This window comes from Magnolia sinica, chromosome 8, assembly GCF_029962835.1.
Source record: "Magnolia sinica isolate HGM2019 chromosome 8, MsV1, whole genome shotgun sequence".
Lineage (NCBI taxonomy): Eukaryota > Viridiplantae > Streptophyta > Magnoliopsida > Magnoliales > Magnoliaceae > Magnolia > Magnolia sinica.
In genome coordinates, this window is record NC_080580.1 from 87,568,464 (window position 1) to 87,640,552 (window position 72,089).

At 39.6% G+C, this 72,089-nt stretch overlaps 1 protein-coding gene and 1 pseudogene across 5 annotated transcripts; both read right to left on the minus strand.

Moving 5' to 3' along the window:
* Window positions 1-3,123: 3,123 nt before the first annotated feature.
* LOC131253606 (vacuolar-sorting receptor 1-like) lies at window positions 3,124-20,289 on the minus strand (annotated as a pseudogene).
* Window positions 20,290-44,663: 24,374 nt separating this feature from the next.
* LOC131253607 (uncharacterized) lies at window positions 44,664-47,967 on the minus strand. 5 transcript variants are annotated; one of them, XR_009175262.1, is made up of 4 exons: window positions 47,679-47,967; window positions 46,097-47,227; window positions 45,392-46,006; window positions 44,664-44,870 (listed from the first exon to the last, which is right to left on the minus strand). XR_009175262.1 is itself a non-coding variant. In XM_058254675.1 (2 exons), exon 2 carries the CDS (start codon window positions 46,967-46,969, stop codon window positions 45,521-45,523), a length of 1,449 nt encoding a protein of 482 aa, XP_058110658.1. In that variant the 5' UTR covers window positions 46,970-47,227; window positions 47,679-47,964; the 3' UTR covers window positions 45,101-45,520. The 5 variants fall into 5 exon arrangements, 1 of the variants encoding a protein (XP_058110658.1); XR_009175259.1 differs by having other exon boundaries at window positions 45,392-47,227; window positions 47,679-47,964; XR_009175261.1 differs by having other exon boundaries at window positions 45,392-47,554; window positions 47,679-47,964.
* Between the last annotated feature and the right edge of the window lie 24,122 nt (window positions 47,968-72,089).

Below are 72,089 nucleotides of genomic sequence, written 5' to 3' on the forward strand. Positions count from 1 at the left end.
GGTGCCTCAATATTAGGCGAGTGTACTTTTAGTTCGCACATAGACCACGACCAGGCCCAGTGCGGTGTGGTGCACGTACATGCATGTGGTCAATGACATAGGATTGGTATAACTCCCATCCGATCAAATTCGTATACCTCTTCAGAGGGGGGCTCAAATCCTTTTATAAACATAATGTTTTCCTTGGACATTTTTCAAAGAATTTTAAAGATAAAAATATATGATTGTAGGTAAAATCTAACCTGTTTTGGGTGAAATTAATTTGTACCACACAACGGACAACAACAACACTTTCAAGTTTGCAAAATTAACCTCGACGATATTTACAACAATTTAAAGTATCTTTCCATATTTTTTGAATATTCAAAGTTATGCACTATAAGTAACTAATAGCCGAGTAGAAAAGTCAAAAAGTTTTTGCTGTTGTATTTAAAATATAAATGACCAAGGAGCATGGCATGTGCAATGCAGATGGGGAAAGTAAAGGGAGGGAAGTTGCCTGAGGAGATTGAGGTACCAGACAATATACCTGGGAGTATTTCAGGCTAAAGGCAACACTTTAACATCATAAGAAAAGTCTATGGAAGGGTCCAGAAGGAAACTCAAACCCGGCCAGCACTTTTATTATGTACCTTATTATGTACCTTCATGAGTTGCGCGCAGGCCTTTCTCACACTGTAAAATGTTGGAATTTTTTAGCAAAACGCAGAGGAAATTAAAGTTCAAATCCAGATTTAGTTACATCCCATGGCTATTCCTCTCTCAACTATTTTCCTTGGTGTGGCCCACTCAAGTAACAGATTAGCCAGATTTTTAGGCTTTAGGACTAACATTGGTCAATGCATCTGATGGTTGGAGTGGATTTCATGTACCCATCATGGTAAGGCTCAGGAGAGCGTATCACCACTTTGTAAGTAAAAGGGTTTTGAACGTGAATGAGTACAAGGTCTTCTCCTCGTCTCGTTACGTAAAGCTCTCTTAATATGGAGCACGTGCGTGAGATTTGAGCTTTCCATCAGGTGAGCTTCACTGTTCAGATCTTTATTCTGGCAGTTGGGGTTCTAAGTAGAGGTTTGAACATGTCTGGGGAGTGTTTGCCATTCCGTCATGTCCCCCTATTTTGCATCTCCTTTTTGCTGATAACACCATCCAATTCTTAAATGGCAAGTCTTCCTTATTAGAGTGATGATGAGTTTCTTAAGAAGGTACTCAACGTCGTCAGGGCAGAAAATTAATACAAACAAATTGTATAATCTTCCCAAAGTCCCAAAGCGAATGACAACTGATAGAAAGAAAAGGATTGGGCTTCTTACGGGCTTCTCCCAAGCTCACTTGCCCATTACCTACTTGGGGATTCCTCTCCTTAAAGGAAGACTCAGGACTGCGTACCTCAGCAACACCATGCAAAAGATCTCCATCAAAGATAGTTGGCTGGAAAGCTAGGCTACTACAGTCAAGGGGCGATGCTAGTACTGATTAAGCATGTGTTAGCGAGCTATCCTATGCATGTTATGGTGGAGTTCAACCTTCCCAAGGCATGTTGCAGGAAAATGGATACAACCTTTGCTAAGTCCCTAGGAAACACTCTCTTGCAAAATGATCTGGTTTTTCACATTCATAACAACTGACATATTTGTCATGATTTCTAGGTTTGTTGTTGTTGTTCTTGAACTTGAGCTTAGACTTCTTTTTGAATTGGTTGGTTTGGTTTGGTTTGGTTTTAGGTTGGGGGTATTTCCTTAGGTTGGACTCTGTCATTCACCAAGTTAATTTTAGAAACATCCTCTTTCAACTCTTCATTTCTATTACGAAGCTTAACTTCTTCTTCAATGCGAAAATGTGTAACGGGACTTTCATAGAAAGCACCGTGCTTTATTGTGGATGAAGTTTTTAAAATCTCTCCTAGATGCACGCAATTTTCTATAACTGTTACCCCTTGTAATAACTCATCCCACTTGAATTACAGACTTTTCACCCACCATTTGGTATTTAAAATACCTACTGACTTTGTATTTTTTTTGTCCCTTCTTCTGCCTTATATTTCCTTTTCAGGATTGTTCATATTGAAGCAGGAGTTGGAAGATCGCAAAATACATTATAGAGTTAATTAGACAAAGCACTGAGGATGTAATTCTTTCAGAGTCATCTTCATCTCACTTTCGATGAACAATAGTTAACTCTGATTCATTCAAATTCAAGGGCTTTTCTAATTGATAACACAAGTTACTTGAAGTGTTGTGATGTAAAAGAATATTTTTTTGTCTCTATCATTTGTAATGCTGTCCATCGAATGTATTTAGACATGGATTTGCTATCGCCTGAAGAATTTCCCATAGGGGCCATCATATCTCAAAACTGATGAAAACTACGTAAATTTGTAATCTAATGCAAAAAAATAATCAAGTAGCAAACAAATTAGAACTCTACTCCTGATCGGATGGTGAATATGGAATTAATCTGTCATCGGGACAAGGTGCGGATATCGTCGCTTTCTTTGATATAATTCACACCCCTCAGTCTATTTCAGATGGTGCAGAGGTTCTTGACACACTATTCCTATGATACAATAGCCAATGATTGAATATTCTTCGGTGTGTACAATATTCTGAAGAAAATTTCAACACTACCACATCTTACTCGCCCTTCAAACGCCGAAAGTAAAGAAAAAACTAGAGTTTTTTTTTTTTGTAATCATAAAGAAAAGCTAGTTTTTTTTCGTATGTTTTCTATCAAAACAAAACCATTTTTAAAGAAAGGAAAAACCATATGATAGAAAACCAAAACGACACGATTAAGGAGATGCACCATTTGAGGTGTGACACACTTGAGATGCGCCTATTCGAGGCACATCTTACATGATGGAAATGGCCATATAATGAGTGGACCATATATATAACAGTAAAAAGGAAAAAACATCGTAGCTTTTGGTAAAATCTGCCTAATCGGCCTGTCGGGGCATCCACCGGTAAAACCTGGCCCATCAAGACTTTCAGTGAGATGTGTTGATTTGAAGACATAACCTTGTCCCACATGGGATGGAAAAGGGAGAAAAACACATGTGGAGAGAACAAGGTGAGAGAAATTGCCTAAGGAGAGAGAGGTACGTGACAACACATGCGGAGATATTTCAACCCCAAGCCCACACTTTATCAACATAAGAAAAATGTCAACAGAATAGTCTAGGAGAAACGTCAATCCCAACTGGTACTTATATAATCAGGCCTTCAATTTCAGGTCCAAGCTCACACTTCACCATTACAAACAGATATGTTCTATTGGATTTTTTTAGCAAAACACAACGGAAATTATAATTCGAATCTTGATTTGTTTAGATCCTGTGGATCGCTGTCGTGATCATAGCTATCTTGCTATTATTTGTATTGTCTTTGAAACCCGCGCAATGGCCATGAGGACAACATCTTTGTCCAGCTCACCTGAAAACCATTAGGAATATTCAAGTCTACATTGATTTTCTAGATCTACCATGCCATACTGATTAAATTCACGAAAGGTGCGTTTGGGTCTTTATGATTCCTGAGGCTAACATGATGTGCTAGTGCCAACAGCTAAATCATGGTCGTGAATGGAATGTGATCCATTGATTTAGGGGCAAAAAGAAGCAGGTAAACACTAGCCCACATGATGCTAGCTCCATTTCTGCCCTGACTCCATAAAATACGATTGGGAAACTTTGCCAACCATGATTTTGGTGGTACACCCAAACGCTACTAAAAAACTTACTAACCTCTATATATTTGGTTGTTGATTACAAGAGTCGGAAGTATCATTACATCTCCTCGAGAGCCTTGGTTATTCTAACATAATGAACACCCAGTTTCAGATGGTCCTGAAATGGTCAGTGAACAGAAAAAAGAAGAAGAAGAAGAAGCAGCAGCGGCAGCAGCAGCAAGGTATCCAAAGGGAATGATATTACGGCTCAATAGCATGATTTGGTCGTTTGAGCTTGTGGGCCTAAATAAAATTGCTAAAGAGAGAATGATATTATGGGCCCGCTTGGATTACCAATTACGACATTAATGTAAAGAAAAAGTGCTATCACCATGATTTTATCATTGCCAAATCAAACACAAGAATCGTTAGTCCAATGTAGATGTCTTCAGGAGTCAAGAAAAGAAATTTGTAACCATTGCACTTTTTCATGACATCATTGTAAAAATCTTGAATCTGAACAATGATGTCAGTGCATGAATGTATTGATTTGACATTAAGCTAATAGATATTAAAATGCCATCATTACAATTTTACTGCCCATAATGGGAATCAGCGGCATAGAGAATATGTAAATGAATTTATAATAATTGCACCTTTCCTTGTGGTAATTGGTAATCCAAACAGTTACAGGTCAATAACAAGACTAGGCCATCAAGCTTCAAGGCCCGCCAAATAAAGAACTGTGGTCCTTATCTTGGCTAGTTTTTCTATTGAGATCTGCCTTAAAAATGGGTGTTTCAGGATGATTTTGACAAAGACATTGCCAGTTTGGAACAATACCTGTACATCCAGTTCTGCTTCAAGTGCCAGATTCTCTTCATCTGCACCAGGATTTCCTATGCATTTGTCTATCGCCTTGAGATCAAGACCTATAAAGATCCATCCAGTAACAAAATGAAAAACATATATACGAAGACGATTACATATGCTAGCATCCTTGGGGCCTTCATTTTAACAAGTGGAACACATGTTTGATACATGAAGTTGTTGATCTGATGGGACCCACAAAATATCAAGATAGGGAGATCCTAACCATCCAATCTCTTTTCCCATTGAAAAAGGCCATTGGTTGTATTTTCATCTTAACTGTCTAGTGACAGGCCACTGGTTTAACGGTTTCTCCGAAGGAAGATTTTAGGGAATGGGCCATTTGCTAGTCTCATCAGATCAATGATCTAGACCACAAAAACATTATCCCCACTTATATAAACTCGGCCAGGATAATAGAATCATGGTTAAAAGACTCAGTGACTCAGACTGACTCGTTTAGTCCTGAGTCAGGTTCAACGGGATTGGTGCCACCAAGTCCAAGTCGACTCAGATGATTCATCTGAGTCTTAAAACCATACGTAGAATGCATCACGATATCCTTACAAAAGTTGAACTACTAAAGAATCCTACTAACTAATAATGCAATGGAATGCGTTTAGATGTAGTACTTGGTTGAATTGCAGTGGATAGGGGCATGTTTGGTTGCACCAAATTTCAAGAAATATCATGAAATATAAACCAAATTAGACTAATTCAACATGAAATATGATGAAATTTGGTGCAACACCCCAGAATAATAATGCAGAAATAACCAAATTGTAATTTCATATTGTCAGAATCAAATGTTACTAATTCAATTCTCTGCTGCATCCAAACGAGCAGAACTCTCAAGACCTACCCAAAGACTCAGTGATTTCCTCTGCGCACTGCTTGTTATATCTCAGATGTTTCATAGTGCAACGAGTTGCGAAGTCTGTAACATAATCCCACCATAGCCAAGGCTTGCCACTCTCATTAGCAACTTTAAACAAGCAAACCTGCTGCAAGTTCTGAAACACGACATCCCTCCCTTCATACCCTTGGCTGAAATCCTGTTCGGGGTCGGGCGCGCAATACCGTCCGTGGTTTATGCACTGTGACCTGCACTGCTTGCTGTTGATAAAATCTTTGAGGCAGTACCATGTGATGTAATGTGGGGTGAATTGGGTGTAACCCCTGCTCTCAATTATCTGGGCTACATAGTTGAAATTCTTGACAAAAGCGATCTGGCTATCGCACTCGGGCCCGCACTCATTGTTGCTGCTCATCCAGAACTCGTACTTGACCCGCTCGTCGGCGTGGGGCAGCGACTCCCTCCAGCTCAAACTGATGATGACCACCTCGCCATTGGATATAGCTTTCTTAATGTTGTCACCTAAGGTTTTGCTGATAAGAGCAGAGGGGATAGTGATCTTTTGGAGATAATCTGCATTGGGGTTCTCTTCTTCGGGGTTGTCCATCGTGATTAATGGTTCAATCATGTCATCTGCAATAAGGATAGCAGCTGCTCCGGCAGTTTGGGCATTCCATACCTTCAATGCGAAATAGCAGTCTGCACCAACATGATAACTTCATCAATTATAAGCTGGTTTGCGTAGCAGGCCCTAACATGATCCGCATTCAACAGCTTAGATGGAACAAAACAAGGTGAATTCAAACTTATTTTTTTTTTTTTTTAAATAATTAAAAAAAAGGAACCAAAATTACAAACTTGACTGGGGCCGGTTGCTACGACTGAAAGTCTGGAGTAGAGGAGCACTAAACCATCTTAGAAGAATTCAGTAACCAGATTGCTGCAATCAACAACCATTGTCATGGAATACAATTACAGTTCCTTAATAAGATCAAACACACTCAGCCACTAATTTATATAGGTGGCCCATCCACACTGTCCAAATTTTGGGCCTCACTGTAGATGAAGCATGGTCTAAGAATCACACTGAATCCTGACCATCCCATTCGACCCATTGAATTTGGACCTCCACCCGTTTATATATTCTTAACCATCCATTTCATAGTAACCATCTATAAGGTTAGAACCGCTTGGCCGACATGATTTTCGGGTTGTGCTCCATCCATAATCGGATAGCCCAAAATTCCACGGTCTGAATTATGGGCCCCAGTACGAATGAAGCATGGCCTGGAAATCACATCGAAAAAACAATCTTAACCATCCAATAACACCGGTTGAATTTGGACAGCCAATCAATTCTTCCTAACCATCCATTTGATCCAGTGACCAACTAAGGTCAGGATCACTTGATTGATATGATTTTCAGGCAATATGCGGTCCATAATAGGCTGCTTGTTAAAATTGTGACACCAAAATCATTACGGGCTTTTTCATTTTTATCAGCTCATATAACCCATGTTTCACATGCTAACAAGGCCCAAGTGTTAGTGGACCCTTGGAGGAGTATTTTTGACATTTTCCTCTTGAAAGAATACCTTTTAGGGTTAGTTATGTTAGGGTTAAGAGAGAGTTATAATTTTTGGGTATTTTGACAGCGTCCAAGGGAAGAGAGCTAGGGATTTTTGCTGTAATTAACTTTTCTCCATCTCTGTAATCTTCTTTGAATGGTAGATTGATCATCGCTTTGTGCTGTGGTTTTTTCCTACAATAGTTTTCTACATAAAAATTATGTGTTTTCTGTGTGGTTAATTGAAAATTTCATTTTCTCTTGTTTGTTTCAATTCAGATTAAAGTTCTTTTGCAGGGTAGGTTCACCAATAAGTGGTATCAAAGAGAGGTTGGTCTGTTTGTTTGGATTTGAGATATGACGTCAAGGGGATCGAATGTGAAGTTCGAAACAGAGAAATTCACGGGTAAAACAACTTTAAACTATGGAGATTGAAGATGAAAGCCCTTCTAGCTTAAGAAGGGATGCAATATGCGCTCTTTGAGAAAGCACATTGTCTGGAATCTATGAAGGAAGAAGATTGTGATGAATTGGATCAAAGGGTAATAAGTACAATTCATTTGTGGTTGGTCGATGAAGTCACTTACAATGTCATATATGAGATGACTACTGCAAGTTTATGTGTGAAGTTGGAGAGTATTTACATGATAAAATCTTTTATGAATAGTCTGTTTCTGAAGAGACTGTCTTATACTATTAAAATATTGGAAGGGTCAGATCTATCTGAATAGATTAATAAGTTCAACAAACTAATTTACAAGTTCACGAGTGTTGATGTGAAGATCGATAAGGAAGATAAAGCTCTAATTTTGTTGACATCTCTCCCAATTCGTTGGAGTATCTGGTTGGTACTCTTTGCCATAGTAGAGGTACTTTTCGACATCGAGACCATTATCATAATCATTCAGTTGAAGCAATTGCAAGAGCAAAAAGGTGGTGAAGGTACCTCTATGGATGTGTTGTTTGCTCCGAGAAGATTGTCTAAGCGAGAGAGGGAAAATTGCAATCTACAGTTAAGTCAAGAGGCAAAGGAAAGTTAAAGTGTTGGAATTGTCAGAGGATGAGAAATTTAAAAAAAGACTTAGTTTTTTAAAGCCATGAATGATGAGAAGTAAAATGATTTACCGAAGGAAGATAATTCAGTTGAATTTGTTGAAGCTTTAGATGATAGTGATGTATTTTCAGTGACCAAGATAGAAAATTTCTATCAAGAATGGATCTTGGATATAGCGGCATCGTACCATATGTGACCTTATCAGAGTTAGTTTACATCATATAGCGAGTATAATGGTGGGCTGGTTCCTATGAGCAATGATCGTACTTGCAAGAGGATTGAAATTGTTTCAGTTCGCATCAGGCTGTTTGATGGGGTGGAGCGTACTCTGACAGATGTGAGGCATGTTTCGGACTTGAAGAAGAATATGATCCCTCTAAGTGCTCTAGACGTAGTTGGTTGCAAATTCGCCAGTTATAATAGTGTCTTGAAGGTTTCAAAGATGGCTCTTACAATAATAAAGGTATAGTGGAGCGGTAATTGTTACTAGTTGATCGAAAATACTATACCTGGTGGAGCTACAATGTCTGTAGCGGATTTTACATCAGCACATTTGTGGCATGCACAACTAGGCCACATGAGTGAGTGGTGTATGAAGGTACTTTTCAATCATAAGTTAAGTCTTACTCTTAAAAGCTTTGATTTGGATGTTTATGAGTATTGTATATATGGGAAACAGTCAAGACTATGTTTTTAAAATTGGAAAACATGTCATTAAAGGGCAACTTGATTGCGTGCACTCTGATGTGTGGGGGCCGTCGCCCATTATTTCTAGAGGATCGTCTTACTTTTTCATATTTATAGACGACTTATCTAGGAAGGTTTTGGTTTATATTTTAAAACATAAATCCGTTATGTTTTCCATGTTTAAGATATGGAAAGTGATGGTTAAAATATAGACACTGAGGAAAGTGAAAGTTCCGAGGACAAATAACGATGAAAAATTTAATTCATTAGTATTGTAAGAATGAGGGAATTGTCAGGCACAAGATAGTGAGACATATGCTAGAGCAGAATGGTGTGACAAAATGTATGAATTAGACTCTTTTAGGAAGTGATCGGAGTTTGTTGAGCAATTCTAGGTTGGGTAAAGAGTTTTGGGCCAAAGCTATTTCTATAACTTGTTATCTAGTGAATAGGTCTCCTTATACAGTTATTGATTATAAAATTCCCGAGGAAGTATGGAGTGGTCGGGCAGTTAATTACTCTACTTTGATGATTTTTTGTTGTGATGCTTATTCTCATGTACCATCTGTTGAGAGAGATAAGCTAGACTAAAGAGTAAAAAAGAGCATTGGCTATATGTTGATGGGGTAAAAGGTTAAAGGTTGTTAAATTGTGCTTCACAGAATATCATTATTAGTTGGGATGTCAAATTTGATGGGGGTTCCATATTTTAGAAAGATAAGTAAAAGAAAATGAAAAAGTGAGTTGTTAATGTGGAATTAGACATGGGTGAGATACTTGAGGATCTTGAGTCGTAGGTTGAGGTATAAGAAGAGGAGGAGCCGCTACCTGTTAGGAGAAATTCATTGATGGATTGTAAGTTACCATTGAGATACAATGATGACTCTAATGTTACATTTGCTCTCATTACAGATGAGTGACATTCATCTACTTTTCAAGAAGCTTTTGAAGATAAAGACGTAAAAAAGTGAATGACAACTGTGCATGATGAGAAGAATTCTTTGTATAAAAATCAAGCATATGAGCTAGTTGAGCTGCCCATTTAGGTAGGGTCTTGTTGGGTTGATGTACAATGGGGTTATATGATAGGCTAGTCCTGACTTTTTGTGGATCTTACTCAAAGTTTATGAATGTGCATTTTTTTATAAATAAATTTTTTTATCTTCCATACCCCCCCTCCCAAAAAGAAGAAGAAGAAGTTGAACTATTTGTCGAGAGGAAAACGATCGGGTGTAAGTGGATATTCCAGAAGAAACTAGTGAGGTGCAAGGCTGGATTGGTAGTGGATGGATATGCTCAGAAGGAAGGTGTCAACTTCAGTGAGATTTTCACTCCAATGGTAAAGCATGTATGTATAAGATTTATATTGGCTCTAATTACCTAATACAATTTGGAATTAGAACAGTTGGATGTTAAAATTCCGTTAGTAAATGAGGAATTAGAAGAGCAAATTTACATGAAGCAATTAAAAGGGTTCGAGAAAAAGAAAGATACACACACACACACACATACATATTGTAGTTTGAAGAGGTTGGTGTACAACTTAAAACAATTATCAAGGCAATAGTATAAGAAGTTTGATTCTTTCATGTTGAGCTAGAGTTTTACTATAAGTGAATTTGATTACTGTGTTTATTTTAGAGTACTGAGTGGTAGGGAATTTATTATTCTAGTATTATATGTTAATAATATACTTATTAATTACCAATCATAACATGTTTGAAATCAACATGTTAAAGGCTAAGTTATCTAGGATGTTTGGAATGAAAGATCTGTGAGTTGCAAAGAGGATTCTTGGCATTTATACGCATAGGGACATGGAGAGGAGCAGGCATGATTGTCCCAGGAGGAGTATCCTTAGAAGGTTCTAGTCATGTTCGGATTGAAAAAGGTGAAACTAGTTAACACTCACGCTTCTCACTTTCAAATTTTTTTCAGAATTATATCCTACATCAGATGAAGGAAAACAGTAGATGTTTCATGTACCTTATTTGAGCACAGTTGGCAGTCTTATGTATGTCGTGGTCTATATGAGACTGGATATTTTTCACATGCAGTTGGTTTTGTGCGTAGATAGATGTTAAATCCCAGTAAGAAACATTGAGAAGCGGTAAAATAGTTACTTATGTCACGCCCCAAACTCGAAAACTGGGCTCACGGAATTTTCGATCACTGAATCTGGCACCGACAGCCTCCATAGCACCCTGTTCTCGGCTCCTGGCACCCATATGCCAGATTCCGATCCTATGATCGTACAAGGAGGATTTTCAATATGATTTTTTTTTTTTGTAAAAGAGTATAACCGCAAGTGTATCCAAATCACAAGAGCAACATCATCATCACATATCCACTAATAAAATCATTCAAGTACAATGCTGAAAGGGAAATACATATATGAAATAAGAACTTCGAAGCTTTAGCACGCGCTCCTGCCTCAATGCTTCTGCGACCTAACGTCACCTGCACGTAACGGTCGTGCATAAGCTTACAAGAAGCTTAGAGGGTGGTGTATGTGTGCAATGCACATGTCAAGCAAATAAATATCAGAGTAAGCAGAAAATACTGGTAAGTCCATAATCGTTCAAGTATAAGGACATAATCAACCAAATGTCATATGCTGAGGATGCGATGCAGATCGGTTATGCAATGCGAAGCCATAGCAAGCCGAACATTATATACTCAGATTAGGGGCGTACACGAGTCGATCCGAGTCGAACTGGGCTCAACCCAGCCCGGCCCGGTCACCAGCCAAACCCAGCTCGAACCTGGCCCGGTCATCGAGCCAACATGTCCAGCCTGAACTCGACCCGGTCAGTAATCGGGCAAGTTCGGGCTGAGTTCGGGTCAGTTTTAGACCTTACGACAAGTTCACGGGAAGGGCTTTGACAGGTAATCCATATCCCATTACAAGGCCCTTGATCAACGGTTTAGATAGTTGAACTATAGACTCCATAAAAAATCTAACTAGTCAGGACATTATAATTCCTTTTTGTATTTGGATGAATCTAGGGCCGTTCAAGTTATACGTCTATGAGGTGGATGAGTCACTGTCACTTTAAAGATGGGCGGTGAACTATCCCATAAGGGTAAAGGGGAAAGAGACGGGTAGAGTTTTGAAATATATATATATATATATATATATATACCACTCGATCGAGTCGGGCAGAACTGGGACCTATCCGAACTCGGCCTGAACTCAATTTTGGGCCGAAGAAAATGGCCCGTCCTGACTTGAACTCAGTTCTGGGTCGGGCCGAGTTGAGCTTTTTCGGGCCGAGTCGAGCGAGTTAACCGGGCTAGCTCGGTTCGTGTACAACCCTACTCAGGATACAATGCAATATGTAAATCCTGACGAGTCCACAGATACTATAAGCCTTATCTAGGCCATGCAATGCAGAAACATAGTAAACCAAATGTCATATGCGGGGCGCTGATTTTCGCTTTCTCCAGGCGGTATGGGGTTGGCCCAAACAATGCGGCTGAGCTCAGGGCCATTTGCGATGGCCTTGTCCTTTACGCCTTTTTCGGCTTGAATGCACCGGAGGTGAAAACTGATTCAAAATTAATGGTGGATATGATTAATGGGGTTTCCTGCTGCTCTTGGAAATGGAACCGTGGCTGAACTGGATCTCTAATTTGAGTCGGTCCTCCTCTTGTGTCTTTAGAGCTATTTACAGAGAAGGGAATGCGCCGACAAACAATCTGGCGCATTTGGGCAGCTCCAGCTAGGTCAACACTGAATACTCAACCACCAAAGACCTCCCTACAATCACTCGAGGCTTGACCTTCTTGGATAAAGTGGGGCTGGGGTCCTTGAGAGATATGTAGATAGTTTTCTTTCTTTTGTGTAGCTCACGATAGGTGGTCCCAATCCTTTTTGTAACAGCCCACCCGAATGGTTGTACATGTTTCGTGTTGAATGAAAAAAAATTGTCAAAAAAAATGTCATATGATGGGGATGAAATGCTATAAGCAATGCAAAAGAAACGACAAAGCTGGAGTGTATAGTTGGGATGATAGTATACGGTATCACAAGCTGTGGGGTTCATCACAAGGGACTTCTATCCAAACCAGTCCCATACTTAAATTTAGATAGTTAGACTCAATGTGGTAAACTCCTGATCTCAGATTAGTCGCGTACCTGACCGAAATCATGACCATAGTGAAGGTTCACATAACGATTTAGTTGCGTACCACCAACCCGAGTGGATATTGAATGAATGAATGAATGAGTCAGATGCTGAGTACATAACTCCTACTCAGTAAGTTCATATATAACCACCACAACGCTTCCGATGTGGGATAATGTTCTGCCCCACTGTATGCACAGTAACATGCCAGCATAGTAGCTTGCCAACCACCGGTAGCTCACCCAGGCTTTTAGTCCCCGCTCATATCAGCGTTCACCCACGTGTGCAATAGTGACTGGGCATCACAATATCAGTACCGTACATCTCTGGGATATCACCAGGGTCTAGTACACTCCACACCAGATTGTCGCCCCATCGCGAGCAACCAGGTGAGTGGAAGAGACCTCACTATCCGCCTGGCCAGTAGTTTGCCAATATCTACCCGTCTCGTCGATAGCGAACCCATTTATCGAGCTGGTCAAACTCAACTTAGCTATTCCCCCTTCACTTGGGTAGGTAAGGTTACACCCCCTTTCAACTGACCACGACACATTGGGAGACGCGGCCTACTGGTATTCGGCACTCGGGCGCTCATGTATCTACTTAATATAGACGTTAGAGCATCCCTTGGCCATGGGAGTTTAGGGACTTTCACCCATGGATATCCAAATGTTGAATTCCAAACATTTCCAGCGTCCCATTTGACCATCCACGATAAGCCTGTGGATGCCACAACCCTGATGTCGCTAAGGCGCCAAATGATAATGGCACAAAATGTGAGATGCATGAATCATACCATCCAGTCATGCATCAAACCTGCGCGTACCGCGCGATCATGTGGGGCAACTCCGTCTCATAGGGAGTCCCATAAACATCTCAGCCCAATGGCATATGCTATGATTAATCATTCCTCACAACATGCATATATATGATGCGTATGGGCATATGCCATGATATCATTATACTAAGCATGTCCTCAGATGTATAGCAGACAACAATAGACCACAATCGGCCTTAACCGGTATAACACATATAAGAGTAGTAACTAAACGACATGCCCTTTCTACATCTATAGGAGTCCATGTGGTATGTCCCACGTTACACTATCATTAGCCTCCCAGGTACTAATATATCATATATCCCAAGATGGGGTCCCACGAAAGGATGGTGGATCCGACCCATACATTAAGGTAGTCTCCACACAGTGGATATACCGAATCTGATATCACATATTCTTCCATTTACGGTAAGAGGTTATGATGTACTAAAAAAATGGATAGCCTAGGCGTCATACTTACATCAAGAATGATCCTCAAGGGTGAGTCTAATGGCTATACAACAAGGTGCGTTGAGAGAGAGAACCATGTACAATAAGTGGGCTTCCTCGCCCTCTCTTATCATGCCATAAACTGGGCCTTTTTATGAGGGTTCGATATGAGCACAAGGTGAGCTTTGGCGGGGTCCATACATCTAGGGCTATGTGCCCTTCCGAATGGATTAGATAGCTCACTCAACATCTAAGTGGGCGTTAGGTATAGACACTAAACTTGGGCAGACACATATATCTAGGTGGGCCATATTTCCTATGGAAGGCCCGGTATGAACACAAGGTGAACATCAAGGCTTGGACAATCCTACATGGCATGGTGAAAAGCACCATTATCAAATGGGGGCCCAACGGTTTTGGGTTAGCCTAATGGGTATTACTAATCATTAATGGGGGCCCAATGATTAGGGGTAGCCCAACTAGGTAAGGGTGGAAACGGGCTTATCAATGGGCCCTAGGAAGGTTTACAACGTGGACATTTAACCACCATTACTCCCAAGGTATGACTCATTTAGAACCTATCCTATAATGGGGGCCCATGATCCTTATACTAGCTAGAAAGTGGATGGGCATCATGAACATTATCGCATACATCATGGTGGACTCACACATCACAATAGGGCCTCACACAAGGGTCTCACACACCACAATGGGCCTCATCACATGGCCTCCCATATACATGACAATGGGTCTCATATACATCACAATGGGCCTCATATACATCACAAGGGCCTCATATACATCATAATGGGCCTTATAGAAAGGGCCTCATATACATCACAATGGGCCTCATCACAAGGACCTTATGGCAAGGGCCTCATATACATCATGATGGGCCTCAACACATAGACCTCATATACATCACAATGGGCCTCATCACATGGGCCACTTATACATCACAATGGGCCTCATATACATCACAATGGCCCTCATGAAACAGCCCACGACCTAGGAACAATGGGTGGATAGTGTGTGTAATAAATACATCATGGTGGGCCTCATGGGGCAGCCCATGGCCCAAAAAAAGAGGATGGATGACATGCATACAACACATATATCATGGTGGGTCCTATAGGACAGCCCATACGCTTTTGAAATGGATGGACAACATGCATATAGAACGCATACAACAGGTGGGCTCCAATGGCTGGACATCCAGCACTTGGACGCTTGGATGGAACACATACAGATTAAAAGGTGGGCCTCACCAGGCACTAATGGGCCTCCTACATCACCATGGGCCTCACACATCACAAGGGCCCCACCAGGTGAACAGCGTGGATAGACAACCCATGCAACAAGGCGGGCCTGCTGCTGGACAAACAGTCCAGCAGCGTCCCAGCCATGCTGGCGGTCCAGAAAATCTAGACGGCTGGGTAAATCACATATCACAGTGGGTCCCACTGGATGTGGGCCACCCCAGGGAGTGGGCCGGCCGCTGGGCCTCCCATAATCATCGCACCGGGCCTAAGGAGGCCCCAAATGGTGGGCATCAGTCCCACTGTTGCTGTGAGGGCAGCCGGGCGTTGGACCTGCTTCATTGTTGGGCTCTGCCCTGAACGGTATGGAAACCTGGATGGACAGTGTGTATACAACACATCAGGTGGGTCCCACTTAGGTGTGGGTCCCCCAGGAGGTGGGCCGACCCCACATGCCATTCAATAGGTGGCTCGCTGGTGTAAGTCAGCAGCGTACAAGTGGCTAGCGGCCAACATTCTGCTGGACGCTGGCCCATCTTGGATCAGACCTTAAAATGATCCAGAAAGTTGGATGGACGGTCTGGACGTACTGCACACTTCAAGGTGGGGTCCATGCATGTGGCCCACCAGTGTGTGGATCAAACTGATATTTGTATTTGCCTCCATTTAGCAAGTGGGCCTGGAGATCCAAGATGCTAACAGCACCTCCGCTGCTGCTATGGTACAGCCCACCAGATGGCTGGATCTGGATGGTTGGATCTGCCCATCTGGGCTCAGGTCCTAAAATAATCTCTTCAAAGGTGGACGATATCGATACACCACATAAATATCAAGGTGGGGTCCACGCCAGTGTGGCCCACCAGCGTTTGAAACAAGCTAGTATTTGTGTTTGCCTTCACGTCAGGGCCTTCTGCTGGATAGTAGGCTGCCCAGCAGCACCTGGCCCATCTGGCTCAGGCCTTAAAGTGATCTGGAACACTGGATGGGTGGTTTAGATACAATACATTCATCAGGGTGGGGTCCACATCAGTGTGGCCCACTAGGTTTGAAACAAAGCTGATATTTGTGTTTTCCCCTTCACCCGAGTCCAAAACGGGCAGCAGGTGGCCCAGTTGCTAGACAGTGGGCGCCCCACTGTTGGACAGCATGTGGGCCCACTTGATGGACATCGTGGATCAATATACATCATCCAGTGGGCCATCATATGCGGGAAAGAGAGAGAGAGAGAGAAAGAAAGAGAGAAAGACGTGAGGTGGAGAGGAGCTCTGCCACTATGAGCTCCTCTCTATCATGCAATATATACATCAAATGGGTCCCACCGCATGTGGGCCCTCAAATCACAAGAATCAATGGTAGAAATCCTTTCCCCACCAACAATGCTTGGTCTAGACGACCTTCTTACAATGGAAACAAAATAAACATCATTATGGGGTCTATGGAGAATGGCCCCATCATGGAATAATTATATGCATCTTGGTGGGCCATTGGCCACACCTAGCGCCCAAAATGGGGTTCCTACCATCAACCAGTAGACCACACTTGTCCTATGAACAAAAGTCCTAAGATCACCCACTGATTTCACTTCTTCTTGGTTCCTTGGGACGCTTAGCTCCTAGACTTCTTCTTTGATGGAGGATGATGAAGATTGAAGGGTTCGGATGAGAGATTTGGGGTAGGGAGTGAGCCTCACACTTATGGTTCTTGCTTTCCTTAGAGCTTTTGCTTGGACAATCACCTCTCTTGGTTGCTTGGGATAAGTAGAGAAAATGAGAGAGAGAAAGGGATGGGATGGGTTGCTTGTGTAAGAGAGATGGGATGGAGTGATGGGTGTGAGTGACATGAGGGTTGGCTTAGGGGATGGCTTGTTGGTCTTGGGGAGAAAGAAAGCATGGGTTGAAGTGATGGTTGTACTTGACTAGTTGATGTGAAAGATGGGTAGAGATTATCTGGAATCTCCAAAAATTTACAATGCGCAACGTTTCCTTGAGATATACACAGGCCCATAACTCCGAGCCTGAGCGTCGTATCGGTTCGCAAGACGTGGCGTTAGAACCGCGGCGACGGCGCGGTCGCTAGGGTACAAGTTTCGAGTCGAGTCGAGTCAACTCAGATTTACGGGATGCGACTTAGGGTCGCGCACAAATACTGTTTACAAGTCGCGGGTCGCCGAAATTCGACGGAGAGGATCGCGGGAGCCTAAGAAACTGTAAGAACTAGGATACAGACCTTACAACTTTAGTATAAATGAGGTACGATAGACTAAATCTTGTGTTTTAGAGTTTTAGATGAAAGAATCATAGGCTATGTTGATTCATATTATGCATAGAATGTGAAAAATAGAAGATCTACTTTTGGCTACTTATTTATGTTAACGAGTGGAGCTATTAGTTAGATATCTAAGCTTTAGTCTATTGTTGCACTTTTCACTACTGAAGTTGAATACATGACAATGATGGATGCATTCAAGGAAGCTCTTTAGTTCAAAGAGATGATGAATGAGTTGGGGCTTTAGTAGGAAGTCATGCCTATGCATTGTGAGCACAATTAATTTGGTGAATAAATCAATATATTACTTCCAGACTAAGCATATTGATGTTCGTTATTACTTTATTCAGCAGATGTTAGAAAAAAGAGATGCTACTTTTGAGAAGATTCACACTAGTGAGAATCCGACAGACTTACTTTCGAAAGTTGTTCCTATAGAGAAATTTAAGTTTTGCTCGATCGACTTCTCTGAGCTTAGCAAGAAAGGAATATATTAGAGTGTGCGTGAAGCGATGTTGGTGATGCTTAAAAGAATATTAGCAAGGTAAAGAAGTAATTTTCCTATGAAGGTGGAGATTGTTAAAATTGTACGTGAGACCAAAATTATTATGAATTTATTCACTTTTAGAAGCCTATAAGACTCATGTTTCACATGATAATAAGGCCCAAGTGTTATTGGACCCTTAGAGGAGTATTTTTGACATTTTTCTCTTGAAATGATGGCTTTTAGGGTTAGTTATGTTGGAGTTAAGAGAGTTATGAATTTTTTTTTTTTTTTTTTTTTTAATTATTATTTTTGAATGTTTTGATAAACTCTAAGGTTAGAGAGTTAGGATTTTTACTGTAAATTCTCTCCATCTTTACAATCTTCTCTAAACAATATATTGATCATCTCTTTGTGCCATGGTTTTTTCTACAAAACCATGTAAAAATCACGTGTTATATACGTGGTTGCTTGGATTTTTTGTTCTCTTATTTGTTTAAATTTAGATGAAAGTGCTTCAGTTGTGCCGGCTCTCCAACATTGCCGATGAATTAAGATGGGAAGAATTATGGGCCCCACTGTGAATCAAGCATGCCCGAAAATCACACGAAATCAACAATCCTAACTATATGATTTCTTCTTGACCATTCATTTGTTGGCGACCAACCTTACAATGAGGATCGCTTGATGGACATGGTATCCAGGCTATGCTCTATCCGTAATAGGGCGGCCCACGAATTCAGGTGCTGGATTCGTCGGTCGTGCTCCGAGTAATTTATTTCTAATTTTAGCTTACTTAAAATTCAGTATTCAGCGTTATTAGAAGTTAGGATTATTATTAGAAGGCCGTAATAGGGCGGCCCACGAAAACAGGGATGGGGCGTCTTTATAAATCATATGATAGGCAGCATCAGGCTTCTTTTATGCTCTGATGGCAGCCCGAAGTGTCTTTTGTTCAGTGTCCTTTTCATGGAACGAAGGCTCTGTTTTTATTAAGAAAAAAAAAAGAAAAAAAGTAGCTTGCATTCTTATGAAGTTAGGATTATTATTAGAAGTTTTGTTGGGGTAATGTGATGACGATCTATATTCTATAACAGAAACTAACAACCGTTGCTTTTGAAATAAAGACGCCAATCCTCTCAAACTGGTGACCCTTTCTAACTCTGATTTCAGAATATCGATCGATCGTTGCGGCCAACAAACATGTGGTGTCCACAACTATATCAGCCTAATGTTGCGGTACCTATGGCGACGGATTTCAGCTCGTTCTCTCATTGAATTAAATGATGACATATCGAAAATTCACCCACCCACATCAAGCAGATAATCTCATATCATTTCAAAGAGAAATTAAAAAGAAAGAAAGATATTTAACAAAGCAAATATATCTCACCTCCTCGATCGACAAGAACAACGGTGGGCTGCCAGCCGGGCTTTGATTTGAAAGAAATATCGAACTGATCGAATCTTCTACACGACTTCTGATTGGCCTTTGGGTAGATGACGGTCCCCATCATCGCCCCGCCATGCTCCGGGATCCCAAAGTTCCCGATCGCACACTCATAGTTTCCTTTCATCGATTCCGGAGAAGTCACAAGCAAGCTGTTCTTCTCAAACACATATCTACCATAACAAGGACCCCAGTGATACAAAACCCAGATGAAAAATGCAAGCTTCCCTTTCATTCTAAACTCTCAAATACAGAGATCCAACCTTCAAAACAGAAAACAATCCAATATTTTATTCAGAAACCAATAATCAAACAAAATCCAGATCGAAAAATCTAATGTTTTTTCTCAAAATTTCGATAATTAAGTGAAACCCAGATCGAAATGATATAACTTTTTCCGAGCAAGATGAAAAATATCCGGTCTTTAGCACGAAAACCTGAAAAAAAACTAATATTAGAAATGAAACCCAGATCGAAAATTCTAACCTTTTTTTTTCTTCACAAACTCAAGAATCAAACAAAACCCAGATGAAAAATCTGATAGTTTCTTCAGAAGCTTGAGTTTCAAGGAAAACCCAAATAGAAAAAATCCAAAAATTTCTTTTCTGGGTTTTCTCTCTCACTGTATAGGAATTGAAAGAGTGGTCTTTGATCTTCTTCTTCTTCTTTCAGATAATAGGAAAAAGAAACAACAGAGGAGAGAGAGAGGTGTTATCTTCTTCAGTAGCTTTTCTGTGTCTTTGGACGTAGAAAATGCCGCCAAAGTGGCATCTTAAATACGACAAGGAAGTTGCGATTTTTACGAGAAGGGATCTGACAGATAACATGTTTGCTATTACCTGCACGTGCCAATGTGATCCACACGTATAAGATGTAATCTTAATGGGGACGTATGATTTTAACGGGTGCGAACCACCTGTTGGTAGGCTTGGATCGTTCACACTAGTAGCGTGTTGGCACGTGTGCCTGTGAGTAGATGTGCATGGTTTTTCTACATGCTTGTGGACCTAGGATGCGTATTGCATATCTTATAACCCTCAGGTTGCTCCACATATATTTCTAGCTGCCATCGCGATGTATGTGTTTATCCATGTTGTCCATCTATTTTAAACGATTGTTTTAAGGCATGAGTCCCAGAAGGAGGCAGATCCAAGGCTCAAGTGGGCCACACCACAGGAAGCAGTGGTGAAAATTATGCCACCATTGAAACCTTAGCAGCACCCATTGTGATGTTCATGTGCCATCCATCCTGTTCATAAGGTAAGGGACAACACAAATATCAACTTTCAACTTTTATAGCCCCGATGAGTTTTCGATGGTAGGCGTATAATTTTCACTGTTGCCCGTGTTGTTCACTTGAGTTGGGATTGGTCTCATTTTTTGCTCGTATCTTATAATAATTTACCAAAATGGATGGACGGCATGAATAAAACATATACATTATGGTGGGAGCCCCTGCCAAGACCCAGTCTATCCTAGTAGGGCGCTTTGGACAAAATTATTGTCCCATATTGGCGACCCAGTGACATTTAATTTCTGTTTTGATATTTCTTAGGAAGTACCTAAAGTTGTACATGAGTCAAGTAAGCATTGTTAGCTCGCTCTACTCGACTCACCTCAGCTTAAAACTATATTTGAACCAAGTTCGAGTTGTATTTTGGATTTTAAAAAAATTTTGAGCCAAGTTCAAGCTTGCTTGAGCTTGACTCGACTGGGCTCCAACCTTTTATTTATATATTTATTATTATTTTCAAAAGAAGGGGGCATTCCCATATAATATTGAAGATATGAACAGAGGATGTACAACCATACTTTCAGGTGGGCTCCACAAAAAAAATTATGGGCCTCACCTATCATATAACCTCAACAGCAAACACAAAAGGAGTAAAAACACTAGCTTTGAACCAACTTAGCAGGACAAATGATCCAGACTGGGCTCTCCACCCAGCAAAGGAGACAAAACTGCAGTTCTAAACACTGCACCACCATTGATCAGAGAATAAAAAGATGCACTACTAGAAGCTGGAACCCAGCCTGTTGTTGGTGTTAATTTGCAAGAGCAAAGTATAATGTGGACGTCAACTCTTCTATTTCTGAATCCAGCTATCCTGCTTCAGCGTCCCCATTTTGGAAATATGTGAGCAGAGTTGTTCTTGCAGTGGCTGAGCACACGAGGTGGCTTATCGGCAGAGGTAAAATCAGATTCTGGGAAGATGATTGCTCGGGGCTGAGCCCCCTCAGCACTTACTGTTTGTGTCCAGTTCCTGCAGGGCGCTCTGCTGCTGCCGTGAAAGACTTCATCAGCCCCACTGGTTGGAAGTTGCTGGACGTAGCTAAGAGTATTCTCCCTTGGCAGGTGGTGGACCATGTTTTGAAGGAAGGTTTCTGTACATCTCCAACGGAAGACAGGTGCATATGGTTAGATTCAGTTAATTGGGAGCTCGCTGTGGTCAGGCTTGGCAGTCCATAAGGCCAGGAGCAGATCAAAAAGTTTGGGCTAAATGGGTTTGGCATGCCAAGCTTTTGCCTAAAATATCCCTCCTATCCTGGAAAATTCTCCACGGGGCAGTCCCGGTTGAGGTGGCAGTGCAGAAAAAAGGAGTAAGCCTGGCATCAAGGTGTGTTTGCTACCCTCTTTCCCCGCACCTCGAATTGGTGGACCACCTTTTCGTGAATAGTTAGACAGCTATCCAAGTTTGGGGTTTCTTCAATAAGGCCTGTAACATATGTGCTATGGGGCCAAGCTTTGCCCCTTCCATTGCTACTCGTTGGTGGGCGTCCTCGCTGACAGCAAGGTCTCTTCCCTTCCTTAAAGGGCTGATCTCATCCTTTATCCTTTGGGAGTTGTAGATAACTAGAAACAAGGCGCGTTTTGATAATCAAGGAATGCTAGTGCCCAGGATCATCAGGAATGTGCTCCGATGGGTCAGGCTTACGATCGATGGCCTCCCGAGGATAAAATCCCTGATTATGCCTATGCGCCTCTCACTAAAGATGCTTGGGATCAACATCCCCATGCCTAAATAGCCCACTCCTTCTATTGTTAAGTGGTCAAGGCCTCCTTGCGGCTGGGTCAAAGTGAACGTTGATGGATCAGCGATGGGGAACCCGAGACCTTCTGGGGGAGGTGGAGTGGGAAGAGACTGTAATGAAGATTTCCTTTTTGCATTCGCTTTTAGGTATGGGAGAGGTTCTAACACAAGGGCAGAGCTTAGGACGATTCTGGATAACATCGAACAGTGTGCCCACTTTGGGTACTCAAGAGTGGAGATATCCAACGACTCAGGTACGGTGGTTGCGGTCCTCGCTAAGGAGGCGAACCGGTCCTGGGCTTTGTGGTATTAGAGGAGAAGGATTGATGCTCTTAGACATACCTTAGAGGTTCGTATCTCTTATATGCCTAGGGAAGCCAACGTGGTGGGGGATGGACTACCCAAACTAGGGAGTGAGTCCCAATTAGGGACGATTTTCAAATCCAAGGAGTCCCTTCCCACTAACATCAAGGGTAAAATGTTTCTGGACAGAGTAGGTCTGGGCTACCTAAGGGAGGTCTAGTCCTCTCAGGGTGTCGTTCGTTTTTTTTTTTTTTTTCGTTTACTCATAGGATAGACAAGCCACCCCTTTTTCTCGATGGCCTGGCCCGAATTAGTTCTAGCTCTGTATAGCCTTGGGCTTTCGTTGATATGCAATACAAGCTCTCTTTAAAATAATAATGATGATGATGATGATGATAATAATAATAATAATAATAAGATGGAACCCAGCCTACAGAAGCAGAGGCATGACCTCCTATGGAGTCGAAAACAAATCCCTATAGCACTAAATCCCTTCTGATCAAGGGCTACATCAACACCAAATGAACCAGACCCAAGCTCCATACAGAACAACATCCAGGCTGAAGCTGCCACCAAAAACACCACAGGAAAAAAAACACTTCTGACCGAGCTTCTATTAGCCAGCAACAGAAATACCCAATCAACAGATAAATTTCCCACCATTAGCTTCCTTCAGTTGCGAGAATTCTGGCTTCGCCCAATCAACATGACAAGTAAACAAAAACAACCATCAACAAAGGCTTTACCTTTTCAGCTAATTGACCTTGGCCCAAGAAAACAAATAAGCTTCTGGCTTCTAGATGATGTCGGGGAGAACCCAAAAGGAACTAACCACTAAAGGGATCAACTACCAAGTAGACTAAAACCAGGCAGTCACTTCCATATTACTTGCCCTGTAGCCAAACCATACAACAAACCGGCCAGTAGAAACCGGAAGACAAGATAGCAGGGTAGCCTAGCCACAATTCCCTGACTTGGCTCAAACCTTGACTTGAATCAACTCAGATAGATTGGGCTCAGTGACTCGTTCATTTTGATCTTGATGTTGCTCGCCGAGTGTTTGATGAAATGCCTTAACAAAGTGTTGTTTCTTGGATGACCCTCATATCAGGGTATTCTTGAAAATATATATTTGAGAGAAGATTAAAGAAACAAATCTCCACAAAAAAAAAAACCTTTATAATGTACGATTTCCCTCATATCTTGATCTTAATGCTACTCGCTGAGTTGGATAAAATGCCCGCAAAGTGCTCTTACTAATTTGTATTCGAAGTGTGGGAGATTGAAGATGCAATTTATGTGTTTGAGAAAATGTCGCACATACTCTAACTCAGCTCGAGCTGGCCCGAGCTACTGACCAAACCGAGCCAAGCTGGTCAGTCAAGCTTGAGGACCAAGCCGAGATGAGCTGAGTTCGAGTTGGGGCTGGCTATTGGCTGAGCCGAGTCGAGCTATGCCAAGCTCGACTTGTGTACAACTATAGAAGCACCTGGTACTTATTGCTTGGAGCGCAACTTGCTGCGATCCCACAAAACGGTTCGAACAGATGGACAATGCAGATATACAACAAATACATCATGGTAGACTATTCATAGCCCAAGTGTAGGGCTGCGATGTAGTAATAATCTCGGTAAGACCGAGGTCGAATCCACAGGGACTAAACCTTGTACGTAATCTGAAAGTAACTTGAACTAGAACTAGGCAAAGATGTAATCTAAATCAGGGAGAATTAAGAGAATAATGATGAACTATTAATAAACTAAAGCTTGTAAAATTCAAAGGTGAGAAACTAGGGTGCCAAGGATCCACTTGAAGAGATCAGGGAGATCTATGCTTGATTCACGAATATTGCTAGATTTAGAGTCTCATCTTCATCCAGTTGGAAGATATAACCTTAAAAATCATGTTTGAACTTCTTTTGATCTAGTTATCAAATAGAAGATAAGTATGAGAATTAGAATTGATTCCATCACAAAACCATGCCCATGAGACAAAGCAAACAACAAAATTTAACTAATCCACATCCAATCTGAGAGAGTTATGAACGTTAGGAAGAGTTTCATCATCCAACCATGCCCGTGAGATGATTGTGAATAATAGGGCTTCTATAACCATAACCTCTATATATGCAAAAAAAAAAAAACTCAAAGCTGTTGCAGATCCATTGTAATTTAAGTCACAATAAACAATTAAAAACTATAAATATTTCATATAATTAAACTATAATCAAAGAGAGTTCCTAAACATGAATCAAAGCTGTAGAAAACACCCCATCCCACTACATGCTTCACCTCTTAGCCCTAACTAAGAGGTTTAGCCAACCATAAGCATGATTAACTAAAGACTCTAAAAAAAACTAAATAAATAAAGAAAACGGAAGGAAGAAGAAAACTCTTGTACTCCACGTTCACCCACGTGCTCTGCTTCTAAGGATGCATCCACTGATGCAAGGATGCTTTCTCTCTCTTCTCTTCTCCTTTATATAGGCACCAGGGGCGGTGCTGTCACTAGGAGGCTGCTGGAGTCGGTGTGTAACTCGTACGCATGTTGCTTGCGTAGCGACAGCAAAACGCAAACCAAGTTGCCTTTGGATGTCGTTTTTGGCAAGAGAAGTGTTGAAAAACTGAGTTTTTCTCCATAGTTGGGGTAAAGACCCCCTTTTCAGACTTCTAGATGGTTTGGATCTTACATCCGATCACGATCTGGGCCATACAACTCCCCACAACGTCCGGTTTTCCTAGATGTGTGTTACCTGCGAAAATCCTGTGATGACGTGTTTAGTGGGCCCCACAGTGATGTTTTCAGATAAATCCACCCCATTCATTAGATTCCTGGCAAAATTTCGGTTGGAAAGGAGTGATTTTGGTTGAGTTTTGGTGCGGCCCACTATATCAAATCATCCCGCCATTCATCCTGCATTTGACAACGATCTGCGTGTGTACGCATGCATGGGACCAAAAAGACTCCATAGTTAGGGGCATGGTCACCCCCTAGACGTAATGGATGGTCCAAATCATCCAAATAGATGATGGGTGGGGCCCACAGAGATCAACAGGAAAATGCACCGCGTTCGCTGGACGTCCTGTGCAGAAAGGGTCAGGTCAGCCCGACTTTGACCGAGCTGCTAAACCGATGCACATCCAGTGCACCTTTGTTTAATGCACGCGGATCCCCACGTGGGGTCCATCGTGATGTTCGTGAGAAATTCGCTCCGTCCATCCATTTTTCCACCTCATTTTAAGGGTTAAGACCAAACTTAAAGCATATCCAAAGATCAGGTGGGCCCCAAATTGATAATTTATGGGCTGATCTGTCCATTGAGCCACTTCTACAAGGATCCAAGGGCTGAAATTCTACGTATACAGCTGATATAGGGTCCTCAGGCTAGATATATAGCTTCGAGCCAATCGGATGGTGGGAACCCTGTGATCTTGCATTCAGGACGACTCCCAAGCCAAAGGCATCTCCTTGGAGTCGAAATGCAACTGTTGCCACTTGCCCCTTTCCCCCCATGTGGAATCAATAGACCACATCTTCTCCTCGGTCATCCCAGCCACAAAGGTGTGGAACTATTTCCACCCCCTATTCAGCATGCACCATTCAGCCCACGCAACAGCCCGCAGTTTGGCTGCCAGATGGTGGACGTCTTCTGCCCACTCTCACCGTTTGCAAATTCTAAGGGGCCTCACCCCTCTCATTTTCTGGGAATTATGGATGGCCAGAAACTTAGCTCCCTTTGAAGACTCCCCGATTTGCGTTGATAAGGTGATTGGCAAGGTCCTCCACTGGTTCACCTTGAACAGCCCCTCTCCCTCTCCCGAAAGTCTTAAATCATTCTACAACTGTAACCCTTTCAGCTCTAGGGATCTAGGGGAGGTCAGCAAGCCCGAAATCTGTCCATGTGGTCAAATGGGCAAGACCCACGAGCGGCTGGATCAAAATCAACGTCGATGGCTCTTCCCTTGGGGTGGACCAATCTGGTTGGGTTCGAGTCAAGTGCGGGCCGTCAAGCCAGATAGCCTGTTTGTACATGGCAATAGCTTGTACAGGCCGTACAACGCCCAAGGAATGTCAGAAAATCTATAAATTGGGGAAACCACAGATCTCCTGGGCTTGTGGTCCATCGTGGACCACGGACTCAGTAGACACCTAGAACATCCACGCCGTCCCAACGGCATTTGCCAAACGCAACTCACCCCAGCCTTGACCCAAGGCTAGAATTGAAATCTGACACTTTTAAATGAAACTGAGATATTAGGCTTTGTAGCCATCGGATATCTTCCACATTTACAGTGAAGGCCTAAAGTATTTTTCTACGCCTGTCCACAAAATCTATAATCCGATCGTAAAACGGTGACCGGTGATCGCAAATCGGACCTGTACGGTAAAACCCCTTGCTCGATTACATTTAAATTTTGCAGGCCCTTCATCGGGCCATGGGGCACCTATCGTATAAATTTCATGGCCAGGGGGCCACCAAAGCCGTCTCAATAGCCAGAATGGACCCTATAGGGCCATCTAAAGATCGGACCCGTATGATAGAACCTCGCATTCGTTTGTCCTCAAATTTTGCACAACCCTTCATCGGGTTATGAGACACCTACACACTGAATTTGGAGACCAGAGGGGTGACAGAGCTACCCCAAAGCTAAAAGGGGGTCCTAGAGGGTCATTGTAGGAATAATGTTAGAACTTAAGGCCATTTGACCCAAACCTACGAAATAAAACCCTCTTTGACTTTCTCTCTCACTCACTTCCACAAGAGCAACAAAGGAGAGGAGAGAGTGAAGAAAGAAGAGAGAGAAAAGAGAGGAAAGAAGAGTGTGAGGGTGGGCCATAGTTGAAGGTGGGGCCCAAAGGAGGTCAAGTCTTGCAAATCCTTCCCTCTTCCTCAAGAAACCCCATATCCACAACTACAAGCCACTTCTATCCGAATGGGGAGGTAAGCACCCATCATTTATGGTAATCTTTGGGTTTGAGCTAGAAAATGTATGTAATCCTAACATGCAAGTGCATTGTCTTAGGATTCCGGTCGATCAACATCGAGTTCGGCGCTTCTAGGTCGTTTTCCAAGATCTCAATGATCCATAGGTGCAGACTATTATTCTTAGGTGGCCTAGCACCAATTTTAGTGTGAATTTAATGATTATGTATATTTGGGTGATGTATTTGAATAATTTAAAAGAAAACCTAGCCAAGACCTTATATGAAAGATCCTCCCAAATGACATGAAATGATTATGAATTGTTGTTGTTCCTCACATGATCGGGCATGAACTTGGTGATTGCATAATTCATCTCATACTTGATTCTTGAATAATATTTCCTTGTAGCATGTATGATACATTAACCCTTGTTGTATTTTTATGCTATGAGATATATATATATACACACACAGACAATCCTTAGTCTTTTCGTTAACCCCACACACCACACATACATATTTATTTCATGCTATTGTTAGTAGTTGCAATTGTAGAAAAATATGAATTTATAGGTTTGATGAATGAATGCATGACATCACTTGTGTTAGATGATGAATTCTGATTGGTTGAAGTGCTATTGAATACCATCAAATCCCTAGGTTGCTTAGGAAACTGAGGTGAGAGAAGGTGGTCCTGTTGGTAGGACTTTCCTGAGGCTAGGCCGACGGATTTGGACGGATGCGAATGGGCGACAGTAGTTGGACTATATGGGTCGCTCCTATCCCATGTCGTCCGTTACGTACTTGTTTGAACTCATATGGTGTAGCCTACTAGCTGACCAACCTTATTCGTTAACCCTGTATGCTCACATATGCATGGAACCTGGAACACCCTACAACCATTGTAGCCCATCGATAATCAAATTGAAACTGGTCCACCGCCTCGTGAGCCGGGCATAGTGGAATGAGACACTATGTCCGAGCTATCAGCCTACGCTAGGGTACCGCGCCTCCCCGTAGTGACCGCGAGCGATCCCTTTCTCTCGGCACTCCCCATGTGCTTGAAGTCAGGGATGGGGAACCCGACGGGATCAAGGACCGTGGGGTCTCAGCCTCATACATTGGGGGGCCTTGACCTCGCAACCAGCTCAGGGCATTGATACGTGGGGTGTATCAGATTTCCTAACCTGCTGGATGAATGGACTTAACTAAGAACTTGGTTAACATTACCATTGCATTGCACTAGTTAGGTCGGCAACTCGACAGTTAAGGTCGCAGTGAGGGAGTGTTAGTCATACGCGATCATTAGATGGAGTCGCTCGAGGGAGTGTTGTTGTGATGTCATGTATCATATCATTTACCATGCACATGTATTAACAAGATTAGTTAGGTGTTTATAAATGTTTGCCTTTCATTAAATTCATCATAAAATTGATACTTGCTGTAACTTAAGGCTAATAGCACCCACTGAGTCAATCACTCACTCCTACTTTGGGACGGTGTTTTAAAACACCAACTTAACTCTTTAGTAGCTGTAGGTGATGCTGAGCTCGATGAGCCATGCGGCGCAAGCATTGATGAGGAGGAGAGCTGTCCTACTTCCAACTGATGTGCGGTTCGTTGTAGATTTAGCGGGAGGATTTGGATTGCTGAGTAGGGGACTCAACGCGATATTCTTTTGGACATGTCATTTTTGTATTTTGCCAGGCGACACCTTGGGCGACTCATTTGATATTCCTATAAACTTGTATTTCTTATTTGCATTTATTTCAGTAGATTAGTTGTGATTGACAACATGTTCATATGATGGTTGATGAGGGTAGCTAAAATGAGAATGTTGAGATGGATGAGTCACAAGAAGAGGAATGATAGAAAATGAATTTGTTAGAGTACACAATAAGATAACTCAGTTATATTGCACTGCATGTACATTGAAAGTTCAACGTAGGCGGCTCGTCTCTTGGGAACCTGAGCCCTTCTAGGGGTGGCGGCGTTGGTAGGAATAGCATGGGTGATTTCCAGTTCGCCTTCTCATCTGGTTAGGGATTCAGATCCAACAATAATCAGGTTGAGATTAGAGCTATCGGGGAGGGGCTCTCCCTATGTGTGGATTTGGGTTTTACCAAGGTGGAGGTTAAGAGTGACTCTAAATCCATGGTAGGGACCCTCTCCAACAAATTCTCCCCCACTTGGACCATTTGGTGCTGGCGGGCTAGAATCAAATTGCTCATGGATATTACGGAGGTCAAGCTAATTCACATCCCTAGGGAGGCTAACGTGGCAGCCGATGCTCTAGCTCATGGGGGTAGCTACAGTTAGACGCTTAGATTATGGATAGAGTGGGTTTGGAGAGTCTGAGGGAGTCTTACTTTTGTTCTTTCTCTCCTGATAGGCGGGCCTGTTTTTGTTTTTGGTTGATTGCTTTGCTGGAATCTTTTAAAGTTTTCCCCTTTAAATGAATATATCCTTTAAAAAACAAAAACACTAGCTGCGAGCAATTTATCTATGCTGATGTATGAATTGTTTATCTACATCGCTTATCTGTTTTTCTATATTATTTTGGACAATGCTTCCAAAAATGAAGCATACGAGACTTTCATGTGGACTGCTACAGGAAATAATGATTATTGACCATTAAAATCTTTTTTTGTTTAGGCCACAAAAGTTTGAATTAAGCTGATTGTTTTTCTCCTTTCATTCAGTCTTAGTGATCTTATAAACATGGATATATGGTCAATAAATATTACCGTGGATGCTAGGAGGTTTTTAATTGTGGCATTTAATGACTATGGTTTCCTATGATGTGGTTTACCCGAAATTTGTATTTGCTTTAATTTTGAATCATTGACAAAAATAAGCTGTAAAAACAGATGGATGGCATAAATATGAATACATCGAGGTGGGCCCTATGTTCAGGGTCTCACCTACATCACTGGTTCCCGGTTGCAGCCAAGTCGCCTTCCAGCGCTTGTATCAACCGGAGTTACTTTCTCCAATATGTGTAACTATATAATGTGCATGGAATCCACGCCATCCATCAGTTACAAAACTCTTAGTTTTTCCTTTTTGTCCCTGATCCCAAAAATTAGGCTGTTTCAACGATCAATGGCTCGAACTAAAACATTAGACATATAGCAACTAAATTCCTGTGGTATAGCCTACCTATTTTTTGTAATATTGTAATTTTAGGGGGTTATTCTTTCATCCAAATGAGATACATCAGATGAATGGATTGGATGGCATTAACAAAGAAAAAAAAAAAAAAAAACTGGCCGGCCTATACAACTATTTTTGTGCGTTCCATTCTAGCTGTTTCCTATATTGTGGCCTATTTAAATTTTCTATTAGCAATATTTTTGGTTCCAACGGTTAAAATGAGACAGAGTACAAGATGGACAGGTTGGATCTCATGAAAAATTTGCCCATGTTTCTCTTGGTTTGGGAACGTAACCCACTTAGCTACCTATCCCTATCCTTTTTCTTTGCCCATCCAACGACGGATTCTAATGAGAGCGATTATCCCCGAATTGGAGTTTTCAGTGCATTTTTATTCTAACGAGTTCCCACGAGCATGATAGCTAACCCATCATGTGTTCGCGACATCCAAGCCGTCCAAAAGGTTGGCCCATCATAAGGAGCCCGGGTTGCAAAAATAAAACCCTAGCGGCTTGTCATGTGAACCACAACATACAAACAACGAAAAACCTACACATTGGTCCAAACACATACATCAAGTGTTCTTCGCAGTGGGCCAACCTGCTGGACAGGTTGGATTTACCACACGTATGACACGTGATGTTTGGCCAACACATGACTTTAATAATGTCTGTTTAATTACTTTTAAATGTTATACTAGTAGTAAATACCTTTCCAGCTTTTTTTTTGTTAAAAATTACTTTTGACCAGAGACTGTGACCATTCAATCAACCATTAGAAAAATGAACAGTCTAGACTAATTGTACTAGAAGGTTTGATCATGACCTGTTTATTCTATACTCTAGACGCGTATTGCGGGCTGACCCTGCGAACTCTGTGGGGCCCACGGTGATGTATGTGTTTGATTGGCGTCGTCCATCCATTTTTCCAGATCATTTCTGGGCATGAGCTCCAAGGATATCCACAGCTCAAGTGAACCACGCCACAGGGATTGAACGCCTGAAAACTTGTGGGGGCCACAAAAGTAATTAGGATCAAGCTGACATCTGGGTGTTTTAATTTCATCCAGGTATGTGTGACCTTAGGAACCAGTTGGATGTTATATAAACATTACTGTGAGCCCTGATTACGTTTCAATGGGATGTCATTATCTTCCTTTTTTTTTTTTTTTTTTTTCTTTCTCACTTTTCGTGTGGTCCACTTGAGCTTTGGATATACTTCAATTCTGGGCTCATGCCCTAAAATGAGCTGGCAAAATGGATGGACGGTGTGGATAAAACGCATACATCACAGTGGGCCCCACAGAATCCAGTCACTACCCAAGATTGCAGTGTCTCCATGCAGTCGTCCCATCACTTTAGGCATTGTACTTCTCTCTTAAAAATCATTTAAAAAAATAATAATAATAAAAACAATACTTTTCAATCACGGGAAAATGGATGGTTTGAGCTGATTATATGTTAAACGTTTGTTATTAGCTCATATTACAATCTAAACTTTCTGTTGAAATCCCCATGACTCTCAAAATATTCAGTTTGATCTAATGTTTCTATCCATGTGATGGGCAACCCATTAAAATGGATGGTATTGATTAATTATATTAGAAAAAGGTCTAATGATGAATCCGACTGCCTCCATGTGAGCCCACCTTGGTGGCCCATGCATCTCAACAGCTTTTCTGATAAAATGATTCCAGTCATTCGATTGTGACGGAGAGATGAATATAATACATACAGTGCAAATTAAACGTCCGAGCATTGACCTGGTGCATCCATCACATGGGCCCCTGTTTTAATTGTTTACACATTTCAAGACTAATTTGATATATATATATATATATATATATTAATGCCGGAAGTTGGACACCATGGCAGCGGGCGTGTCTTAATAAAAACAAATCCTGAACGCAGTCACTGGATTATAAGATGATAGGCCAGATTTATTTTAAAAATTATTTGTAATAAAAACCGATTCTGATCGCAATTATTACAATCCCCGATGAAAACGAGAATAAGTCAGTCTTATTTGAAAATCTTAAAAAAAAAAAGAAAAAAAAAGAGGTCAAATAAAAAACCACCTAACAACGCCAAAATAAATGGCTCGGAAAAATCTTTAAAAAATATTTTGCAGTAAAAATCTCATGGAATTATGTTCTATAGGCAGGCAGGGAGCATTTTCAAAAAATTCAAAAAAATAAAAATAAAAATCTCATAACTTTAAAAAATACCAACGTGCACGTAATCCATGGCACTAAGCGGTCTTCCATACTTCCCGGTGGGCACCAAAGCAATACTAATAATTGATTTTGGTTTTTTTTAGATCATACACAAAACATGGGACGACCGGTCTGAAATTCTAGTGTCAGCTCGTTCATCTCAGAATATGAAATGATTACTTTTGAATTAGCGCAACCACACCTCCAGCTGCAAAAAAGGCGAATTACAAACAAAAGTGATGAAATCGAGAACTCGAATGGCAAAAGAATATCTCGGATGACTCTACTTTGGGACACTTGTAAGCATAATACATTGTACTGTGGGGGACCCGTAAAACTGCAAAATGCATAGGCAATTGCCCATTACAAATGACCTATCTTACAAGTGATCCTAGGGTATCGTCCAACATCGAAAACAACATTTCTAGAACAAAGTACATTATCTTCGTAAGGTTGCAGAAAGCGCAGGGGTTGTAACCACCCACAATCCAATCTTGCAGATTTTTTTCGACGTAATAATCATGGGGTGAAGGGTTGCAATTTGATGCCACGTAAAGCCATAGAATGTGTAGGGACAAATTGCAGCGTACGTTTTTCCTAACCCTTGTGATACATCCATATTAATCTTTAACCAGACAAGTATCTTGACAAATGACTCCTGTGACCGGTTAAATCCCAGTTGGACTTGATCCAATGATGAGATGACCTGACAAATTGTAACTGATGCAAGGATAAAAAAACATGACTCAAATTTTATATTAATTAGAAGTTCAGGGATCCACTGAGTCAACCAGGTATTATCTTGGCCATCTAGGCTCTATTCAACTCGGATCCTATAACTATAGCTAGGATAACGATCATATAGTTTTGTTTCTACATTTAACAGATTTACCGAACTTACTGAGTCAGCTAGTCCTTACCTTGCTCGGTTGGTCTTGACCCAACTCCGCACTAAACTCAGTTGCACTGAAATCCAAGGGTCTCTAGGGTGCTGTTGAATTGGGATGTATGCACTCCCGCATCTCCAGCTGCTGAATAGCCTGATCGAACCGATTTAAATGGGAGTAGCTATCAGAAACAACGTAGCGGCGACTGAGTCACTCCAGAATCAAATTTCTACAACGGTTTAAGACTCAGTTGAAATCGTTACCTGGTTGGTTGGAGCTGAAACCATCGGATGGGGCTGGACCAATGGTTGTGGAGGATTCACGGGTTGGTTCCAGCAGCTGCAACTAGTGGGGCTCAGGATTAGTGAGGCCAGTCCCTCCAGAGGTCGAGGGTGAGTTAACTTGACTCGATCCCAACACTAACTACATTTTGACTCAATTTTGAACTTAGTTGCGAACCGCGACATGCAACCCAGGCTCATATAGTGAGTGGAAAACAATCTTTCCCTAATGTTGCTGGACACAACCGGCTCTGGTATGTTGGACATGACAACTCATCACAGGCCAGACTAGGCCATTTTCGAGTTGACTTGGCTGAGTCAGATTCAGTAGCTCCTAGGGACGAATAAACAATTGCCCGACCCTATTGACCGAGATTAGCTGGGTAGAGATGGCCCAAACCAGGTCTAAACAGACTCAGACCCAACCCACAACAGACCAACTCAGTTCCGAGTCAATACAGATCTGAACTCAGTAAGTCATTGAGTGGACTCACTAAGCCCAGTAGCTGCCCCCTATTCTCTCTCTCTCTCTCTCTCTCTCTCTCTCTCTCTCTCTCTCTCTCTCTCTCTCATTTTTTTTCTCTTTTTATAATCTTCCCCTCCCAATCACTCTATAAAACTCACCAAGACTTGACTCGAACTTACCCCGACTCAACTTCCAGCGAGTTGAATCCAGTCGACTCAGCAGCTCGGTGCAGCATCACCCAACTCCCCCTCCCTCCTTTCTCCTTTCTTTCTTTGCCTTCTGTTTTCTCTTCTCTAGACCAGGGAGAAGTTCCGACTCGAATCAGACCTAGACTCAGTGCTGAATGGATTAGCTGACTCATGACTTGGTTTGTGTCGGCTAAAGCAGAAAGGAGCGGCGCATCTTTTCACTCTTTAAGGCTTTTCATTTTTGGAAAGTGGTGCCCTAAATATATCCCTTTTATAGGCACTACTAATCCTCTTCTAAAGGGTTCGCACCCAACTAATTGTTGGATTAGTTGCGATTTTAGTCATTTAATCCGTTAAGTTTTTATGATGTTTTAGCCGAATCTAGCTTGCATGGCATTAATCTAATGCCACATCTGGACTTTTGACATCATGCTCCTCCAGATAGACAACCCTGATCAGAAAATGGGTCCACTTTTAAAGAGAATATTATGGGACATGCCCACCCTTGGTTTTTTACTATTCCACCTTGATGTGTATATGAGATCCATTCCGATCATTAGATAGGTAATCCCTCGTTAGGCTCGGGGCAAATATATATATATATATATATATATATATATATATATATATATATATATATATATATATATATATATATATATATATATATATATATATATTAAAATCTCCTCAAGTCTTCAAGATTTAGGAATACATTCAACAATTAGCTCATTCAAAATTGTTAACATTCTTGATGTACGATCCATGACTACAAGGCAAGGTAGATACATATTCAATATCTTGTTTAGTGAAGAAGAAGCCTTGATATGAAGATACTCAGATCAACGAAGAGGAGTTGCGAATTCTTGACAAAGAATTGTGGAAGAGAGCCAACTCAAGGACAACCAATGGTCCTTGTGATGCAACAACCTTGGGTGTGGGGCCCAACGGTTGCCTTGGGCCCCACCCCAATTAAACAATCCTCTTTAACGTCCTTCTCTCTCTCTCTCTCTCTCTCTCTCTCTTCTATAATCTCTCCTCCCCATCTCTTTATAAATATTGTTTTGTGATATGAGAAGAGGCATTAGTGTATTTACTCTCTTTGAGCATACCGTGTGAAGTCTTGAAATGTTCCTTTTTTTTTTTTGATACGAGCAATTTCGTTTCATGAGAGGTAGAGTAGATCTTCGGGTTGCCCAAGAATTCTCAAAGAATCCACAATGGGCAACCTATCATAAAGCAAACTATAGACGCAACTATACATGGGGAACTTTCCCAATGGCACCGATGTCAACTTTATCTAGATGCACCCTACCCCTAATATCGTGGGGAAGATCCTGCACAGACGTGTAGAAACGATTTACTTGGGTCCTACTACCCTCCTTGGCCAGGCCATCTGTCGAGCCATTACCCTCTCCGAAGATGTGGGAAAACCAAAACGAACCAAGCTTGGTGATGCTAGCGATGCGGGCAATCCAGTGAGACCATTTTCATCCCACCTGCGAGACGCGACTAACCAGCTCCACTACCAGATGGAGAGGCCCTTGTGAAATGACGAGAATTCCACATTATTGTTGGAGCCCTGCCCGTATCCACTAGAGAAAGTGAAGATCATATTACCGTCCTCCATCCTACAAATGCCGCCGCCTCCAGATGGTCCTAGGTTGTTCAAAGCCGACCCATCAACGTTTAGCTTGACCCAGTGAGAATCTGGTCTACCCCATTTGATCACAGCAAGGCACATGGCAGGAGAGGAAGACTCGGGAATTCCCAGGCTCATGAGGAGTAGCCGATTCAGCCATGACTCGGGGTTTGTCTGCGAGTTGTTATTATGTATTCTCTCTCTCTCACTCTCTCCCCCCCAATGACTTTCTCCCTCATTCCCAATCTCTCTCTCTCTCCTCTCATTTTCTCTCTTTTTATAATCTTCCCCTCCCAATCTCTAAATAAATGTTATTACGTGATATGAGAAGAGGCATTAATGTATTTCCTCTTTTTCTTATGAGATTTCTTAATCATTGAGAATAAGTGAGTCTTCTTCTATTTGGGTGAGTGAATCCCCAACCTTATGTGAGTGAACCTTAATACAAATATAGTGCATTGTTATCTCCATTTCCAATCAGAGCAATAAATCTTCATTTTTCTTTCCATTTCTTACTTGCACTCAATTTTTCCTTTCTTGTGTGTTGGATTGGCATCATTATCTCTTAAAGACACATAGACTGCCAAAAGGAGCCAATGCTTATAACCGTACGCATGTCTACACCCAGAAAGGGCGGTCATCTCTCACAGGGCATGTGAATGACATACGTAAGACACGTGTGACTCCTAACATGTTAAAGAAGTTTCTAAAAAAAACTATCCAATTTCGAATTCTTTGTAGTCCATATATGCACAACATGGCCACTTCGGATTTACTCAAAAATGGAACTTTTCCAAGGACATCCGAGACTCTTAAAGGAAAGCCATCCAAAAATAGAATCAGATCACATACAATGACATAATACAATAGGGATTTCATATCCTAATAAGATACGACAACCGCCTCTCTAGGTCTGTAAAAGCAATACTCAAACAAGAGTTCCAGGCCCTTGCCAATAATAATCAATCAACCTGTTACAGCTCTACGCTACTTATCTCTTTCGTCATCCATAGATCTTTATTAGTTTACCTTCATAGCTTAGTTACTCTACTTCTATCCAGTCATGCTACAACAGGTTCGAAGTCGGCTATTCTTAGCTTTAGATTTACTACTATCCAATGCATCATTGCAATACATACTTAAGAGTAGAGTAAATATCCATGACCCAATGACTCCTCCTGATTGTCGAGTTCTTGATACATCTCCAGTCAAATCCTGTTGACTTCACGCCACTACCATCTTATAACTGTTTGGTGGTTTTCGTAGATGTTTTACCAATACAAGTTGCCGTAAGTATTTTATTTTTCCTCTACTTAGTTTATTTTCATTCGTTGATTGTATTGCTTTAACTTTTCTATTAATAACATCGACAATTCAACTTTATTTTTAATTTTGTCAAATTCTTATTACTTTCTCAATTCGATCTACTATCACCATTGGAAGAAGAATCATTGGTTTTAAGGTAAAAATATCCCATTAAGAAGGGCTAACTGAGGTAGGACGTGGCACAGGTGAACCATAAATTGATCATAACTTTTGATCGGATATTGCTATGGGACGCACAACCTATCACTCTTTACTCTAACGGGCCATCCGGGGTTAACAGAACCACAAAGTTGGTCGCACCTATCCATTTCACCAGAAAATATGCGCTTGCAACTCAAAAATGAAATTTTAAGAAAAAATTACTATTTTTAATAATTTTGATTTTTTATATAATGTTTTCTTATTTTTAAAATTTTAGATTTTCTTCCTTTTTAGAAATAACTTCTAATCAGATTAGGACTCTTCTAGCAAAAGTCTATTTGAAATTTTTATTTTTAGAAATTAAGCTTTAGAAATATTTATTAGAATTTGAACTGTTAGTAGAGTTAGAATTTTACTATTTTTGGTAATTACGAATTTTAGTTTTTTTTTTTTTTTTTTTTTTTCTCTCTTTATTAATATTATTTCCCTCATGGATTCGAGGCATCTCAGTGAGGAGTCCAGAAAAGCTCCATGGATTTGATGTACTTATCCTCGTAAGGAAGACGGTGCTCGACCTCAACACGTCCTTCCCTGCGTCACTAACCCTCTCTATCTAAAATCACTTAATTGCTCTAGTAATTGGTGGTTGAACAATCAGGCCAATCTTTATAAATCTGGTCTTAATCCGATTAGTTCAGCACCGGCAGTCACAAGTGTTTAATCGTTTTGAGTTGAATATAACTCCGGTATGCCCAACACTAAATTTAATCACACATGTTTGATCAAATTTAGGTCGTTTGTATCATGTGCGGCTACACTTCTAGGTTAAATAGTAACAAACCCCACTTCATGAATTACCTGGATCTCATATACACATCCACATCATCATGTTTGACATGAAGCAAGTGCATTTTTTATTTTTTTTTTCGCTTTTCATCATGTTTTACAAGTAATAAAGTACGATAACTATTATCATTTAAGAAATAAAATGAAAATTTTGAAAATAAAGGTATGTGATAATTATTCTAAAACTGTTATTTTTAATAAATCAACGGTCTTATTGAGTACCGTAAATTATAACTTCTTTAGGGTCCACCATAATTTGTATGGGTATTCCAAACAATGTTTTAAGTAAGCCAGCTCATTTTTACCATACAAACTAAATATAAGGCCAATTCAAAATTAAGGTAGGTGCCAAAACATTGAATAATGTGAAATTATATATAAAAAGGTAAATTTACTTGTCCCACCTTATCTATAGAATGGACTCATTGTGTTAGTGTATGTCCATCTAGTCTTGTCACATGAACTTATTATGTGAAAAATAAGTGTCCCTTATTCTATAATCTCCATTGGACTACAAAAGCTAAGATGGGTTCAATATCATCTTATTTGAGAGCTTCATTGGTGGCATTGGTGGCGAGTTCATGTAAGTCTTCATCCATTGAAGATTGACGCATTAAAAACACAACGTTCAAGATTTATGCATTAAAAACTCAGCGAACGCACTACTTATATGCTAATGTGCAAATGTAACATCATGCCATGCGTCCATACAAAACCACATAGAAAAAGATTCTAATGGCATGGGGAGATAGCCTTGTACCTAAATAACAATAAGACATTAAATTATATGTGTTAAAATATTTCAAAAAAAAAAAAAGATTAAAAAAATAAGATAAGATAAAAAAGAGAGGAGCAAAACCAGAGGTATGTTGTTAGATATTTGATGTCAGTATCCAATCCGCGCCCATGCGCACTCTGCTTGCCTCTAGTAATGCCCCATCAAGTGTAGCCCGATGTGGCCTTCTCCCAATGCTCCAGGTATGCCCTAGTCGGAGAGTGTTCAACCTCAATCTACCACTAGGGGTGCACACGGGTCGGTTCGGTCTGGTTCTGGGGTGAAATCGGAACCGAACTGTTCCATACGGTTCTAGGATTTTCAGAACCGGAACCGGACCGTTAGCACCCTAGAACCAAACCGAAACCAGACCGATCGGTTCCACGGTTCTGGGCTTTTTAAAATATAGCCCAGTTGTATGTTTTATTTTATAATTTAGCCCATGTCCATTTGTGTTGTGATCCATTTGATAAAGGGTTTAGATATTGTGTATGGTGTGAAAAAATACATTTATGAAAACAATCAAATGGTGCATTGTAAACCATAAATCATGAGTCAAATATACAACTAAAATATATCGTAAACTCATAAAATAGTTCCGGGTTCGGTTCCAGGTTCGATTCCACGGTTCGGATCCACAGTTCGGTTCTACATATCCCTAAACCGGAACCAAACCAAACTAAATGGTTCTTTGATTTTTGGAACTGGAACCGGAACCGGTGCACTCTAGAACCGGACCAAACCGGACCGTTTGGTCGGTTCTGGTCCAGTTCCACGATTCTACCGGTTCAATGTGCAACCCTCGAGGCTAGGCTGAATTTGTGGCCCTGACTCTTCTGTTGATGAGGCCCATTGAATCTAGATTGTTTCCACTATGAGAAACATCCTCAGTAATCCACAGCCCATCATTGCAACAAGGAATGGTCAGAAACATCTGATTATTTGCGACTGTATTAAAAATGTCTCTTACAAACAACTAGAAAGTTTTGAATGAAGCTGAAAGATTTTTTTTAAAAAAAAAACTCATGAATAAAAGTAAAAAATTTCTCAGCTTTTCTTTCTAATTTTCTTATACTGGCATATGAAGAAACATATTCTTAGTGTTGGGTGTTGGGTTATTTCATGGCTTATGCATGTCAAAGATAGCCACACCAAGAGTTGTATACTAAGTTAATGCGTCAGGGAACTTACTGCACTGCTCCAACGAACTGGAGGGTGCGAACTATCTTGAAGATGGTGATTGGGTCTGCCCCTTGTCTCAACAGAAAAATTTAAAGCCCTATTATATAGCAATCGTCTCAACAGATGTGAGGATCATATTCTCTGTTTTTTATTTAGTTGAGTTTATTTTTTGTGTTTATTACTATACTTTGTCATTTAACAAGGAGCTATTTGAATGCAAGTACAATCATTAAAATAAAATTTTAATATTACATAGTTAAACATTAACAAGGAGCTATTTGAATGCAGGTATAATTATTAAATTAAAATTTTAATATTACATAATTAAATACAGTTGGTAATAGAAAATAATTATAATTTTTTTTTAATATTTTAACAAGGAGCTATTTGAATGCAAGTATAATTATTAAATTAAAATTTTAATATTACATAATTAAACATGGCTGGGAAATAGAAAATAATTATAAAAGTTTTTAACTAATTCAAATTTTGATTCAGTATACATTTTTCACTTAAAATATTAAAGCATAAGATTTTTTTATTATTTAATTGGTTATATAAGAATTTTTTATTTTTTATTTAACTGGTCATTCCATTCATCCCTATTTGTCCCATTCTAGCCACTTAATATATGATTTTCCAACACTAAATATATGGTTAAGTTCACAACATCAAAGTATATTTTAAGAAGAATGCATACTCAAAGGTAAGCCTCACATGATGGAAAACCAAGTATAACCATTTTTGTCTCTATGCACAACCAACACCCTATGCCTCAATTAAAGCCTCTCAACCATTTTTGTCTGTATACACGACCAACACCCTGTGTCTCAATTAAAGCCTCTCTGTCTTTCTCCCTCCCTCCGCACTATAAAAAAGTCTCCCTCTGCACTAGATCAAGTTTCTTTTAAGAGGGATGAACAATCGAAAGTGGACAATCTAATATATAGGACATTTTTACTAAACAAACAATCTAATATATAGGACAATTACTCCTTTAAAAGTCATATTGTGTATCAAGCAATCTATTTGGGAGAGAGAAATCTGGTGTATCTTGTTAGCTTTGGTAATCGAAAATGACATGGACCAATGAAACCCGACAGCATTAGAATTTCATGTGCCTGCAACATAGATGATCTGCACTCAATTATATTTAATTTATAAGGAACTTATATATTGATCGGGTTTGAATTGGATTGGGCAACCCAAGACCTCAACCCGAACCCAACCCTAGTTTTATCGAGTTGGTGTTTATATGGCCCAAGCCCAAGACCAAACCCGATACATTCTGCCCTAGCCCAACCCTATGCCTCAATTAAAGCCTCTCAACCATTTTTGTCTGTATACACGACCAACACCCTGTGTCTCAATTAAAGCCTCTCTGTCTTTCTCCCTCCCTCCGCACTATAAAAAAGTCTCCCTCTGCACTAGATCAAGTTTCTTTTAAGAGGGATGAACAATCGAAAGTGGGACAGCATAATAGATAGTCTTGATCAAGGGTAGAACCTCCTCTGGTATAATTAATATATATGGATTGTCCAATTTATTAGCCATTGATTAGAGGGTTAAGATTATCATATCAAAATGTTTGTTGAGAGGAGTGGAGGAATGGACAATAAAACATGGTGGATACCGGTTCTTATAACCACTGAGGGGTAATTAGAATAATCCAATCAAAGTGATTTTAAGAATAAATCAACAATCAAATGTGGGTTCCACATGAAGTATAATCCACATCATTTATCTAGCCTTCCGTAAATTATAATTAATATAGACCATCTATTTTTCTCAACACTAATTAAATGGTTAGTAACACTATGTTAAAGAAAATTTTATGAGGAATGAGCAATCAAAGGTGGGTCTCACTTTAGATTGATCATCAACTATAAATAATGTAAAATTATATATTAAATGACAGATTTATGGACATTTCCTAGATGTTGTTTTCTAGACGTTCTTTCAATTCCAAAATAACAAATTATTTTTCCAAACATGCTTAAAAAATTGATTTAGATAAACAAATTCATTTTACTAAAATGAGTCAAAATTTTGTATATAACAAAACTATTATTTTTTATTCTAATCTTTTTGAAATCAATGTCAACCTTTTAATTAAATCTAAATAACCCAAATATTTGGAATAATAACTAGATTGAATTTTTCAATGGTTGGGTGTACATGTAATTTGGAGGGACCAAGTTCAGTCGCACAATTCCTCTTGGGAAATATGGTAACACAAGGGAATCCAATATGTAAATATCAAGCCACTCTATGTGGCCATCAATCGATGGAAAGGATCTCTTTCTTTTTTAAGAAAAAGAGAATTTTATTTATGAACTACAGACAGCCTAGATTCGGGTGAAACCCAACAAAAAAACAGAGATTCGCCTATCATATGAGACCATATATAAAGCCTAAACTAGATCCAAAAGAAAGAAAAAACAGTTGGCTGAATCTACAATCCTCTGACAATTGATTCTGATAAATAATTAGCCTTTTGACGATGGAAAGGATCTCACATCAGACAATGTAGAGTAATATTGATCTCAAAAATAGAGATAAAGCAACGATCTACACAACTGAAGATGTATCGTTTGGAATGCTTCGTGAGCAATTGCAATATTTCAGCGCCTTATGTTTAGACAACCTTAAAATTAATAGCTACTTTTTTCTAATTGTAGGTTTATTAGCATTGTTGATGATTGCAAGTAAAGATTCTATAGCTAGGAGTGTCAAAGGGTTCAGGTGGGTCAACCCCTGACACAAATCATTCACTAATTGGGCCACGAATTCTAGCCCAAACTCAACCTATGACTCATTACCTTACATGCTGATCCAACCTACTTAAAATCCATCTAGTCCAAGCTTGACCCAATCCAACCTATTTAATTATAATCGGGTCCGGCTCGACCGGCCTGACCCAACATAACAACACTCAGATATGAGATTGTAATATGGGGCTAAACGTCTACCCAACCAAGTCTGATTAATGAATAAATACAGACATAATGTAAATGTATCTATACTCGTTATCTATTAGTTTCTTTTTGGGTTCATGCTCGGTCAGATCTTTTCATCTAGCCTAACCCATTAATAAGTTTATATGGGCGGGCCACGTAGGATAGTGTTAGAGCTGAATTCGGCCTGTTTAGGTAAATATGACATTTCTAACTCAAGCCCAAACCACTACTCATTTTGCTTGCCCAAACCTGTATTAGAAGCATGTTGGCCAACATGTTTACTCAACAACTCTTTAACTACGAGAAATAAAATTGTGCACAAGAGAAACAAATTCATTTGGCACATCTTCCTGTAACATTCAAAGATCCCAGATGAATCCTAAGCAACTTGTGACAAGTGAAGAAAAGATCTGCCATAGAAAAGGTAAAAAAATAAAATAAAAAAAGGAAAAAAAGAAAATAAAAAAAGTTATATAGCATGTCAGGTATGATGAACAACCACCATTTGTATAGTAGACATCATGTCTTTAAAAATAATAATAAATGCAAATCCAGTAAAAAGAATTTAGCATAGTTCACTCCTAAGTCCTAACAATGTACATTTCCATGTGGTGCCTTTATTTTTCTACCAAGACAACAACCAAGATATATGGTAGACATGCATAAAAAAAATAATAATAAGTGTCTTCAAAGCAGGATTAGTCAATGGATCAACAAGTTCACTGGTTTGGTCAAACCAGACCATACAAGATCACCAAAAAAGAAGTTTGCATGGACCAGTAGGGATAAACTAAGATCATTATGCCTGGAAAAAAAAGGTACTGAAATTTTCACTATAATCAGAGATCATATCTAATTCAACTGAATTAGGGACCAAATGGTATATACACTTTCAGGTTCACTTGATTAACTGAAAAAACTAGATCTAGACAAACAATAAAGCCTCACGAGAAACGGTAGACCTATCCACCCCAAGCTCATCGACAGTCCTGCAGAAAGCAATGCAATGAGAAACAGGGATTAGAATAGGACTGATCGAAATTTCACACTTGGATGAGAAAAGATCTAAAAGCTACTACCCTGTTAGGGATATCAAAGGGCTAGACCTGGAACAAGCAAAATCTAGTTTTCAAATGTGGCAGGTGGACAAGCCTGACCAGTTCAAAATGTGGGCCTAAACGAACCCCAGGCATGACCCTTTGACAGCCCTACCAACCAATTTTTCTTTTTTCTTTGAAAGGGAGGTTGCTTCTGATTGGTCTATCCTCACAAGAATTATGACAAGTTCATATACCAATATATTCCAGACCAACTATGTAGTCACACATGCCAAAGTTGCAACTGTGTGGAATCCAAGGGGGGTCCATCTTTTGGGCACCATAGCATATTCCCAACAATCAAGCTGGCGCTTTCAACAGGTAAGCCGAATGTGAACAAAAATTAGGAGCTACAGGAAGTTGGCTAGTGGTCCACATTCAGCATATAAATAGGGACCATGAGATGGATGGACCTGCCTGATTGTCGATCCAGGGCTCATACACGACCAACTGCGGGACAGCTTGAATCATGTTGGCTCAGCAAAAGTCATCATCTTGAAGTTACATGAAATACCGTAATTTCTTATGAAGAGCATAGACATTTATATATAGCCTTTAGTGATCTGTTCTTGCAGCTCTACAAACTCCCAGGCATCATCGGCCGAATACTCCCCAATTGAAACCCTCCGTAGAGCAGTCAAATGAGCACAACTGCCAAGAGCCTTTCCAAAATCTGCACAAAGGGATCGAATATATGTCCCTTTTGAGCAAGTAACTCGGAAAATCAAATTTTGTCTGTCGTCTAAGCTTCGTTCAATATCGAACTGATAAATTGAAATGCGTCGTGGTGAAAGCTCAACCATTTCTCCTCTCCTTGCTTTCTCATACATCTTTTCACCTCCTACCTTGATGGCAGAAAACATTGGAGGAACTTGCCATATCTCCCCACAAAACGATGCAACAGTCTTTTTGATATCATCATCTTTGATGTGCTCCCATGGCTCACGTAGGATGACCAGTGAATCAGCATCCCAAGTCGATGTAGCTTCCCCCAATCGGAAAACTCCACTATAACCCTTGATCATGCCCTGAAATCTTTCCACCATCTTAGTAGCTTTACCAACACAAACAATCAATAAACCAGTTGCCATAGGGTCAAGGGTACCAGCATGCCCAACCTTTTTCACTTTGACCAAGCGTCGTAGCTTTCCACAAACAGTAAATGAAGTCCACCCTTTGGGTTTGTTCACCATCAGCACAGTCCCGTGAGGACCATCCCATCTTGGAGGAAGCCCTGTCTTCTTGGTCACTATATAAGGCTCCCCAGTTGAAACCTCACCAACATTGGGTACTTTCTTCAAACACTTGAAGAACTCCTCCACCTTCTTCTCCGAAACATCCAACTTTTTCGACGGACCTGTCTCTCCTGCACCTTTCTCCTCCTCAAAGAACACCAGCCCTTGATCAACTGCGCTGCCACCAACCTTCCCCTCCTCCTTTGTCCCTCCAGACCTACTCGATCTCTTCACCTTGGCCGGCTCTTCGGCAAAGGCCTTGTCGAGGCACTGGTCAGGGAAATACTTCTTTTCCAGCTGGTACACCATCCTGTAATGCTTCTCCTTCTCCCACGGGAACGCAAACGTGTCATAGAAGTAGAGCTCCTCTTCGCGAGCATGCAGCGTCGGAAGCTCGACAACCTCGGGCTTCAACTCAACGTACTTGTCTTCACCTGGGCGGTCATCTTCATCATCATCCGAACCGTACATCCGCTTTCGCCTCTTCAAGTAGTACTTTCTCTTGGATTTGTCCATTTGTTCAGAATCTGAGGCGGAATTGGAAATAGGGGCATCGGAATCTGAATTGGGGTTTTCAGGTTGGGGTTCTCGGCGATGGGAAGCGGAGAGAGAGGACCGTGCGGGGCGGGAATTGATGAGTTCGTATTGGAGTGGGTAAGGAGTGGTGGAAGAGGAGAAGAATAGAGATGGTATTGGAGAGGTTCTCTTGAGGAAGAGATTGAGTTTGGAAGATGAGAGGAAGGTTGAAAATGCCATTCTTGTTTTTGGGATTGATGAGAGGAGGATGAACTGGGTTTGGAGCTGCTGCTGCTGTTACGGCTGAGACTAACTGGATTCCTGGTGCTAGTGTGGGATTAGACTCACTAGGTGGTGTTATCCTAGCAGAGGATGGTCGATACGCAAGTACTCAAAAATTATACGCGACGCAACTGCATCATTCGGATGTGAATTCCATCCGGTGTTTTTGGAAACAATGGAAAGTGTTGATGCAGCTTTCCGGTAGACCCTTGAGACCTGCACAGACCAGCCCTAACAACCATGATCACAAGCAAGAAGTGTACAGAAAGTAGCACTCATCTTGGAAAATCAGTCTTTCAAATGCCAATACTTAGCCAGCCCAATGAAAAATTCACCGCTTTCACAAAATATCAGCTTAACATAAAATAAACCATCTTTTATAGCAACGAACTAATTGAAAAAATAAATGAAGTTACAAGCTACAAGGTTGGTTGAGAGGAAGAGGACCCAATACAAAGTGATGATCACATCACATCATCCTGATCAAGGAAATCAACAAATCTCATCTGTCTGTTTCAATACATATGAAGAAGAGATGCAGACCTATGGAGAGAAAAAGAGAGAAATCTGAAATATGAAAAGTACATTGAGCCATTTCATCAAACAGTTAGCATGCATGAAATCTGAAAGAGAGAAAAAGAGAGACAAAGAGAGGAAGAGATCAAACCTATGAAGAGTACACTCGGATTCCTTCGGTTTTAAGAGATGCCTCAAAAATATGAAAAAAGCTGGCGTGTGTTTCTTCGGGTAGGAGCTTCACCGCTGCTGCAATGGAGGTCCGAGCAAAACGATGATGTGAGGGAGATAGAAGAGACGACGGAGATGCATTGGAGAGAGGGATGATAATGAGAGAGATGGAGCAGAGATATGGAGAGCGAGACGGTTAGGGAGGAAAATGAGAGAGAGAGAGCAGAGATCGGGAGAGAGATGGCGAAAGAGGGAATTTTTGGGCGCAGCTCTGTTTCGAGGGCGCGCCGCATCGATGGGATAAGACGGACCCATGGACGGTCCTATCAGGGGCTCTGTGGGGCCCACCATGATGTATTTGATTTATCCATTCCATCCATTAATTTTCATAAATAGTTTTAGTTCATGATACCAAAATCAAAGTAGATTTAAATCCTAAGTGGACCACACCAAAGGGAGCACATGTGATTTAATCTCCATATTTCCTAGCGTGTGATCCACTTGAGCTTAGATCTACCTGATTTTTGGTTTCATGCCTTAAAATAATATTTAAAAATATATGGACAGCTTAGATATAACACATATATTGTTGTAGGCCCTGTAGATCCTCTTATGCCACTGGGGAATTTATGTACTGTTTATATCCATAGCAATAAGCTAACATGATCCGTAGCCTTTTATTAATATTTTGGTTTCTCACGGTCGCCAATTAATCAACAGGCTAATCTGATCCATTGCCACTCTTATTTACAACACTTCAATGGTCAGCTATAGTTAATGGTGAAGAAACTGTATTCTACTTAAGTTGTCCTACACATCCCTGCATCATAAACCCAAGGAACAAACCAATTTAATACAATATGAAAGATCAAAAGAAAATTAAAAATATATATTAATATCATGGCCATAGTAAAATAAATAATATGTCAAAATAAATTGTGTTAGTTAAAAGTATGACCTGTGTTAATAGTTTTTATATATACCGTTTTTGGTTGACTCCAATATCTCAGTTTGTCTAAACAAAATACTTGCATAGATTCTTTGAGATAATATATAACATTCCCAACATAACAATCAAACAAAAATATAATTCATTTGAATTTGAAAAACTAAAATATAATCTCACACAATTCTTTAATTAACTACTATCATTTTTTATGTGTATGGATGCACCAAAAGTAAGACCTATTTAAGTTGCTAGATCATGTAAATTTCATGATCCATGTAACTTGTGTGAATGGCTGTACAGGGCTGATTGGTATAACAGTACAAGATCCAACATGACACAGCTGTATGAGATATGGGCCTTGCATTAAGAAGATTACCTATTGTTAGCATGCCCTGAATAAAAGCAGGCTAGTGCAATGCCACCTCCAGGCCCCCCTCAGCTCGATTTCTGTCCCAGATTCTCCAACCCCACAAACACCTCTGACTGATCCCTATTCTATCATCCTGGCTGATGTCCCCTCCCTACATCACATCCCTAACATATCCTCAGGAAGAGCTCGATTGCAGCAGCTTACGATTCATCCTATCCTCCCAGTAGATGTCACAGCTTAAATCATCAAGACCAACGTTAAAAGGATGGAAGACATGGAAAGATGGAGCTGGCAGGAGCTCCCCCAAGTACGAGAGAGGTTCCATACGGGACAGAGTCAGATTTAGCTTCAGATGGAGAAGTCAGGATTGAAGATTCGGCTTCTGATCCAGATTTCCCACCATTGGGACTTGATTTGTGGGTTGATATCAGGTGTCCACAGGTAAACCATCTTTCCCAGATCATCCAAATTCCATCTGATCGCCTCACTACTTCCTTCCATACTGAGCCGGTTCGCAGGCAAAGAGGGAAACACTCTATCAGGAGGAGTTTACGATTAGCTAAATTCCGTAGAAGGGCTAACCAGGAGGGATGGTCATCAGATGTCTAGCATCCTCTGCTGGAACGTGAGAGGCGTAGGAAATACGCCGACCATTAGGCACCTCAGAAGTCTAGTTAGAGCTAAGAAGGTGGCTCTACTGTTACTTCAAGAGCCTATGATCAGTCAGTCCAGAAGAGCTACTATGGCAGCAAAGTTGGAATTTCAACATTCAATAGCAGAAACTGAGGTGGAAGGTAAGATTTGGATTCTCTACAACCAACCTTACCATATATTCACCATCGCAGCTTCAAAGCAATGTGTTATCCTCCAAGTTTAGTTACACTCAGGTTATCTACATCACTGTCGTTTATGCGTCTTGCTGATCGTCAGAAAGAATCGAGCTCTGGGAAGATATTAGAGCCAGTTCTAGACTGGTGGCTGGTCCGTGGCTAGTTTGTGGGGACTTCAACACTACTACCACCATCGATGAAAGAATTGGAAGCACCTTGATCGACAACTCGAGCATGGAGGCATTCCGGGATGCTATTCATGATGCAGGGCTGTTGGATGCGGGCTTTGTGGGCTCCAAATTCACTTGGTGCAACAATAGGGCAGGCCAAAGTCATCGCTGGGCGAGACTAGACAGAATGCTATTTAACACGGAGTGGATGCAATCATTCCCCTGCAGTCAAGTGGAGCACTTGACCCACGTGCATTCCGATCATTCTCCTCTGCTGCTGAACCTTGAGGATGAATGGGGCAACTGCTTAAAACAGTTCAGATTCCAGAGAATGTGGACTTTGCACAAACAATTCTCTAAGGTTGTTAGAGCTTCATGGGACCAAGAGCTGTGGGCCTCTCCGATGATTAAGTTCTACCTTAAATTGAAGAAGCTCAAAACAGCCCTCAAGACTTGGAACGCCACTGTATTTGGCAATGTCTTCCAGAAGGTGAAAAAAGCCGAGGATGAGTGGCTATTGCAGAGGCTAGGCTACAACAAACCAGATTGGACGTGGATAATGACAGACTTAATGAGGCATTAGCTTCCCTAAAATCAGCCCAGCTGCAGGAAGAAGTGTTCTGGAAGCAGAAATCAAGGATTTCCTGGCTCAAAGAAGGAAATCGCAACACCAAGTTCTTCCACAACTCTGTCATGGAGAAGAGAAAGAACTCCACCATTAGAACCATCACCCTTTCTTCTGGTGTCACTACTAACTCTACCACCGAAATTGGCGAAGAGGCAGCTGAATTCTTCCGTGGTCTCTTCAAATCTGATTCGACCAATGAGGATGACAATCTCCCTGATACCATCCCCTGCTTAGTGAATGAGCAAATGAATCAAGAATTGCTTCAGTGTCCAAGCCTGGAGGAAATTAAGGAAGTCGTCTCCGCGATTTCTCCAGATAGTGCGGCTTTTCAGGGGCTTTTTTCGCCTCGTGTTGGGACATTATTTGTAGTGACCTCCGAGATGCGGTGACAGATTTCTTCAAGGGTGGCACGATGCCTAGAGCCTTCCGATATATGTCTATATTCCTTCTCCCCAAAAAGAATAACGTATCCCACTTGGCAGAATATCATCCGATCAGCTTGTGTAACTGCATTCAGAAGATTATTTCCAAAGTCATAGCTAGCAGAGTAGCCAAGATCCTCCCTCTGATCATCTCGGAAGAACCAGGAGCCTTTGTCAAAGACAGATCCATAGCAGAAAACATAGTAGTGTCGGAAACGACGTACGAAATCGATAAAAAAGTGCATGGAGGCAACATCATCATTAAGATCGATATGGAGAAATCTTCTGACCGCATGAAATGGTCCTTTATTCGCCGAGTTCTCCTCAAGTCTGGATTGACGCAAACTAGATTCAAATGGCCCAACGGTGCTGGACAAAGTGCTGGTTTTCTGTTCTGGTTAATAGCAGACCTTTCGGATTCTTCAAAGTTCCAAAGTCCGTCGCACAAGTTGGGCGTAGTCAATGTATTTGAACCCAACTTGAGGGGAAGTGTTGAAGAATATCTGTTGATTTTATTTTATTTTATTTTCTTCAGTTAGCTTTTTAGCACACCCAACGTCAGTTCACACTTCACTGTTAGCCACCCCCACTAGGGATCGATACCAAGACCTCAATGTTGAAACAAGGTATCTTTCACTCAGTCTACCACTTAAGCTATGGATCAGGGTGTTATATCTTTGTTGATATATTTGAACCCAACTTGAGGGGAAGTGTTGAAGAATATCTTTAGGATTCAATCTACATTTCACTCTATCTCAAATACTCTCTTCCTCATCTCTTGTAATAGTTATACTGGATACAACTACTTGTATCTCCTCTCAAATTTTATATATATCTCCATGTAATTAAAAAGGTCATCTAATGGATGTATCAAATCAATAAGAAATTCGGAATTACTCTTATACCTATTTCTTCAGTCATGACCATCCCATCCATGGCCTGCAAAGTGGACTGCTATAAGAAAGAAGACCATCTAATGGATGGATCAAATCATTTAATTAGTGTGATCTTTTGCGTGATATATCGTGATTATGATCTGGTCCTAATAGAGCTTGCAGATCAATCAATTGAACTCTCCAAGTGTCCTGATGAGCACTATAACATTATGGCTAGTTTGATTGTGGGCTGGTTGGCATTCTCCTAGTCGATTGAAATTCGGCATGCAGTCACTAAATTATATTTGTTTTGTACCGTTCATCTAGAGGCTCCTACAACATATGATCAACATGGAGGAAATCTCATCACTGTTTAATCCAAAATTTTCGAGATCCGAAGATCCTAATTAACTCATTGATGAGTGGCCCACAAATAGATAGTTGAGAATAAAATATAGCAAAAGTCCATATGCAGCGTAAAATAGCATAATGATCATATGGTTCTGATTGCCTAATTTGGGTGATTTTAGGGGTGCTCCCCAACCATGGTAGGACCCATCCAGATCAGCACACTGAACTGTGGGTCCCACATTTACTAAATCCTTAAATAAGAAGGGTCAATGCCATTTATGTTGTGTGATCCACCAAATAGAATATCTGAAGGGAAATGGGTAGTTGGGTGGGGAGATGGATTGATGAAGAAATATTAGCCTCCCGACTTCTCCTGCTTCATGGAATGGAGGGAGTCTCGTTGTAGTAAGGTTAGGTAAAAATTGGCTCATGGTCGGGTGATTCACTACCTTAGTTTGATGGACCATGAAATCTCGAAGATTGAGAGAATCCTAAGCCTTTAGTGGATGGATTTACAAAATGAAGATTAAAAATAGGGAAAAATAAAAAATAAAAATTACAACGTTATGTACTGTCATGTGTTTTACAATAAGCTTGCTATAAGGCTATGTACGTGTATAAGAGTGTCAATCTAAATGCCAACAAGTGTGGAACATGGCACACGTGAGAGATCCAAGCTATCCATTAGTTGAGTCCAACTACTGCTAAAAATCATGCTAGTTTCACAATTGGCCCACTTACAAACATGCTAATAATTCAGTTGCATTTGCACAGTTTATCTAATGGATGGTTTGAATCACCTATGACATTAACTTTTAGGATATGAAAAACTTTTTTTTATTGGATTATGTGAAGTAGTACACGATGGATAGAAGAAAAAATTGAAGACACAAATAATAAAACTTACAAGTTCAAATCTTAATTTGAATAGCCAATGTTTGAAAATAAATTTGCTATCCTTTTACTAATATTCCGGTACGTGTGAAATAAGAGATGAGTTACGCACCAGAATTTCGGTATTCAATATGTTGGTACAAATAGAGCCAATTATATGCCTAACGTGGGCTATTTAAATATTAAGGATTTTTTTTTGCTATTGATACAATCGATTGCTCAAGTAAAACTTATTCAGCTGCCAAATGTGTCCACTATGCAACACCATCTTTACAAACGTAAGACTTTTCCGGTTGTTAGATTTCTGAAGTAATATAATGTCCTTGAATTATCATTCTTGTTCTATGGTTTTTGTTCTGCAACAGTAGCATCATGAGTATGTGCAGAACCACAAAGAAAAATAAATCCAATGATGCATGGAGTCAACCTAGCACCTGAATAACAATGACACATTGAATGTTCTATTATTTACCAAGAAGCTATTTGGATACAAAGATACGTTGGATACAAAGATAACTATTAAATTAAAATTTTAATATTCAAGCGCTAAGCATTTAATTACTTTGGTAAATAGAAAGCAAATATAAAGGTTTTAACTAGTTTAATTTTTAACTCAGTACACTTTTTGCTTCACTTAAAATTTTTAAGCACAAGAGTTGTTTTTTTTTTTCTTTATATTATTATTATTAAATCTAACAGGTTATTCCATTAATCCTTCTTTGTTTGTACCATAAATCCTAACACCACTAAAGGTTATATAATTAAACATGTCTCATATAATGACCAATTACTCTATTATAGCCGATATGGACCACTTACTTTCTTAGTCAATGATCAAATGATCATCCAATCAAAGTGAATTTTTAAGAGGGGTGGAGAATCAAAGGTGAAACCCACATTATTCGGATCAATGATGAGAATTTCTCTCTCTCTCTCTCTCTCTCTCTCTCTCTCTCTCTCTCTCTCTCTCTCTCTCTATATATATATATATATATATATAATCAATAAGGACTGTCTGGTTTTCTGGCCACTAAACAGATGGTTAAATTCATAAGATCAAAAATATCTTTTAAGAGAAATGAATAATCAAATGTGGCCCCACCAACAACCTATGCTCCAATTAAAGCCTTCAACCTATGCTCCAATTAAAGCCTTTGCGCCTCTATATCCGCCTGGATCAAATTTCTTTTAAGGAAGTATGAACAATCAAAAGTTGGACGGGCATGATGGGTAGTCTTAAACAAGGGCAGGACCTCCTCTAGCATAATTAATATGGATTGTCCAATTTCTTATCCACTAATTAGATGATAAGGATTATCATATCGAATTGTTTGTTAAACAAAAGGAATAAACAATAAAACACAATGGATGATCTAGATCACTAATCAAACTATTTTATTGTAATCAATATAAGATGCCCATTCTTATAGCTGCTGAGGGATGGTTAGAATCATCCTATCAAGGTGGTTTTAAGAATAAATCAACAATCAAAGGTGGGTCCCACATGAAGGACGATCTGCATTATTTATCTAACCTTCTATATTATAATTAATAAAGAACATCCATTTTTCTCAAAACTAATTAGACAGATAGTAACATTGTGTTAAAGGAAATTTTATGAGGGATGGGTAGTTAAAGGTGGGTCTCACTTTAGATTGGTCGTAGACTACAAATAAAGTAAAATTATATCTTCGATGGCAAAAAAAAAAAACTATGGACATTCACTCGATGTTATCTTCTAGATGTAATTTCAATTTCTATATAGCACATTGTTTTCCAAAAAACAAAAGTTAAAAAAGTGTTTCGGATTAATAAATTCTGTTTATTAAACTGAGTTAAAATTTTGTATATAACAAGACTATTATTTTTTATTCCAATTTTTTCTTAAAGAAAAAAACCAATTCTAATTTTTTTATTAAACCCAAATAACTCAAATATTTGAAATGACAATTGGGTTGAATTGTTCGAAGGTTGAGTGTACATTGATCACACAATAGGTGGTGAATATGGTAATATTAGGGAACCAAAGCTGTAAATCTCAAGCCAGTAGTCTATGTGAACATCAATCAGTGGAAATGATCTTAAAATGTGTTGATCTCAAAAATAGAGATGAAGTGATGATTTACACAACCAAAGGATATATATATATATATATATATAGCTTAAAATGTTGCTTGAGCAAGTGCAATCCAACGCCTCATGCATGTGACCTCAACAACTCGATGCCTTATTCTAATGCAGACTTAGAAATTAACAAATAATTTATTCTTGATGATGGCAAGCAAGAATTCTATAGTTAGGGATGGGTGAGGTTAGCCCCTACCAAGAACCATTTACTAATCGGTCCTCGAATTCTAACACAAACCCAATCTACAACCTATTAACTTGCCGCCCAACCTTGCCCACTAAAAATCCATCGAGCCCAACCTCCCCACCCATTTAATTGTAATTCTGTCCGGTCGACCGACCTGATACAACCCGACCCAGCATGACTACACTCGGGTTACATCTATCCAGCCATGTCCGATTAGTGAATAAATACAGACCTCATGTGGATCCATATATACTGTCATTTATTAATTCTTTTCAGATTTTTGGCGGGATCGGGTCACATTCTCTATCCTAGCTAATTGGTAAGCTATATGGACAGGCCAGGTGGGGTAATGTTCGACTTGAACTTGACTAGTTATCTTAAATGGGACATTTCTAACCCAACCACAACCCACTGCCCATTTTGCTTGCCCAAACCTAGATTAGAAGCGGGTTGGCCTTGGCTTAGTTTACCAGCAAGCTAACCCAATCCATTGCCGCTCATATCTGTAATATTGAAATGGTGAACACCATATATAGCTAATGGTGAAGAAAATTCTGCTTATTATGAAGTAAAGGATGTCCTCATGCAAATCAACTTTAGAAGAAACACTTATGACCACTAACTCTAGCAACAAAACTTTCTTTAAACTAAAACGTCTAAAAGAAATAATAATAATACAATATGAAAGACAAACACACACACACACACACACATATATATATATATTAGACCTTAGTAAAAGAAAAAAGTATATATAACAAGCAAAAATAAATTGTGTTAGTTGAAAGTATGATATGTGGGCCCTGCATCAAGAGTACATAATATTGTTAGCATGCAAAAAAAAAAAAAAAAACAGGCGTGTATGCCCGGCTGCAGGAATTATGTGGGGCCCACCGAGATACTGTGAGAAATCCACCCTGTCCATCAGCTCCAGCTCATCTTAGGAGATGATACCAAAAAAAGATCCAGATCCAAAGCCCACCGCCAAAACCTTTGTAAGGATACTGAAATTTTGGATCGGGCTAATATTTATGTTTTCAGTTCATCTTAGTTATACTTTATGAACAGTTTCAATGGCATATAAACATCATGATGAGCCCAAGCCAGTTCCAATAGTGGGCCTTTTCATCCCCACTATTTCCTGTATTGTGGTCCACTTAAGTTTTGGAGCTGGCTTATTTTTTGGATAATGTCTTAACATTAGCTGAAGAAACAGATGGACGATGGATTTTAGGTGGACATCTTAGTGGACCCATGTAGCTTTTGCCAACAGGAATTTATTGTGGGTGGGGGTGTTGGCAATTTATGCCCTTCTAATTGTTAGTAATTATATGTTCTAATAGTCATCCATTTTTATTATACAAGTGTGGCCTGTGAAATTATATTAGATGTCATTAGTTGTACATTTGTCCTATATAGCATTAGCTTTATTAGCCATGTATAGAAATACTTTAATTAGGATTGGTTCTAATTAAATTTCATTGTAAAATTTTCTTGTATACACATGTAAGTTTTTTATTTAAACCCAATTTGAGGTGAAGAATAATACAAAAAAAGTAATTGAAATTTCTCTAATTCCAGACATTAATAAAGTTGACTGCCGGGTGTGATTTACACTAGATTTTAAAATTTTGCTTCTGCTTTATGGTTTTTTTTTTTTTTTTGGGAATTTTTTTTAATCTTTTAAGAGCTATGGAATAGAATGGTGATGGCCAGCCGGGATAGTACTCGGCCAGTGGCTGTTTAAAGTCTAACCCATTGTTCAATGTATGCCCGAACCTGGTCCACGCCCTTAATGGACCAAAATAGCTCAGCCCGGAATGTTTATGCAGGGAATGAGAGGAGAGAGATGGAAGGCATGGGTCTATGTAGAGAGAGATAGCCATTGAAGACTCTAATGGGCCGGGCCGGAATTGGGCTGGGCTGATGGGATGTTGAATGCAGTCCAAACCTGGCCCGATTGAATGGTTGGGGTTTTAAGCCAGAGCCGGCCCAAATCAGCCAGACTCAAAAGCTTGATGGGCCAGCCCAGCCGCGTCGACTGACAGCCCTACTCTGGGAGAGTAGGGTGGTTCATACACATGCAGCCAACAATTGTCCACGTGGGAAATATGTACTTGAGATGGAACAAATATTGCCAGTAGACTAATATCAGGTTGATTGGTGGACATCTAATGGGGTCCACATGAATAAAAGATGGAAGGATTGTAGCTTCCTTTTCTGGGCAGTAATATGCTGATAATCCAGCGAGATATTCTAATTATTTGTATTTATGATTGAAAGTTGAAATTGGGAAAGAAAATTTTTAATGGTTCAGATTGAGTTTTGTTATTTCATTATTCAGCAATCACAAACCGTTGACATGATGGGACCCAGCATGGATGGGTATCCTAACTCTTCCCAATATGAAGAAATTAGGAAATACCAAACGAGAGTAGATCTTAATAAATTTCTCCAAGCGAGATGAATCCCACCAGTTTAAAAAAGGTATGTGTTAACACGGCTCATCTATGCAACATCTGAACCGTTGATTAAGTGGGTTAGACCATGAAGATATACTCTTCTCTAAACCATGCCAATCGAAAACTCAAGTGGGCCATATCATAGGGAACAATGTAAAATCACATAAAATCCAAGTGGTGGGGCCCACCTGTTGATTTTATTGGTCTGATTTTTTTGGAGTCCCATTTTTTTGTTGGATCAAACCATTTGGATGGATTGGATTTCATAAAAACCTCAAAGTCGGGGCATGTACTTTGGAGCTTTTGGATGGTTGTCCATTATTCTCTATGGTGTGGCCCACGTGATGATTGGGTTGGTGTGATTTCTGAGACATTCCAACTTAACGATTGGATATCCTGTTGGACAGGATGCAAGCATGCATCTCACAGTGTGAAAGTATAGCTGGATTTTTTTTGGGGCTAAGCGACCCACTCTACATCAGCATCACAGCACATGACCTAACATGACAGTATGAGATGTGGGCCCTACATTAAGGGTATATTTTTTTTTTCATGCCCTGAGCAAAACTAGGCCATTGTGCTCATTAGGTGTTCCACAAATACACATGTACATGAGTTGCTTGCACCACTTACATGGGGTCCACTGAAATGCTATGAGAAACCCATCCGTCCATCAGTTACTTAAGTTTATATTAGGACATGATCTTAAAATTGAGCCAGATACAAAACTCAAGTGTACAGAAAAAAGTGGAGACAAAACACACTATCAAAACCTTTATGGGAGCACAGAAGTTTAGGCTAATATTTGTGTTTTAGATATCCCAAATATAACGACCTCATGAACAGTTTTGATGGCAAATAAATATAATGGTGGGCCCAGGACTGTTTCAAAGGTGGGCATTTTCATCCTCACTGTTTCCTGTAGTGTGGTCCACTTAAGTTTTGAATCTGGCATATTTTGGCATCATATCCTAATATGAGTCAGAGAAACTCATGAACATGGTAAATTTCTGACAGACATCTCAATGAGCCCCACGTAGCATCCGGACCACGGGAAATTAGGCACCTTGTGCCCCTAAATACAGATCCTTAGTTACATCTTCTTATAGCCATCCATTTTTATTATCCAAGAGTGGCCCACCTAATGAATCAATAAAGTTTATTTTTAAGTGTATTTTAGGCTAGCTTTTAATATTTAGCTTATACTTTATGGCTTGTTAAAATAGACTAGCTTGAAATTTTTATGAGAGATGGATGTAAGGTTTTTGTATATTTTTTATATATTTCGAAATTTCCCATGTAAACCATAATGGGCCGGGCCGGATTCCATTCGGGCTGTTGTAGACTTCTAAACCTGCCTCATTGCAAAAATGAGATAACAGTTTTAATCCCCATATTGGCCCTTGGGCATGATACTCTACCCCAAGGCGACAAGCCAGGTCTTGAAGCCCAGGGGCTGGGGCTGTTTTGGAAGGGTGTGGTGGTTTATAAGAATACAGCCAACAACCGTCCAGATAGGGAACATGTAACCCCAATTGAAGTTAAACCATACAAATCATGAGAGCTACTTTAATGGGCGAAATATTGCCAGTAGGCTATTATTATGTTGATTGGTGGGTATCTAATACGAAGTTGAAATTAAAAATGATTGATGTTCCAAATTCAACAAAAGGATGTAGATTAATTAGAGATGGCTAGAATGGACAATCACGAGTCTAGTTTTCACAATCTTGACCGTTTACTTTAGTCATGCATAAGCCCTGATATGACCAACTCTCATCCACCATGTGTGCCCAAATGGGAACCACATGAAGAGATGATGGAAGGATGGGTTTGGGCTAAGACCTGGAGTACCTACACCTGGCTTGATTGTGTTTGAGGCTATTAGGGTTGGTTTGTGGTTGGGTCCGGGTCAAAACAAAGTTGGGCTAACTGATAAATGAATTGTTATATATGTCACTTTTATGTAGAGAAGAACGAGAAACAATAATGAAAAAGATTACTGTCTTTTTCTAACTTATCAAAACTTCGAAGTCACAAGGTAGTTCCTAAATCCATAAGAAATAATAATTAAAAAAAAAAAACTTGAATATTTTATTGAATAATTTATAATGTATATGATTTCTCAAACATAGTTCTAATAATAAAAAAGTTAAGTGGTTTTCTATAATTAAAAAAACCCCTTTTACTATTACATTGTTATCCTTTAAAAAAAAATAATCCTAATTCAAAATTATCGAAAATAATAAAATTCTAAACCTAATAAAATTATAATTCAATCAGAATAGAACTTATCAAAATAGTAAGTTTTATAAAAATAAAAAATAAAAAGTCCTAAATTAATTTGACTGGGTGATTCTTGGCATAATTACAACCAATCTTTAAAAAGACGAAAATCTAAAATTTTAAAATTAAATAGATACGACAAAAATCGAAATTACTTAAAATAATAATTTTTTCTTAAAATATTGATTTTGAATTGGAAACATGCATTTTCCTACAAAAAGGGAGGATGTTACCTACCATGTGGTTCAGTTGACACTAATGGCCTGACCCATTTTCTAAACAATCCAAACAAGGGACCTTGACCCATTAAAATTAGGCGGGGTCCATTGGATGACGTCCGGGTGCCCGTTGAAACCCCCAATGGTGGCCAGCTAGGATCTTCCAGTCTGGGAGAGTTTATGAGCATTGCCCATAAGGTGGGACATGAGACACCCATGGTTTAGGATGATACGGTCTTGTGGGAACCTACAACCTATGTGGCCCATGAGATGTGTGATATGAGTTACTGATCTGAAATCCAAAGGGAAGCAATCAAGGATCGGCGAGGCTAGTTATTGTTAGGCTGGTAATCATCGGATTTGTTGGGTTTGCACAGGTGAGTAGATTTTTTCAGGTCATTTCCCCTTATATCAATCAGCTCGAATGAACATATTTATTGCTTTTAATGCTCAGATTATTCTCAGAAAATCAGGAAAAATGACCACTATTTTAAGGGTCACATATCCCCTCGAATGGGTTGAAAATGAGATCAGGAGGGAAATAAGGGATTTGTGTTAAGTCGGTGAAGAGGACCATTGGCCACAATGCACTTGTGTGAATATCACACATGCCAACAAATGGACAATATAGACTGATGGATTGGGGTGTATGAGTTTCCATGTCCAACTAGCATGATCTGAGAGCACTGGATCATTTTATTATTAATAAAGAGAAAACTAGCAATGTATATTATGCATTTGCTAGCCACCAATGTGGTAGGTCGGGATTGTCAAATCAAAGTTCCTTTTGAGCTATGGCCCATTGATTGCAATACCCACCAAATTGATAATGAAGATTATTGTATATAACTACGTATGGTGTGATGTGGACCCTCCATAAAGTGAGAATTCCCTAGGTAAAAACTGGGCCCAAATGGACCAGGCTAGGGCCTAAATTTCAAGCTAGAACCTGGCCTTGGGGCCCGATTTCCCACAGCAGGGTGGGCCACCCAGTCCATTTCAACATCGGGATCCAACGTGGCCCATTTCATCATCGGGGTCCAACGCATGGTTTTAAGACCTCCCAACTGGGACTGACTCACACGATGCCAGTCGAGAGCTAAAATTGGGCTGAGTCATCCGTATTTTCTATCTCGACTCATGGTGCAGAACTGTGTTAGACTGAGGTTGGGTAAAAGCTACCTAAAGCGGGTCTCGTCTCACTGGGTTGAGCCATCAATCCATGGTTCTAATTGATGAACTCTGGACGGCCGGCAGCTGTTGATAAGTTACCACATGTTTGTGGTTAAAATAATAATAATAATAAAAATAATAAAAACTTAAATAACAATGGCATAGATGAATGGGAGTGGTGTGGTGCAGGGTTGCAATGGAAGGTACACGTTCACCAGCAGTGAAGACTGCAATGACCGGCGGTTACAAGCAACAACTAGAGGTGGAGCATCGGCTCAAATGGATGGCTCTGATACCATCGTAACACAGAAAAATACTATAGATAATGGAGAATTCTCATATTGATCTAGTTTTAAATTTATTTTTATAGAGATATACAATCTATGAATCTCGGTGTATATCGAAAAAATAAAAGAAGTAAATGAAAATTTTACAATCTTATTATATATGAAAACCGCCCTAAGTAGGGGAGTGGTCTAATTGCATTTCTGAACAATATACTGGGAGTTATCATATTCAAGAATGAATTTCAAGTATAATTTTGTCAATTGGGAATCTGAACACTGCTTGGATTTGTAATTGGGTATAAAATCGTGTCTTCCACGGATCTGGGATATGATTACAATACCCGTCCCATCTTCTAATCATAATGATGAAAGATGTGATGAGAGATATGCTAAGGTGATCTCAAAGTACCGGAGTATTCTTTTATCTTTTCCATCACTTAACTCGCATAATAATAAGATGATATAATGTACCGTAAGTATTCTTTTATCTTTTCCATCACTTAACTCGTATAATAATAAGATGATATAATGGTATTCATGCTAAATAAGTTATACTTTAACCCTCAATGATATACCAATCCATTTCCACCCGTTTTTGCAACACTGAAATAATTAGCACACAAGTTAGTAATGAAGAAATCGGATTCTACTAAATATGAATCAAAGATGTCCAACTCATGGGAAAGTAATTTTAGAATAAAAATAAAAATAAAATAATATTAAAGATGAAGACATAATATATATATATATATATATATATATATATATATATATATATATATATATATATATATATATATATATATATATATATATTATGTCTTCATCTTTAATATTATATTATTTTTATTTTCATTCTAAAAACCGATTCGCACATCATTACGTGTGAATCTTGCTATCAACCTGTCGGATACGAAGATGTGAGTTTAAAAGAGCGAGTTTTGATACGCCGTTTCACCCCTATTCTCTAACTCTCCCAAAGTGGCGGAAGCCTTTCACATGAAATTCTTCTGCTAGGATGCTATGTGGATCCCACCAAGATGCTAGTGATAAATCCACGCCGTCCATACATTTTTAAAAATAAATTTATAGTATGAACCCAAAAACTGAGGTAGATCAAAATCTTAAGTGAGCCACATAGTGTTGATTGAACTTTCACTATTAAAAACTTCCTGGGACTACCAAAGTTTTGGATCAAGTTGATATATATATTTTTTTCCATCATCCATATCTGTATGACCTAATATATAGTTTTTACGTCAAATAAACATCAAGGTGGGCCCTAAAAAAATTTTCATGGTGAGAATCATTATCACCGCTGCTTCTTATGGTGTGGTCCACTTGAGATTTGGATCTGCCTCAGTTTTGATATAATTCTCAGAAATGATAAGAAAAAATGGATGGACGGTGTGGATAAAACATATACATCATGTGACCACTCAAAACTCCTGCCCATTTATAGCCGGAGACGGGCAGCGTCGGCAGTAGGACACCATTAGCGTCCCCTCTGTACACGCTGAATGGTCAGCTGCGCACTAGTTGGACTCGTGGGAACTTTTTTAAAAAGCCATCATATGTGATATCACTCCAAAATTTGAAAGGTCCATGTGAAGCAACACCTCATAAAATCTCTTGGGCCCAATTATTACTTTGATCCAAAACTTTGGTGGGGCATGAAAAATGAAAACGGTATATTTCCTTGATTTACATTTCTCTTTTCTATGGCCCACCAAAAATTTTGATCAGGGTGAAAATTTGTCCCTTGAGGCTTCATGGGATTCTGCATCAAATGGACCACTAGGGTTAGACATCCATGATACGTGTGCAAAGTGACTTCTGAAGCGGATTACCTGGACGTGGATTAGATATGAGAGGTTGAGTAGCGGGACTCAGTATAGAAGTGACGTCACCAAGTTATGTGGACCCTATTATGATGAATGTGTTGTATCCACAACATCCATCCATTCGGAGAGATCATTTTAAGGCATGAGCCAAAGAATGAGATAGATCCAAACCTTTAGCAGACCCCACCATAAAAAACAGTGGTAAGATTGATGCCCACCGTTGAAACTTTTCTAAGGCCTACTATGATGCTTTTTCGAAATCCAACCTATTCAAAAGTTAACAAAGACGGAAAACACAAATATCAGCTTGATCGAAAACTTTTGTGGCCTTTAGAAGTTTTTAATAATGGCGTCACTCTCTCCATCTGTGTTGGAGTCCACTAGAGCTTTGGATGTGACTCAATTTTTGGAGTTTTTTTTTAGTTTGTTAGTACACACCCATGTCATTTTTTGGATCTTACCCTAAAATGATCTCTTGGTATGGTTGGACGGCGTGGATACAAAACTTACATCATGGTATGACCCACAAAACTTGGTGACGCGACTTCAGTAGCATTCTCCCTACTCAACAGGTCAGTAACCAATCCGCGTTGGGATTAGCCATAGCCACACTCCCTACCGAAGTGACGTCATCAGCTTATGTGGGACCCACCATGATGTTTTTGAGAAATCTACCTCGTCCATCCATTTTTTCTTATCATTTCAGTGTATTATCCCAAAACTGAGGCAGATCCAAATCTCTAGTGGACCACACCACTGGAAGCAGTGGTGATAATGATTCTCATCGTTAAATATTTTTTAGGGCCCACTGTGATATTTATTTGACATCGAACCTGCAGATTAGGTCATACAAACCTGAATGATGGAAAAAAACAAATATCAACTTGATACAAAAATTTCGTAGCCCCAGGAAGTTTTTAATGATGAGAGTTCAATCAACACCGTGTGGCCCACTTGAGATTTTGATCTACATCAGTTTTGGGTTCACCTCATAAAATTATTTTTAAAAATGTATGGACGGCATGAAGTTATCACTAACATCATGGTGGGACCCACCTAGCATCTCAGCATAAGAATTTCACTTGAAAAGGCCTTCGCCGCATCCTTCGAAAAGACAAGGAATAGGGTGAAGAGAGTGAAAGAAACTCATTCTTGAAGCTCGCGCTAAGGGCGCCTTCATCCAAACCGTCTATCTTATCCAACAATTGATAACAACGTTCGCACCTTTATTCAGGCCGTTTGCCTTATTCGACGATTGATAATAAGGTTCGCACATAATGACATGCGAACCAGTGCATAGCTCACCGTTCCTATATATATATATGATGACCATAATGAATAAATATATTAAATAACATGCAGAAATAAGTTTTTTGAGTTTAAAATATAACATGATAATAAATTTTATATACAACAGTCTTAGTTGACTCCAATATCTTAGTTATTTTGAAAGAATACTTGCATATATTCATTAAAATAATATTGTTACCAACATAACAATCAAATAAAATATAATTCATCTAAACTCAAAGGAATAAAAAAGACCTTTTTTAAATTGGTAGATCATGTAAGTATCATGATATGTGTCAGGCTGTAGAGGGATGACCGGCATGACAGTGCATAACCCAACCTGACAGTATGACATGTGTGTCAGGCATTAATTGTATATAGTGCTAACCAACACTAGGCCCCTGTGCTCATTAGGTGTTCCACGAATACGCAACATGTACATGAGGGGTCCACTAAGATGCTATGAGAAACCCACCCGTCCTTCAATTTCTCAAGCTTATGTTAAGACATGATTTTAAAATTAAGCCAAATACAAAATTCAAGTGTATAGGAAAAAAATAGAGATAAAATGCACACTATCAAAACCTTTATGGGAGCACAGAAGTTTTGGACTAGGCTAATATTTGTGTTTTAGATATCCCAATTATAACGACCTCATGAACGGTTTTGATGGCAAATAAATACCATGGTGGGCCCAAGAGTACTGTTTCAACGGTGGGCATTTTCATCCCCATTTCCTGTAGTGTGGTCCACTTAAGTTTTGCATCGCTCAATTTGGCATCATATCCTAATATGAGTTTGAGAAACTCATGAAGATGGTAAATTTCTCACAACATCTCTGTGAGCCCCACATAGCATCCGGACCAGGGGAAGTTAGGCAACTTGTGCCCCTAAATACAGATCCTTAGTTGCGTCTTCTTATAGCCATCCATTTTTATTATCCCAGAGTGGCCCACCTAATGAATCAATAGAGTTTATTTTTAATTGTATTTTAGGCTAGCTTTTAATATTTAGCTTATACTCTATGGCTTGTCAAAATAAACTAGCCTGAAATTACAAATTGCCAGGCCGGATTCCATTTGGACCGTTGTAGACCTCTAAGCCTGGCTTCATTGAAAAAAAAAAAAAAACGAGATAACAGTTTTAATTCCGATATTGGCCCTCGGGCATGATACTCTACCCAAGGCGACAAGCTAGGTCTTAAAGCCCACAGGCTGGCCCTGTTTTGGAAGGGTGTGATGGTTTATAAGTATACAGCCAACAATCGTCATATAGGGAATATGTAACCTCAATTGAAGTTAAACCATGGAAATCATGGGCCCTACTTTAAATGGGTGAAATATTGCCAGTAGGCTATTACTATGTTGATTGGTGGGCATCTAATGGAAAGTGGAAATTAAAAATGAGTGATGTTCTTAATTCAACAAAAGGATGTGGATTGATCAGATGTTAGGGCTAGGATGGACAATCACGAGTCTAGTTTTCCCAATCTGGGCTGTTTATTTTAGTCATGCATAAGCCCTGATATGACCCACTCTCATCCATCCCGTGTGCCCCAATAGGAACCACATGAAGAGATGATGGAAGGATGGGTTTGGGATAGGTCCTAGAGTACCAACACCTGGCTTGATCGTGTTTGAGTTTGTTCAGGTTGGGATGTGGTTGGAACTTAGTCAAACAAGGTGGGCTCAACTGATAAATGAATTGCTACCTATGTCACTTTAACATAGGCAAGAGCATGAAATAATAATGAAAAAGATTGTCGTTTTTCTGTAATCAATCAGAACTTCAAATCCACGGGGTGGTTCTTAAATTCATAAGAAATATAGAGAAAACTCAAATATTTTTGTTGAATAATTTGGAATGCAAATGATTTCTTGAACATAGTATTAATAGAAAATAAAATCCTAATTCAAAATTATGGAAAATAATAAAATTTTAAACCTAATAAAAGTTCTAATTCAATTACAATAGAACTTATCGAAATAGTAAGTTTTATAAAAAGTAGAAACTCCTAAATTAATTTTACCGGATGGTTCCTAGAGTAATTACAATCCATCTTAAAAAAGACAAAAATTTAAATTTCTAAAATTAAAGTGATATCATAAAAATAATAATTTTTTTCATAAAATATTAATCTTGAACTAGAAGTAGGCATTTTTTTTTATTTTTTATTTTGCAAAAAGGGAGGATGTGACCCACCATGTGGTTTGGTTGACCCCATAACGGTAGCTAGGTTCTTTCAATCTAGGAGAGTTTCTGAGCATATCCCATAAGGTGGGACATGAGACACCCATGGTTTGGGATGATACGGCCGGCCTTGGGGGAACCTACAATACATGTGGCCCATGAGATGTGTGATATGAATTAATGATGTGAAATCCAAAGGGAAGCAATCATGGATTGGTGGGGCTAGTTATTGTTAGGCTAGTAATCATTGGATTTGTCGGATTTGAACAGGTGAGTAGAATTTTTCAGGTGATTTTCCCTTATATCAATCAGCTCGTTCCAATGGCCACATTTATTGCTTTTCATGCTCAGATTATTCTCAGAAAAGCAGGAGAAACGACCACTATTTTAAGGGTCATATATCCCCTTAAATGGGTTGAAAATGAGATTAGGAGGGAAATAAGGGATTTGTATTGACTCGGTAGAAGAGGTCCATTGGCCACAATGCACTTGTGTGAATATCTCACATGCTGACAAATGGACAATCTAGACCGATGGATTGGGGTGTATAAATGTCTATGTGCAACTAGCATGATCTGAGAGCACTAGATCATTTTATTCTCAATAAAGAGAAAACTAGTAATGTATATTATACATTTGCCAGCCGCCAATTTGGTAGGTTGGGATTGTCAAATCAAAGTTCTTTTTGAGCTATAGCCCATTGATTACAACACCCACCAAATTGATAATCAAGATTATTGGATATAACTGTGTATGGTGTGATGTGGACAGTCTATAAAGTGAGCATTCCCTAGGTAAAAAAAAAACTGGGCCCAAATGGGGGTGGCAATGGACTGGGCTAGGGCTTAAATTTTAAGCTAGAAACTGGCCTTGGGGCTAATTTTATCCCCAAACCCTCGCCCTCTGGGGCCAGATTGCCCACGGCAGGGCGGATTACCCAACCCATTTCAACAGCTGGGTCCAACCCATGGTTTTAAAACCTCTCCAACTGGGACTGATTCACATGACCCTAAGTCGAGAATTAAAATGGGGGTGAGTCATCACTATTTTCAATCTCAACTCACGGTGCAGAACTGTGTCAGACTTGGTTGAGTACAAGCTAACTCAAGTGGGTTTTATCTGACTGGGTTGAGTTATCAATCCATGGTTCCAATTATGATCTCCATACGGCCACCAGCTAGCTCTTGATAAGTTATAGCCACGTTTGTGGTAAATAAAATAAATAAATGCAAGGAACAATGCCTTAGAGGAATGGGTGTTGTGCGGTGCTCGCAATGGCAGTGGCCCAAATCAGTTTGGGTATACATCTGCCAGCAGTGAAGATAGCTACTGCCCGGCAGTTGCAAGCAACGACTAGAAATTGTTGAAGCAATGGCTCAAATGAATTGCTCTAATACCACGATAATACAAAAAATATTATAGAAAATGAAGAATTTTCTTAAAACATTTTGTATTAATCTAACTCTAAAGAATTTTATTTATATAAATATACAATCTATGAATCTCATTATACATGAAAAAAAAATAATAGTAAATTAAAGTAGTATAATTTTATTATACATGGAAATTAATTATCACCAATGACCTGAATAAAGACATTATTTTGTAAGAAAACTAAGTCTCATTACAGGATTGGAGAAGCTCAATGGCTTGGGTAGGATCACACACAAATGTATCCGAACTCCAACTCCAAGCCCGACTAGGGGAGCATTATTAGGTTCTAATTGCATTTCTGAACAATATGCTATGTCGTATCAAATCCGAAAAGGAATTGATCGGCTCATTTCAAATATAATTTTGATCAGGTATAAAATGGGGTCTTCCAAGGATCCAAGATATGATTCCAATACTCATCTTATACCATAGCATGCTTGTCCATAAAGAATGAGATGCTCAGGTGCTCTCAAACCATTATAAGTTATGAAGCTCCTAATTTCATTGATTCACTTTGACAGTCTGGTAGACCGATCCGAACCGTTCATTAAGCCAAGAACACATTTCATGTTCTATCTTACAAAATTCAAACTCATTGGATGATTCAATCCATACTTGAATTGATTTTTTTAATAGTCATCCTTTTTTCATACCTGTTGATGAGATCGATGGTGACGATTGCCTAAAAAATTGAATCATTATAATAAGAAGCAATATATGATGAGCCCTAACAAATAAATGAATGTAATTATTTATTGAACATATTAAGCGCCATTGATCAAAGGTTTATATTTCTTACATCAGTGTCACGTTTTCATGGTAGCCCTTTAAATGCCTATTTCGACCTGACGAACAGTGTAGACTTGTAATTGATTTGAGTTTGTGGACCCGAATTCAAAATGAATTGGACATCGACCAAAATCTGGATCCAGATCAGATTAAATTCCTACTATGAGCTAGCTCTTTTAACTAGCTATTGATATTCAACGGTCCAGCTGGTAATTTCAGCAAAACCTGACCCAGTTGGAATTCTATGGAGGAGGGCCTGTTCCCAAAATCAATGACAAATTTTCAAATAGATCCAGTCCTCTAGCTCCTTAAACACCTAGAGCTGTACACCGAACCATGTTAGCTCGGTTAACTCGCTCAACTCGACTTGAAAAAGCTGGATTCTGACTTGGATTGAAATTGAGTTGGAGCTGAATCAAGCTACCTTTTGGAGCTTGAAAATTTTCGAGCCAAGTTCGACTTTGTCCGAGCTCAAATCGACTCGCATCGAACCTCGACTCGAATCGAACTCAGATCGAATCAGTTCAGTGACTTGATTATTTTGATATTGTCGTTGCTCACCAAATGTTCGATGAAATGACTCAACAAAGTGTTGTTTCAGGTGTATTCATTCTCCGTGGGATTGCTGGTGGCGAGGAAGGTATGGATACAAAATAAAAAACTTTATATGATAAAAGTACCCTCGTATTTTGATTTTGATGATGCCTATCAAGTGTTTGATAAAATACCTATAAACTACTGTTGTTGTTTTGCATACTGTGAGAAATTGAAAGTACACTCCATATGTTTGAGAAAATGTTGCACAGGCTCGAAGTGGCCTAAGCTGCTGACTGAACCGAGCCGAGCTAGCTAGTCAGGCTCAAGGACCGAGTTAAGCTGAGTTCGAGCTGGGGTCGGCTATTGGCCGACCTGAGTCAAGCTGTGCCAGGCTCAACTCATGTATAGCTCTAAAAACACCCATGCTTGTGGAATCCTCCATATTGTGTATGGATAACCCATCATCCAAGTTGTATATGGATAACCCACTCAATCCATCATGTTCCATCCTTGATTCTGGGATCTGGGGCCAAAGATCAGTGGAATCCACGGCTCAAGTGGGCCACACCACAGGGAAGAATTGGGATGAGATGTCAACCATAGGTTTGTGTGGTTGCCACTTGGTGAGTGTCTTTCATCAAACCTGTTAATCAAGTGTAACTTACCAGGATGATGTGAAAATAAGAAAATCAGCCCCATCCGAATCAGGCATGGCACACGGTGTGAACTTCCCATTGTTTTGGCCCATTAGAGTTGCTGATCTGTCCCATGCACCATTCGAATAATGGTTTACCTAATGGATGGAGTGGATTTACATGTAAAACAAGGTAGGCCTCACAGAGCTTGGGTGTGTGTTGCAGATGATCGCTAAACCAGATATTAAGCAAATACAGATATCAGTTAAACCATACCCAAAAAAAAAAAAAATAGTGGTGATTGAACACCCACCCTTAAAAGCTTCCCCAGGCACATAGTAAGAAAATTCATGATGTTTATTTTTCATCAACTGTTTAATAAGTTCAAACAGATCAATATGAAGGGACAATATAAAGATCAGATTTATCCAAAACGTTTTTCTTGCTATAAAAAGTTTTTAATGACCAATTATCACTTTTTTCAGTGGTGTGATCCATTGGAGAATTGGATCTACTGAATTTTTTGAATAACATTCTAACATGAGATAAAATAAAAAATAAACAGGAGATATGAATATGCAACAAATTCATCACACACGACGATGGTAACACATACTAAGTTGTTACTCAGGTAACACCTAATCCTTTGATCAAACAGCATCCTGTTAGTGTTGATGAGACTGGGGCTGCACCTAATCTGCTCCATCTCTATGTGAGTTTATCTTATTAGTATTCTATTAGTTTCATCATGTTAGTATTCTCTTCCCTTGGCATTCCTTAAATCATTTAATAATAGGATGATATGATGTTATTAACTAATAAATAAGTTATAATTAACTACTCAGAATAGACCAATCCATTGCCACCGGTTTTTGCAACACTAAAATAGTTAGCATACAGAGTTAGTAATGAACAAATTGAATTCTACTAAATATGTATTAGAGATGTTCCACTCATGGGAAATTAACTTTAGAATAAAACTAATAATAATCCAATATTAAAGATGAAAAAAAAATTAATATAGTGACCATAATAAATAAATATATTAAATAACATGCTGAAATAAGTTTTTTGAGTTTCAAATATAGCATGAAAATAGCTTTTATACATACCATTTTTAGTTGACTCCAATATCTTAGTTATCTTAACATAATACTTGCATTGATTCATTAAAATAATATTGTTAACAAGTACATAACAATCAAATAGAATATAATTCATCTAAATTCAAAATAATAAAATAGACCTTTTTAAGTTGATAGATCATGTAAATACCATGATATGTGTTAAGCTGTGTGAATGGCTGTTGAGGGATGATCAGCATGATCACAGTGCATGACCCAACAAGACGGCGTGAGATGTGGTCTCTGCATTAAGGGTATACATTTTTATCATGCCCCAAGCAAAACTAGGCCATTGTGCTCATTAGGTGTTCCACAAACA

Coding starts and splice junctions, on each gene's coding strand:
- LOC131253607 (XM_058254675.1), bottom strand. CDS start 46,969: ATGGCATTTTCAACCTTCCTCTCATCTTCCAAACTCAATCTCTTCCTC.